General features: G+C 38.5%; 1 protein-coding gene across 2 annotated transcripts; it reads right to left on the bottom strand.

Moving 5' to 3' along the window:
* Window positions 1-15,108: 15,108 nt before the first annotated feature.
* C2AH2orf73 (chromosome 2A C2orf73 homolog) lies at window positions 15,109-54,294 on the bottom strand. 2 transcript variants are annotated; one of them, XM_063789116.1, is made up of 7 exons: window positions 54,272-54,294; window positions 54,037-54,180; window positions 45,700-45,850; window positions 40,835-41,042; window positions 31,973-32,126; window positions 16,758-16,873; window positions 15,109-15,638 (listed from the first exon to the last, which is right to left on the bottom strand). In XM_063789116.1, exons 3-7 carry the CDS (start codon window positions 45,741-45,743, stop codon window positions 15,279-15,281), a joined length of 882 nt encoding a protein of 293 aa, XP_063645186.1. In that variant the 5' UTR covers window positions 45,744-45,850; window positions 54,037-54,180; window positions 54,272-54,294; the 3' UTR covers window positions 15,109-15,278. The 2 variants fall into 2 exon arrangements, with proteins under 2 accessions (XP_063645186.1, XP_001153066.2); XM_001153066.5 differs by lacking the exons at window positions 45,700-45,850; window positions 54,037-54,180; window positions 54,272-54,294 and adding an exon at window positions 44,861-44,978.
* Window positions 54,295-62,793: the final 8,499 nt, after the last annotated feature.

The following is a 62,793-nucleotide window of genomic DNA, read 5'->3' on the forward strand; positions in this document are numbered from 1 at the left end:
TATATCAATAGCTTTGTGACTTGCTGTTAGTTCACATGTATCTTGGAGAAGATCTAGCCCATGCTCAAATGCACAGTAGAGAATTCCATTGTGCAGATGTATCATAATGTATCTTAAAAGTTCCCTTGTGGACACTGAAGTTTTCTTCAATTGTTTACACTTAATATAGCAAATAAATGTCCTTGTAAATATGCTGTTGTTTTCTTGTATAGTTATTTCTGTAGCATAGACACCAAGGAGTAAAATTGTAAAGTAAAAACGTATACACGTGTACAGTTTTGATAACTTTTGTCAAATTGCCCTTCTAAAAGGTTGTACCTATTCTCTCACATTAAAGTACCTACTTTCCCCCTTACCCTTACCAACATTGTATATAAACAATCTTTTCAGTTTTTACCCAACTATAGGGGAAAATTTGTATTTTGTTCATCCTTTGCAATTACTTGACAGTATTTACTCTGTATTTCTTCTGTGAATTGCCTGTTTAGCCCCTTTGCTATTTTCCTTATTAACTTGATAACTTTGTTGCTGATTTGTATGAGCTCTTTATATAAAACTTTTAATATCTTTATATATTAGGAATATTAATACTTTATCTTACAAATATTTTCTCCATTCTTCCCTTTATCTTTTAACTTTATTAAAGTTACATTTTTTGCTATGTCAACACTTTACATTCTTTTGTAGATAAACCTGCTGTTCTGTTCCTTCACAGCTTCTGGGTTTGGGGTCTTGTTTGGGATATTTTTAAATGCTGGTAAGGTAGCTGGAAACCCTTGAGAAAAAGAAGCCTTAAAAGTTTGAAGGATTAATGTCATAAAAAGGTACCCAGCATTTATTAATACTGCACTAGATATTCTATTATGTGTGAAGCAAAACAGAAAAATAATTCTCCAGTAAGGTTAATAAATGCTTTTTGCAGATCAGGGAAGAAAATGCAGTGGGGAAGGCTGCACGGAGCCTTCTGTGCACTGCAAACACGCAGGGGAGTGGGGCGAGGGGCCAGCGGAAAACTGAAAGGGGGCCTTGACATGTGTATTTCATCATTTCTCTAGAAGCAAAATTTAGCACTGGCTGATTCTGCCTTTATTTTTCCAAGAAAAAAGACACAAAAGAGAATTAGAAATCTGTTAAGTCCTCTGTGTTACATCCAAGTTCAGGCTTATCCCAGCCTTTTCTTTCCGATACCCATTTTGGATAATGTGCATAAAATTCCTATGAAGGGAACAAAATGTGAAGACCTGGTTGATATTTAAGTTCTTTAAATGGAGTCAAACTATCCTGTTAATTTGGAAAGATTCATTATTGGTTCTGTAAGCATTATTTTACCTTTACTTAAAATTTTAAAATCCTAATTCTCCTTTCCCCTGAGATAGTTTGTTCTTTATACTTTAAAATGCCATCCATGACTAAAGGAAAGTCCAAACAAGTTTTATAATCTCATCTCTCAATCAGATCACTCAAATTTAATTACTCAGAATACCTTGTTTTGAAAAGGACTTCCAGCACTTTACCAGTACTTAAAATATCTCATTAAAGAACAAAAGAAAAGAAAAAAAGACTTCCATTTTCAGCATGTTAGGATTCCATCTGTAAGAATTAAAGAGTAGGGCAAGACGTGCTCAGATAAAATGGGAAAATCAGTTACTATGGAGAGTATGGAGTAGAAGAGAGAAAGGAACATGGCAGGCATGCTGCACAGTACGGTACAGGCTAAGGAGGTAAAAAACAGCACTGCTGACCTCAGGAGTCTGGGTGCCATTGGCTAGGCAGTACATAATAACGAAAGTGAACTTGTCATTTTAATAGCCAGGAATAAATATAAACTCATGGGCATTCATGGGACTTGATGTGGAGACTTAATGGCAGAATAAAGGAAGGGAAGAATAGACTCTGTCTAAGAGAAACAGACTATTAGGAAGATAAATATGTGAGGAGAAATTCATAAACCCAGGATGATGCCCTGCTGGAGAATAACAGGTGCAGAGAAGAGACGGGAGGGCTGGAAGCAGCACAGAAGCAGGCAAAGCCCTAACTCACCTGACTTTTTGGGAGACTTCCACTGTTTGGCCATTACTCAAGCCTCCTTCAGCCCAAGCACATAGGTGGAGGTCACTGATGCCATGCCAAGGAGTTGTGTCTTTATTGAATAGGCAGCCACCTACAGTTTTTGAGGAGGAGGCAAAGTGTTGGGGCTGTAATTTAAGAAGACTAATTATACTAGGGTGAAGATTACTCTCTGAGGGCAGCAGCAGAGGAGCTCCTAGAAGCATTTGTAGGGCACGTATTATATCCCAAGAAGTCTACCTGGCAAGCCCTGGAACAAGTATAGAGACAGGAAGTGTTGCAAAAGCGACACACAAACTAGGGAAGGATAGGATGGCCATGAAGGAGCATTTATTTGTGCTGCGGGGTTGGAGGGGGAGCTTCTGAGAGGGTGATATCTGCACTAGGCCTTGGAGAAAGAGTAAGAAGTTACAGCCATGGGAGGTGTGAAGGCCTGGGCAGCCCAGGCGGCAGCATGAGGAAGGAAAGAAACACAAGCATGCGCGGCAGGTTCCGGAAAGACTGAGCAGCCAGCGCTGGGCTTGGAGCGTGGCTGGTTGGAGAGGGGCCGCCCGACTGTGAAGGTTGTGTCACTCCTTCAAGCAGCCATGGGGAGCCCTTACAAAATTTTAAGCAAGGCTGAGATGGATACTACTCAGGTGCATCTGGAAAGACCAGTTCCAGTTGCAGTACGGAGAAGGGACAGGGTGTGAGAAGGTGAATTCAGGTCAGTAGGAGACCACTGCCTGTGGATGAGGGGAGTGGTAAGGTCCTGAACTATGGAAGGCGGGGCAGTGGGAATGGAAAAGAGGACTCAGAGGGACCCCTTGGTGACCTAAGACACCATTAACTGGAAAGCAGAACTATACGAGTGGAAACGTAGGAGGTAGAGATGACCCTGGTTTGAAACATACCAAGAGTGCCAGTTAGCTATTGCAGTACAATAAAGGACCCCAAACAGAGCAGCAAACACCACCACTTTGTTATGCAGTAGGTATGACTTGTCCCTCCTCCTTAATCTGGGGCCTTAGCTAAAAAGACTGTGCTCAAGTGGCTGGGGCTGAAGAAGAGCTGGAGCTGCAAGAGCCACTTCCAAGATGACTTTTCCACTCATGTGCCTGGCACCCTGGGGAAGAGTGCAGGCTGGACTCTGCCAGGACTGCTGGTTGGCATGACCACACAGCACAGCAGCCCCAGAGTATTCAACCTTCTTACATGGTGGACTTTTATGACCTCTCCTTAGAAGTCTCCTGTCATCACTCCTGCCTTGCTCTGTTGGTCTAAGCAGTCACAAGCTTGCCCAGATTCGCAGAGGGGACACAGACTCCACCTCTCAATAGGAGGAGCCTCAAAAAGCCTGAGGCCATGTTTTACAACCACCACGATGAGTGACATAATAAAAACAAGTGGACAAATACGGCTACAGGTACACTCTGCAGATGCCAGCAACCGACTGAAGATGAGGCTAAGGAGGAAGGAAGCCTTACGATAACTATGAACACTGACATTTCCTGCGTCATAATATCATTGCTGGTGATGAAGAGGGTGGGCATGGAATCTGACGACCTGGCTTGAAGATCGGCTCCACTGCATACTTACAGTTTGACCACAGGCAAGTTTCTTAATCTCTCTGCTCCACCCCACGTTCTTTATCTGCTGTCCCATTTTAATGGTTATAATAATAGTGACCTACTTTAAAAGGCTGCTGAGAATGCTAGCTAAAACATACACAGTTCATAGAATAGTTCCATGAACGTTAGCAGCTATTGTTGTCAGAGCACCACCACATGTACTATCTCATTTATTCCTTCCTAGGACATCTGATGTAGCTGTTCACATTATCATTTAACAGATAAAGGACCCAGACCCGGAGGGGTTAGGTAGCATTCTCAAGGTCACACAGCCGGCAAGTGACAGAGCCGTGACTTCGGAAACCTGCTTTCCTGCTTCCATAGACTCAGTTCTTCCCACAGCTGCGCAGCTGCTCCCCAAACAGGAGCATGCCTGGAACCACTCCTATGCCCACCCACATTGTGGGATTAGCTTCCTGGCCAACCCACTGTGTTTCTGGCACTGAAGCTGTCCTCCCAGGAGATGCCGCCTGGGCTGCCCTTGCCTTCGCCCACCACTGGCATGTCTGAAATTTACTAGAAGCAAGATGTGGACAACTGCAACAGCAGGTGTGATGCCTGCAGGCACCCAGCCTCCCTGCTGGAAAACTCCAGACAGCTGCCTTTGGTGTGGAGTGGGGGTGGGGTATAGCCCTTTCCCCAGGGCCACTCAGAACTGAGGACCAAACTCATCAGTGCATGGCCATTCCCTTGGGACCGCACCAGAACAGAAGCCAGGCCTAGATGTGCCTGCCCAAGATGACTGTGGGTGAATGTGGAATAAGGATGGGCCTGCCTTCCCCCTAAAGACCCAATAGGAGCCAGCACCCTGGTGAAGGGTGTCAGCCCCAGTGGTGGCACCTGCAGGGTACACCCTCTTGCTTCCTGGGGTCTCCTCTATGACTGAGCTCTGCACTTCACCTCCCTCTCTCAACCCTCCCCATCTTCCCATGTGGGGGGTTCAAAAATCAAGCAAGGAAATAGAGCAGTGACATGTTTCCTCTTTCTTCTTAAACAGCCTAAAAACATGGGCACATCTGTGAGAAAATTAATCTATCAACCCATTGGGCCCTGCAACTGCCTGGAAAGGAATAACAGTGTCTGTAGCTTTCTGTTAAAGGTCACCCTCTAGGCCCTGAGGAATTTTTCCTGAATTACAAAGAAGGAACAGATCAAATGCCTGTCATAACACACTTCAGAAAACAAGGAGCAACCAGAAGTTCCCATTCATCTAAGGAATCTTTGAAAATCCTGCCCTGGGTGGAGTGACATTTGCTAACAATAAAAACAGTTCACTTGGCAGGCGACCCAGGGTATGGCCAAAGTTGACGGGGGCAGACTACCCCTCCAGGGACTGTCTCACCTCTCAAGACTTCCAGGAAGTTCAGGAGAACGTCAGGAACTCTGCTATCCTGGCCTTGGTGGGTCACAGCCCACCCCTCCATTCAGGCTTCCTCTCCATGCATGTCACAAGGGAAGCAGGCCCCTGCAACAGAACTCTCTCCTAAAGATCAACAGGCTGCTTCAACTTTTCCCACAGTTCAAACTAACCAGTGTCAGCTTAGGAGTCACTAGGCAGAACTACTCAGATTTGTGTGTTTGAAGTTATTTCGGTTCTTGCCCAATTCAGACTCTTGAGAGAACTCTGGATGGCAAAACCAAAAAACATGTCAACTGTATGGCAAGTTCTGTATTTCCAAGTTTACTAGTCGTCTTTACATGTTTTTTTTTTTTTTAGTACTAAAAATAATTGTAATACACCTTTGAGTGGATTTGCAAGGTACTTTTTATGAGTAACATTTTATAATTTCCACAACACTCTTGTAAAGGTGGCAGGGAGCTTTAACTTCTTCCCTGCTTCCTTCTCTGAAAATGTAATTTTGACTTTCTTTCTTTCTCTTGTCTTTTTCCTTTCTCTTTTTTTGAGACAGAGTCTTACTCTGCTGCCCAGGCTGGAGTGCAGTGGCATAATCTTGACTCACTGCAACCTCCACCTCCTGAGTTCAAGTGATTCTCCTGCCTCAGCCTCCCGAGAAGCCGAGATTACAAGCACAAGCCACCACAACTGGCTAATTTTTATATTTTTAGTAGAGATGGGGTTTCACCATGTTGGTCAGGCTGGTCTTCAACTGACCTCAGGTGATCCACCTGTCTTGCCCTCCCAAAGTGCTGGAATTACAGGTGTGAGCCACTGCACCTGGCTGACTTCTTTTTCTTAATAGTTGGCAAGACCAAAATATAGGACTAAAGTAGTATGGAATTACTCTATGTTTTTGTACTGTGTGAATTCCCCAGCAATAATGTTAGAAGCAAGGTGAAGGAAGGAACATCTCACTTGGCTGTTCTGCAGTGGGGATGCCCTTCATGCCCCTCACTGAATTTTTTTAATAACTCTAGCAACTTTCGTGTGATTGGTGTGATGAAAAATGTCAGCATGGCATTGGTTTACAAACTACCTTGTGGCCTGGGAAATCATATATTAGAAAACAAAGGCACTCAGTAGTCTTTTTCCTCCTTTCAAAACAGTGCTTTGCTGTAACCAAGGAATTGTCCTGGTTATTTAAACAACCATTTTGATTTGCCAGTGAAAATTTTCATGGGCTCGTGAAGAGATAATGAAACTGTACATCTGTCTGGTTGCTTTACAAATTCTAAAGCACTTTCAAATCAGTTTTCTTTCTTAATATGATCCTTAAGATGACCCCCAACCTAAGTAGAGTTGCTCTAATTGTTCTTGCTTCGTGGACTAGAAAACTGATGTTCATGTAGATGAGATGAACTGCTCCAAGGCCTGCCGTAGGGTTAGAAACCAGATTTTTCAGCGTTTGGTCTAAGCTGTCTCCCCAGTGATGTAAAGGATTTTTTTTTTTAGCCTCCTAAGATTATTGTTAGATGGTATGAGTCAAAATGTCTGTAAGTCCAGGTTCATTTCACATCAGGCAGACACACATACACACCAAATACACACACACCCCCACACACAAATTCCTGACACATTTTGCCTATCGCAGTGTTTTGGTAACTGAGGATTTAAGTGCTTGTCATGAGAGGAAAATTGTCCTGTGACCCAGTGTGATGGCTGCAGGCTCCTGTGGCCTGGTATGCTTTGTGCATACGATGCATGCAGTACCAATTCAAGTGTGAGGTCCCCAAGACCACCCTCATGTTTGATAATTTGCTAGAAGGACCCCAGAACTCACTCCCTCACTCCAGAGCTCTTGTATACATTATTATGGTTTATTACAGTAAAAGAATCAGATTAAAAATCAGCAAATAAAAGAGGCATATAGGGCAGGGTCCGAGAGAATTCCAAGCATGAGCTTCCAGTTGTACTCTCCCAGCAGAATTGTGGACAGTGCTGACTTCTGTCAGCAACAATGTGTGATGATACATGGCATGGAGTAATGCCAATCAGGGAAATTACCTGAGCCTTGGTGTCCAGAGTTTTTATTGGACTTTGTCATATAAGACATGGTTGACAGCTGTGTGGCTGACTTCAGTCTCCAGTCCCTCCGGAGGTCAAGCAGATGCCATGTGGCCCAAGACCCCTCACCATAAATCACACTGACTATCTGGCATGGCTCAATGCCCCCAAGTAAACAAAGACACTCTTCTCACGCAGGACATTCCAAGGTCTTAGAAGTTACCTCACAGGATCCAAGAGCAAAGGCCAGACCTCTCTTTGGGCCAGATTAATCCTTTATTGCATAGGCATGCACTAGGGTTATGGAAATCTCATATTGAAACCCAATGGAGGAGACTGCAAGCAGACATCTGACAGGGCTTTTCCTTTTGTCCTTCTAGCTCAGTGTTATTTTCTAGTGCATATAAGAATTAACCGTACACAAAGCCATGTATACCAGACATCATAGGCTATCTAATGGCTTTCAAAGAAATTTTAACTTTATTGACTGATGTTTAAAAGTACCTTCCCACTATCCCCAACTCCTACCACAACAAAATACATAAGCTGCTGATGAAACTACTGTAAAGAAACAAAAGCAAAAGCAAACAAATGAAATTGTTTTTACAGAAGAACCAAATGTGGAAATTCAATTTCTGTTAGTGCTACAATTAATATTCTAGTCATGAAAATTGTGTTAGGTCATAAGTTTCTTCAACTCTTTTTGCTTATGATTGTGAAACAAACAGCTAGAACTCTGGGGACCATTTTTTGGGGGATGTCTCCTAGTGTAAGGTTGACTAGATAATGAGGAAATTATGTGACCTATAAGGTTACTTAAGATTAAAACTAATGTTTTCTCAATCTACAGACTTTAAAAAGTTTACAGAGTAATTTGAAGAAATTTTTGTAATAAAGAAAATATTGCAAGTAAGTAAAAAGTAACATGTTTTCTCTATCTTTTGAAATCCATCTTTGGCTTTGTGGCCATAGAATAGCACCGGACTCTGCCTTCCTGGCTGAAATATTATAGAGCATCTTGATATATTTTACTGACCAAAAGCATTTTCTCCATAAATCTTAAGTTGGCAATGAAGTTCTGTGGTGGAAAGGGTTTTTCTTCTCCTTTTTTACATTTGATTTATAGCATACCCTTTCCTAAGGCCATGTTCCTTAGAGAACAGCAATTCTGACTAATGGTTTCATGCAGCCTGTCTTCCCTACATCATGAATACAAATACCCAATTACCAATAAATATATATATTTTTGTATGATACAGTAATAAACCTTGCAAATTTGCTTTTTCAAAAAAAATCCTGTTTCACAATAGATCAAACCAATAGTTTCCAGATTTTGGAATTTCACAGACCAGGAAAATTACCAATTTTTTTTGGAGGTTGGGGGAACTGACATAGGGTTGTCAGATATATATATTTTGCCAAATGAAGAAACTATAAGGGAAAAAGTCCCCTAGAATCTATTATCAGAATAATTTCATGAAAGAACATCCTCATAGTTAATATATAGGTTAATCAGTGTGATTTACTGATTTATTTGCCTTGCTTTTCTGCTTACATCCTAACTTTTTCTGTCTAGATTTAATATAAATGTTTTAAATGACATCTTTTATTATTTCAGTGAAGATCTGTGAGTAGCTAACTCGATTAGTCATGGAAATGATGAAGCACAGTGATTAATCAAACCATGGAGTCTAGTTTAGAATGCCTGGGCTTAAATCCCAATTTGGCTATTTACTAGCTGTGTGACCTTGGGTAAGTTACCTTAACCTCCCTGTATCTTAGTTTCATCATCTCTAAGATGGTTATATTAACACTATCTACCTCAGAGGTTGTGGAGATTACTGAGTTAAAATATTTATATAGCACTGAGAATAGTACCTTGTACAGTTATATAAGTATTATCTAAGTGCTTGCAATTACTATTAATCTGTGTATGTCAGACGATGTCCATATTTTACCCTCATTCTTATAGTTTATTTTAGCATGGAGTTCTGTGTTGACCATTATTACTTTCAGTATTTTTGAGATATTACTCCATTGCTGCCTTGCATCCATTGTTGTGGATGAGAAGTCTGCTGACATTATGGTTGTCTTTCCTTTATAGGTAAGAGCTCTTTTATCTCTGATTTGTTTTTAAGGTTTTTCTCTTTAGATGTGATATTCTGTGGTTTCACTATTATGCGTCTATGTCTGGATTTCATTTTTCTAGTTCAAAATTGATTTTTCCCCTTCAGATTGAAAACTCACATCTTTCTTTAATCCTAGAAAATGCTCAATCATTGTATAAGTTAGGAGTAGAATTTGCTACAAGTGATTAAAGAAAACAACAATCCTAAATCAGAGTAGTTTATACAAGATAGAAGTTTATTTCTTTCTCATACAGATTAGGCCATCCAGGTGTGTTTGATGATGTCAGGGGCTCAAGGATCCTTGCATTTTATTGCTTCTCCATTTTAAGCAAGATGGCTAAAACCTTAAACTATCACAGCTGAATTCCAGCTACTAGAAAGAAAATAGTGCCTACATCCTCCCTTCAAGGACATTTTTAGAAGTTGCACATGCTGCTCTGGTTATATCCCAGAACATAGTAATATAGTCAACCCAGCTACAAGGGAAGCTGGGAAATACTGTCTTTATTCTGGTCAGCCAAATTTCCAGCTAAAAATGGGTGATTTTATTAGTAAGACAGAGGTAATGACTGGCTATTGGGAAACAAGTAGTAGTCTCTATCATAGCCATTTTCGTTTCAAATTTTTTCTCATGTTCCTTGTATAATATCCTTCTGGAACTCTTAATAACATTCTATTCTCTGTCTTCCTATTGATATTTTAAAAATCTTTTTGTGTTGCATTTTGTGAGATTTCTTCAGTCCTATCTTCCAATTTACTGATTTTCTCTTAAGCTATGTTTAATCTACTGAATTAAGTTTTTTAAAAATTAGACATTTTAAACTGTAGGATCTCTATAGCTTCACTCCCAAATGTGCCTATTTTTATGGTGTTCTGGTCTTTCTGTGTACTTTTTGTTTAATTTATAAAGAAATGAGGTTTAATTGGCTCATGGTTCTGCAGGCTGTTCAGGAAGCACAGCACTGGCATCTGCTTGGCTTTAGTGAGGCCTCAGGAAGTTTACAATTATGGCAGAAGGCAAAGGCAAAGGCAGAGCCAGCATATCACATGGTGAGAGGAGAAGCAAGAGGTTTCTGTATACTTTGTATTCTCTTATGTCTTGAGTCATTTTAAGTATACTTACTTTATATAGTCTATCTGTTCTATTGTCTGTAATTCTTGGCATATGAGTTCTGCTAACTCCTTTCCTGGGAAGTTTTTGTTCTTTCCTCTTGTGTTTTTGTTTTTAACCATCTCATCTTGGGATTTTTTCCCACATTGTCTCATGTGTGCAGGCTTATTAATTGTCACTATGGGGCAATTTCTTGTTTGTTTTTAACAGGGTTCTTCAAATTTCCTGGTTCAAACCAGTATTTCTGTTGCTTTCTTGGTTTGCATTTCCTTCTCATGAATACACACTGGACCCCACTCCTGTGCATAGCTCAGTTTGGTAGGTGTGTCATCTAGGTGGTAATGAATCTACTGCCTCCCCTAATTCCCAGGCTAATGGGAGGAGATAACCCAGAATTATTTTCACAGCAGCAAAGCTCTTCTAGGATCCTGGCTTTTTGCACAGCTCCAACTCCACTGCACCTGGGGCTTCCATTCCTATTCCAGCTCAGGCATTAAAATCTCAGCCCACAAGTTCATCCTCTGATTCCAACTCTGCAATTGCTTATTTAGTCTCACCTCTTGCTCATTGCTTGTTTGTGTTCTCTCCATTTCTGGCACCTGAAGATTTTAATTTCTTGTTTTAGTGCTTAGTTGTATATTTCAAATGTTCCTGTTATATTTTATCCTACATTTATCTGTGTTCGGGATGATGGGTGCTTCCAACATCAACGTAGTCCATTAAGGCGGTAAGGAGTCTAACAAAGAGTATTTTAAATCCCAAAATGCAGTAAAGTTGCAGTCTCTTCAATAAAAGAATTGAAGTTATTTGTCTTGATACTTCTTTATTCTATCCTTGTTTTTTCATTTGTTATGGGCCAGCATTGCCCTGTTGGTTAACATCTGGGAATTAATGGACCGGTTATTGAGAAACTCTGGATCTGGTCCTAGTTGCTTGCTAACTGCAGACTTGGGGAAATCATTTATGTTCTCTGTAAATAGCTGTGAAATGCAATTATTATTTGCCCTGCTTCATAGGATTACTATAAGAGTCACATAAGATAATAGATTTTAAAATGCTTCAGTACTTAACATATACAAATTTATACTATTAATAGCAATGTTAGAAACCATTAGCACCTTCATTAAAGTATTTTTGACTTTAATAATAAATGATGGTTTTTGTTTTTGTTTGGTTTTCTTTTTTATTTTTTGTAATTTGAAAAATGATCTTGTATCCTGGTAAAGGCTATCATTCTTTGGAAATAATAAGGGAACTAGTTGGAAACATTCAAATATTCTTGTGAAATTTAAGAGCACTATTTGTACTGACAGGCAGTTATGACTTTAATAGACTATGGAATTCATTTTGGAGAGACACACCCTTTGCATTTAAAAAAATAGAGACTTAAACCTGGAAATCATCATTGCATTTTATTATACATTTCCCACACAATGGATACTGAAAGTTCAATGACTTTCAGTCATTGTGAGGAACCATAAACTTTTTATCTTAATGCAGAAAAGATGCCCTCATGTTTGAAAAGATTGAGAACCAACCTAGCCTGTGGTAGCAACCACTCACTGGGCTTATGACCCCAGACCATTCTCCTCTAAATTATGTGGGACACAAGGACTGTGTCAATCCTCAGTGACATTTGTCAGTCAACCATGAGGTCTGTTGCAGAGAATGTGTTATTTCCTAATGGTTAAAGTACTAAGTTTGCAAATGATTTAGAAAATTAGAGATTGACTCAAGATGGTGGACTGATCACACACAGCCACTCCCTGTTGCCCTCTAAAGTCCATAAAATGTAGATAAATATAGATAATGAAATCCATTTTAATAGAGTTAGAAAACAGGGAAACTTATGATCAGAAAAAAAATATTTTTAAATAAATTTTGAAAGATATTACTAAAGAACTCATATTTAGAAGAACACAACTAAAGGAAACAAAAGCCTAACCTGTGTAGAGATGACCTGATAGTAGGTCTGATAGGACTACAAGCCTAGAGTCAATGAATATGAAGAGGTAGAAGAAGCCTTGGGCCATTTATCAACTTGAAAAATTAGGGAACTGCATGTGGAGCAGCAAACCAGTCATTCCCTTTCTGTTTCCCTGCTATGTTAAGCCAGGGTAACTGTGGCATGAATCAAATCATACACTGGGGCTGGAGAAGCAGGGTAATGCCCAAGTAGCTACCGACCCCCAGGAAGACCAAAGAGCTCATCAGACAAATCATGTTCAGCTCCTGTCTACATCCCAAACTTGTCCAAAAGTCAGGCTATAGTCAACAGAAACTGATAATAACCTGGAAACCATATAATCCAAGAAGAGTAGACAACTAAGAGACATGAAGCATTTGGGAAAAAGTACAATACCCAGAGTGCGAGGTTCACACTCAACAAACAAAAGTTAATAGAATTGAGAGAGCAAACAAAACATTTTAAGCATAACTACAATATCCTAGGAGAGATGATCATATCCATAATAGAGCAAGAGTCTTATGTACTGAGGAAACATGTATAGATTGGATATTAAATATATACTAAGTTTAATAGATGGTCAAATATTAAGTTTCAATGAATGGACTGGCATACCAATGGACAAGGCTGAAAAGCAAATTAGTAGAAAGTGTCACGGAATTCTTGCATTACTTAGTGGCGAAGTACCATGAGAAAGATAATGAGAGCCATGCACAGTGGCTCACGCCTGTAATCCCAGCACTGTGGGAGGCTGAGGTAGGCAGATCAATTGAGCTCAGGAGTTTGAGAACAGCCTGGCCAACATGGCAAAACCCTGCCTATACTAAAAATACAAAAATTAGCCAGGTGTGTTGGTGCACACCTGTAATCCCAGCACTCAGGAGGCTGAGGTTGGAGGATTGCTTGAACCTGGGAGGTGGAGATTGCAGTGAGCCGAGATCAAGCCACTGTACTCCAGCCTGGCTCTGGAGAGACTGCCTCAAAACAAAAAACCACACATACACACACAGACAGATAATGAGAGACATAGACGATAGATCCAAGTGTTCAAACATTTAGCTAACAGCTGTTCCAGAAAGAGGGAAGAGAAAGAATGGAAGGGATGGAAATAACAGAAAAGGCAACATAATAAAATTTTCTAAGGTGGAAAAAAACCAAGGATCTTCAAATTGAAAGTGTTTTAATTCTTTTATCTCCAGTTTTGAAATTATATGTTTTAATTCTTTTATCTCCAGTTCTGAAATTATAGTCATTCTTTTGTACTGCAGACTCTTGCTCAGTTTGGTTTTCTTCTTGGTGTGATTTGTAATTTTTGTTTGTGACTATCTTTAGCAGGGATTCCTTTTTTGTGTTGATCATGAAACTCTCTCCAGGGAGGGTTTGCATTTGCTTTTGTCAGGGACTTCAGTGGTATCACTAGAGGATTTTTTTGGTTTTGTGTCCTAAGAGAAGTCTTACATGTAAATTCATATTCCTAACTGGAGCATGGTACAAGCTTGGGGTTTTACTTTTTCACAAGGAGTTTATTCACTATCCATAGCTCCAGGCAGAGGCAAATTTTCTTGCTATCTTCCTGGTTATATGAGTGGAGTGGAGTCTGCCTTGTACTGACAGGCCAGCCATTTGAGAGTTCTAGCTTTATGCAGATTTCAGTTCTATCTTTCTACTTTGGAGGACATAAGTTTCCATCCCTGTTCCAATGAGGATAAAAATTCAAGTCCCTAGGCTTTAAGACCTTTTTCCAAACATGCTAACAACCTCTCCCTTCCCTGTCCTCATACCAAAACTTGCATTCTTATTTTTCCAATTTTATAGTAGTATACCTATGCTGTTGAAGACTATGGAGCTATTAAAATAACAAGGTTGCCTACATCTGTTGACAAGGAAAGATCTCCAAGACATATATTGGAGATATATATGTGGCAAGAACTAGAAGTCCCCAACACAAAAAAATATAATGACATTCATTATTTTGCAGTTTATCACAATTTCTTTAATGGAGAATAAAGGGATAAAGATATAGCTGTAGTCTTATCAATACTGCAGATAATAGTGAGCAGCTGATATTTCCCAATGGAAATTTGTAAATACTCTTTATAACAGAGGAATGCTCCACCTACTTCCACTTGTATGCAATATAACATATCTTATAATAGATATATTTTGGCACACCAAACACACCAAATTGGAAGTAGAATTAATCCTTACCAAACTCATCCAAAAAGCAAAGGTTGAGTTGGTGCTAGAAATGATCTGAGTAAAATAGAAAACAATTTAGAAAATACTTCAATATTCTAAGTACCCATATGTCTTTGAATTAAGTGTGTATGTGTCTGTGCATCTTGTACTGGCAGAAGTATTTTTAGATTTTCACACTTTTAATTATATATGGAGGAGTTCTAAGTTTTAGAATAATGAGGAAAAATTAAATATATAAGAGAACATTATCCTTAAATTGAAAATTGAATTATAGTAGCAGTGATGATATGATTACATTGACCACTTACTGATCAATGTGCATAATCACATCCCCAATAATCTTACGAAGTTGCTATTTTCCTAATTTTACAGTTGAGAAAACTGAAGTCTAGAGAGGTTAAGTTACTTACCCAAGGTCACACAGCTCAAGGAATGAAGTGAAGCCAACATTCCAACTCTAGTTTGTTTGATTCCAAAGCTGTCCACTCATGTCTAACAGGGCCTCTCCTCTAAAAGTCTTATTATATTTGTTAATTACGATCACTTGTTGTGCAAAACAAAGTTGTGTTCATAAAGAATGTGTCATAGAAATAATGTCTCACTCCACTTATTGGAGACCACTCTTATTAATAACATTTGGTTGTATTTTAATTGTCTTTTTTCTCTTTTTCCATTTACATAAATTGTATGTTCTGAAGTTACTGATAACAGAAAAGTAAATGTGAGGGCCAAGATGATGATTGTGAAATTTCCCTATATTCCAGGGATTAGATTTTTATCTGAAGAAGGTAATTTATTCTGATTTTTTAATTGGTGGATTTAAAGGCTTGTGCCTAGTGAAAAGAGCATCTCCTACAGTTGTTTGAGTGGCGCCTGAGGTCTTTTCTCTGCTCTCAGGAGTGCTGGGGCATGCCTTGGCTGCCTGTCTGACGTCTGTTTCTGATAAGTGAGTTTTAGGCTCTAACAGCTCCTGAGAATTTTGTTGGCAGAGACCTGGTGAGATCATTCTGCTTTCCGCTGAGTTTCCTTTCTCTGTTTTTTTGGACTGTTCTGATGAACGTGACCCTCGAGTGTTCAGTAATACCTCTGCTCCTTTAGGAACTGTTGGCCTACTCCCTGGTTTTATCTCTCTCTGTACAAAAGCTCCGTGTCTCTGGAAAAGAAAACAAAGTCGACATTAACCAGGAGAACGCAGATTGCTGGAAGATGCAGCTGTGAACTGAATTTGTGCGTTAGCTCAAGTCCTAGTCAGTGATGCAGGCACTTCTCTGCCTCTTCATTGGTGTCACCTCAGTCCCAAACTAGACACCACCATATATGGGTGAACCTTTTAAATTATAAAATAGGGTGCATCAGAAAATGAACAGGAAGGAAAAAGGCAGAATGTCAAAGAAGTAGCAGCTCATCTCCCATTCTCAACTTTTTTATCATTTGGACTGTTTAAGACTATTCACATCAAATTTCATTTCTTGCTCTAAAGATTGCTATGGATACAACAAAAACTACAGTTCACAGACCTAAGAATTTATGATTGCATCCCAAATGCCTATTAACGCTGATGAAAAGCTAAGTAATAATAAAATATGAAAGCAAACATCTATAGTTGGAAAAAAATCCAATAATTGACAATTACATTTCTATTTGGCTTTATAAACCTTATATGCATCTCCCTGCCACACACATGTATTAAGCATATCAAAACATTTGTCAAACTGCTTTGATATTATTACTATTATTATTATTATTATTATTATTAGAAATGAGATTTGCTATGTTGCCCAGGCTGGCCTCAAACTCAAGTGATCCTCCTACCTCAGCTTCCAGAGTAGCTGGGACTACAGGCGTCAAGTCACTGTGCCCAGCATGCTTTGATATTATTTTACACAAATTATTTCAATAATTTAAGTAGACCAAATTCCAAAGACTGATTCAAATTATTATGTTTGGATTGATTGATTGAGATGAGGTTTCATTGTGTCACCCAGGCTGGAATGCAGTGGTGCAATTACGGCTCACTGCAGCCTCGAACTCCTGGGCTCAAGCAACTCTCCCACCTCACCCACCTGAGTAGCTGGGACTACAGGTGGCACCACCATACCAGGATAGTATTATTCCTTACATTTTACTATGGTATGTGGCTAACATTCTATCCTATTAATAACTGAAGTAGTTTGTTTAAATAGACAGAAAGATAATTATGACTTGAAAAGGCTTAAAGTTCTACAAATCTACTCTGTCTTAAAGTATTAAATAATTCTAAATACTGCCTCACCTTTCCCTGGAGAGGCTCATTCGGAGTTTTTCTGGCATCATATTGATGTATAAAAGAGATGTATTCTATAAAATTGTTTTGAAGTTCTGCTGATGTACCAGGAGAGGCAAGTGGTACTAAAAAAAAGATTTTGTGAAGTCAAGACAAAAAATTAGATTTGTTTATGGACATATAATCAGTATTAATAATATAAAATATGGTAACTAAATTCTTGAAGTATGCAAGATTATTTACACACATCTAAATAATAAATAGAATGGATTCACCATTTTTTCTTCATGAAAAGAGCCAAATCAAAACAACCAAATTAGCCCCACGTGTGGAATTATTAGTAATTTTTAAAACTAAAATTAATATTAATACAACAATATGGTCAGGCCTGGTGGCTCATTCCTGTAATCCCAGCATGCCCTGGGAGGAGGCCAAGACAGGAGGATTGCTTGAGCCCAGGAGTTTGAGGACTAGCCTGGGGAACATGGTGAAACCCCATCTCTACAAAAAATAAGCCAGGCGTGGTGGCATGTGCCTATAATCCCAGCTATTTGGAAGGCTGAGGTGGGAGGATCACTTGAGCCCAAAAGTTCAAGGCTGCAGTGAGCCATGACTGCACCACTGTGCTTCAGCCTGGGCGAAAGAGAGATCTTGTCTCATTAAGGGAAAAAAAAAAAAAAAAAATTGTTAGATATGCTTTTTACACAGATACCAATACATTTTATGGAAAACATAACTATAATTTGTTAACTTTTCACGACTAGAAAGAGTATGAGAAATTCTATGTTGAATCTATAGTTTGGCCAGTGGCTGTGGCCACAGGGTAGAAATTGTATGCCGAAGCTAGCACTAATGGAATTGGAAGACTCTAGGGCTGCTGCAGTTGTAGTTGAACACATAATTCTTTTCATTTCGCCCAATAACAGGGGTTCTGAAAAATTTGCAAGAGTATGAAATCCTTTAAAAATCACTTTTAAATAATCTTTCAATCTGGGTGATGAGTATATGAGTTCATTATATTGGTCTGTGCTCCATGTATGTTTAACATCTTAAATAATCTTTAAAACTCAGTTTTACTTTCAGCAGAGAAGGTTATTTAAAGATCAGAGCAACTTTCAGTACTGTTGCTGGCAATAAAAAAAGTTGAGTGAAGTAAAATTCTATCAAGGACAAAAATTTCTCCCTTAAAAAATATGTATGTGGCTGGGCGCAGTAGCCCACGCCTGTAATCCCAGCACTTTGGGAGGCAGAGGCAGGCAGATCACAAGGTCGAGAGATCGAGACCATCCTGGCCAACATGGTGAAAACCCCGTCTCTACTAAAAATACAAAAAAAAAAAAAAATTAGCTGGGCGTGGTGGTGAACGCCTATAGTCCCAGCTACTCAGGAGGGTGAGGCTGGAGAATCACTTGAACCTGGGAGGCGGAGGTTCCAGTGAGCCAAAATCGCGCCACTGCACTCCAGCCGGGGTGACAGAGCAAGACTCTGTCTCAAAAAAAAAAAAAAAGTACGTAAGAGTTTATGTACAACGAACATATCTGTGAAATGCTATGTAACAAACTGGTAACAGTGGTGACTCTAGGGAAAGAGAACTGGGTGACTGGAGGACAGAGGTGGGGAGAAGTAGATTCAGTTTTCACTGTATATCTTTTTGTACCATTTGAATTTTGTGCCATATGCTTATATCAACTGTTAAAAAATAAAATTTAACTTTTAAAAATCACACCTTTAAAATTAGAGGAATACATAAGAAAAAATGTTAGTAAATTTACATGTATTAAGCATTCATGAATTCACTTTGATATTCAGACATTGTTATAAACTAATTTTATTAGCAAGAATGACTAATATTCAAATACTTATACATTACATGATACAAAATGGCAATCTTTTCCCAGTTAGCAGTATAAAAAAAGTTAACTGTTAACATTTTCTTGATTTCTAATTGCAATCAACTGCTCAAAACTCATTTTCTACTTAATCATTACCTTTCTTTTAGAACTTGCTAGAAAACAGAAAACAGTAGTGCAAAGATTTAATAAGCATGACACTGAGAAAATTCTATCTATAATTTATATTTTTTTCCACCAAGTGGGAAAAAATGACCATTTTTTTTTATGAATATCATGGTCCAACTCACAGAACATTAGTATGTTCGGACACAGTTTCATAACTTCGTGGATAGACAGAATGAAGCGGCTCTAAATTTAGGCATTAATTAGGTGGTGGTAATGAAGTATCCAAAGCATGCATTTGGGAATAAAATAGACATGTTTTCAAATTCTGGCTTTACCACATTTCCTAGTTGTGTGACTTTGAAATAAATCACTGAACTTCATTGAAATTCTATTTCCTCCTCTCTAAAATGAAGAAAACAATAATTTGCTTTTTGAATTGTGAAAATTAAGGGCAGTGTTTGTGAAGTCTCTAAGATGCTAGGGTCAAATTATGGAGTCTTCAAAGTTAGCAAAGGGCCAGCTCTTTTGTATCTTGACAAAAGGGGAAACCATGGAAGGGAAAAGGAAGCAGGAACCGGAGCTATCAAAAAAAAACTGTGAGAAACCCAAAGGCTTTAGTGAACTGGTACGAAGGGTTGGTGGCAATTTGGACTGGAGGGTAGGAAGGTCAGATGTAGCCAAGAGAGAATAAGTTGGGGGAGTGCTTTTAAAATCTGCTCTTGACTTTCCCTCACATTGCCTTGGGAAGATCATGCTTGCCCAGGGCCACAGAAACTGGCAGCAACTGCCTAGCCAGTTGTTGTCAATACAGTAATAGCAGAAGCGCGCAGAAGTCCCTCCAGGATAACGAGCTGATGAAAATGGGTACATGTTGCCCCCTTGGGCATTTCTTCCTTCAACATTCCCCCAGCAACCGTCAATGCTGGTGAATTAAAAACATCAAGATACTGACTTATCTCAGTGATGCCTTTTTTTTTTTTTTTTTTTTTTTAACAGTTTAAGGGTGGTAGGGTGGATTCCTGACTGCATGACCAGCCTAGTGGAGTGACGGTAATTAACAATGGTCTAAATAGGTTTTGTGGTACCAGAAGCTCTCTGGCCTGAGCCTCATTTTCTTTCCTCAAATTTAGTGGGAGACATACAAACCAGACCCTGGTCTTCAGCCTTTGTCTGCACAGGCCTACCGATTCACCTAGGGGAATATGATCTACCATAAATTTGACCATAAAAGAAAATTTTAAAACATATACTGTGTGAAGCAGAATTATCAGAACCAATATACCAAGAATTTAAAATAAGCATAACAAATATCCTCAAAGATACAGAACAAAGTATTGTTAATATGAACAAGAACAGGTCATAAAAAGGAATAACAAAAAATGTTAGAAATAAAAAATATAACAGTTGAAACAAAAAAATACATGGTCTAGACAACAAGAATCATGAACTAGAAAATCAGACTGAGAAGCTGTCCCAGAAGGCAGCAGGAAAGGATAAAGAAATAAAGAAAAGCTCAGAGACATGGAAGGTGGAAGTATCAACACCAGAACTAAGAAGAAATAGAGGGAAGGGAAGGAAATATTTGAGAAAATGATGATGATATATATCCAAGAATTAAAGAAAGCTCAAACACCTCAGATTGAAAGAGCTCACAGAATACCAAACAGGTAGCAGGGGCAGGAGAAAAATGAGGCAATGAGACACAAAGGATGCAAAACTTTAAGGAGGCACTTGCATGACCCTGGGAGTGAGTGCCTCCTTAAATTTTACACCCTAGTTGGGTTTCTCGCTCTCCTCTCGATCTTGCAGTACAGATAAAGGAAAAACTCGCATCTAAGACATTTAATAGAGAAATTTAACATCATCTGGGACAAAGAAAAATTACAAATGCTTTCAAAGAGGTAAATTATGGAGGAGTAACAACAGGTTAATATCAAATTTCTCAATAGCAACATTGGACACAAGATAATTAATTTTTTTAATATTAAAAGGAAAAGCACTTTAAGCCTAGAGTTTTTATATCCAACCAAATTTTCATTTAACTGTGAAGCCAAAATTTCAAAAACACGGGAAGGAAAGGAAGGCCTCAGATGATTTCCCCCCAAAACAGACCTACTTTGAAAAACTAGAGGAAGAATTCAAGACTAGAAATAAATCAAAGAGGATGTCTGATATATAAGGAAGAAAATAACAAAAATTTTTGTTTCCTGAAAAAGATAAGGATTAAAGAACAGAAAATTCTAAGTATTATACCTATAAAAACTCAGAACTAAAATTCTATTGTTTAACATTAATGGAGCCCCTGGTGAATACTATAAAAAAGAAAAAAGTAGTACAATGATTACAAAGGAGGGAAAAAAAAGTAATTGTAGGTAATATAATTACCTGAATAGAAAAACCACAAGTGTCCATCAATTATGAGAATAAGAGTATGGCAAAGTAAACAGACATTGGATAAATGTATAAAAATCAAAAATCAAGAGCATTTCTCTACAATAGTGATAACCTACTAGAAGATATAATGAAAAATAACATATATTCTTAGTAGAAACAGAAACTATATAGTATGAAGTTTCTAGAAATTAAAAAAGCATTCACAAGATCTCTATAGAGAAAAAATTTAAATTCTGTTAAAGACCTAAAAGTAGAACTGAATAGACATTCTATGCTCTTGAATAGGATGATAGCATTTTATTATAATGGTGACTTTTTCCTAAATTAATATATAATGTCACCACAACCTAATCAAAATTCTAGCTGGATATTTTGAGCAATGTCATGCATTTCAATGTTTAAATAGAAAAATAAATCCCATAAATCAGCTCTGAAAGAAGGGTGAATAATTGAGACTTTCCATATCAGATATTAAGACCAGCTAAAAATCCATATAATTAAAATATTTTGGTACTGATCCAAGAACTGAAAATTAACCTAAGTAACGTAACAGAGAGCTTGCAGACAAAGTCATTTGTATATGGAATCTTAACAAAATTAAGGAGGTCCTATAAGTAAATGGGAAAAGTGCAGATTATTTTATAAATGGTTTTCAGAAAAGTGGTTCACTCTATGCTGGAAAGTGGAATTGATTCCCTACTTAATAGTGCGCGCATGGTGGACTCTAAGATTAAAGACCTAATTATGGAAGGTAAAAGTATAAAATCAAGATAAGAAAATGTAGGAGAAAACTTTCTTTACCTAAGGGTAGGAAAAACCCTTCTTAAAACAGCCAGTACACAACCCATAAGGTAAAAACTTGATTATATTAAAAAACATAGGAGAACTGCTCGATGAAAGACACCATGGGCAAAGCTAATAGAGATGGCAGATTGGAAGGAGATATTTGTAACATGGGAACTAATGGGACAGAACATCAGTGGTAATTTCAGAGTTAAGGACCTTTGAAAAAGCTGCTCCTCCACAAAAGCAACGAATACACTGGCAAAAGTCATCAAAATCAACTTTTTTAGAACTCTGGAAATTAACCAAAGGCATGCAATAATCTAAGGAACATTTATTCAAGAAAAATGGCTTAATCTTCATAATAAAAGCAAGTTTGATGACATTTTAACTCATGCAGTCTCCCCCTCCCCCCACTCGCAATCTCCCCTCTGCAGAAGCCTTGAAAACCAAGAGCCCTGCAATTATGATGAAAACCAGAAGCCTATCAACTACTGGAAGAAGTGGAAGGGGTTTGGAGTGTCTCACAAATACCAACTCAAGAGAACTGTCATTATTTAACCTGGCCTGCAGGGTTCGTCTTTATAGACATGACTCAAAGCCCTAAAAGTGAATTATGCACCCCTGCCACCCTGCCCTTGCCTCACCCCACGACCAAGTATTCATCCAAAACAATCAGGGACAGTTGTTTAACATTACAGCTGCCTAAGGTGACAGTAACAGTTGGGGCAAATAAGCTGCCCCAAACTGGAAATGTATATGCTACGCTTTCTATTGGGTTAAAATCAGATGACAGCAATTTCCACACCTGAAAAATCCTCAGACAACAGAGTTTACATCTACCTACTGCAAGGAGATCTACATAAGATGAATTTAAGTTATATTGATGTTTTAGTAAGTGAACTGCATAAAGCAAAATCTGTCATCATTAGAAGCCCTCTGGAGGGAGCAGGACAGTGGAGATTTTGTTGGTCAAAGGAGTCGAAATTTCAGTTAGAAAGGAACAGTAAGTTTAAAAGATCTAATGTACAGTTGGTGCTCTCTATCCATAGGTTCTGTATCCACATATTCAACCAACTATGGATTAAAACTTTTCAGGAAAAATAAACAACAAAAATAATACAAATAAAAAACACAATAACAACTATTTGCATGGCATTTACATTGTATTACGTATTCTAAGTAATCTAGAGATTAAAGTATATGGGAAGATGTGCATAGGTTATATGCAAATACTACACTACTTTATATAAGGAACTTGAACATCTGTGGATTTTGGTATCCACAGGGGTCCTGAAACCAATCCCCTGGATACTGAGGGATGACTGTGCAACAAGGTAACCATAGTTAATGTATTGTACTCTTGAAAATTGCTAAAATAATAGATTTTAAGCGTTCTCATCACAAAAATAATGTATGTGAGGTAATAAACATCTTAATTAGCCACTTCACAATGTATATTTCAAAACATCATGTTGTAATGATGTTTTGTATAGATACAAACAATTTTTGTTTGTCAGTTAACACTGTCTGTAATAATCACAATAATACCTAGCCATGGATCAGATTAAATACAAATAGCATATCAGACAATTTTTCTTATAGTGTAACAAGTAAAGACTGGTTATAGAGTAGCTTCTTTTCAAAACCAATATAAAACAAATTTAATGCTTTACTAATACTCAAAACCAATTTTCTGGGATTTACACACTACTAAAGTAAATGGTTGGTAAACCTTTTTAATTCTGGGAAACTTTGGGATTAAATATAGAGATGAGAAAGCAAAGAAAATTAAACCTGTAATTTGTTATTTAGTACATTATGTCAAAAAAATTTTGATCAAATACTAGTGTTGTGCTGACAATTTTAGGGAAATCTGATTAAGTTTATAAACAGTATTAAAATATTTAAGATATCTGAGTTTATTAGATTTACAAGGTTTTGCAAGATTTATTAGGTTTTTTTTTTCTTCTGCTTGTGGAACAGGGCTGCTCCATAGGTAGTAAGCCCACAGTAGCCACAAGGTTTATTAGGTTTTATAAGATTTATTAGGTTTAATTTATTGAATTTATAGAAATTATTTAAGGATTTGGAAATGTTTGATTGTCAAAGCTTTAAGTTTTTCTTGTAAAGATGTTTAAAGTATTTGAGAAGAAAACAGAATATAGTAACTATTATTTTTTAAAGTTTTAAGTTCAGGGGTACATGTGCAAGTTTGTTATATATAGGTAAGCTTGTCTCATAGGGGTTTGTTGTACAGATTATTCTATCACCCAGGTGTTAAGCCTAGTACCCATTAGTTATTTTTCCTGATTATCTCCCTCCTCTCACCCTCCACCATCCAACAGGCCCTAGTGTCTGTTGTTCCCTTGTGTCCATGTGTTTTCATCATTTAGCTTCCACTTATAAGAACAAGTGGTATTTGGTTTTTTTGTTCCTGCATTACTTTGCTAAGGATAATGGCCTCCAGTTCCATCCATGTTCCTGCAAAGGGCCAGATCTCATTCCTTTTTATGGCTGCATAGTGTTCCATGGTGTATATGTGCCACATTTTCTTTAAGCAGTCTACAGTTGATGGGCATTTAGGTTGATTCCATGTCTTTGCTATTGTGAATAGTGCTGCAATGAACATATGCATGCCTGTGTCTTTATTTATATTCCTTTGGGTATATACCCGGTAATGGGATTGCTGGTTGAATGGTAGTTCTGGAAAACAGAACATAATTAAATCAACAAACTTGCAATTTAAAATGCTAACAGAAGTTAATTGACTTTGTTTCGTAAATGAGTCATTGTTAAGGTATATTTCATTTGTTCAACTTGAGTTAAATGTCAAACAGTGAAAGATGCTATTCTTATTTTATACAATATTTAAAAATTAAAGACTTAAGGAAACATATTTTTCAAATTTATAATGTTCAAACTGGAATATTTAAATCATAAGTAACTATGAATACCTTTTTATATAGAAAGGCTCTCTTTGAAATTAAAAATCTTATACTGAAACAGATTACCCTCAAAGAATTTGAACTGCCTGCAGACTTGACATAACAATAAAATCCAGGAGACAGTGGAGTAATATCTTCAAAGTGTAAAGGGTAATTAATTGTGAACCCAGAATTCTGCATTTAGCTATGCTTTCATTCATTAAAGAGTGTGGGCAACTTAAAGACATTTTCAGACAATGAAAGATGAAGAGTTGGCTACTCCTAAACTCTCATTTAAATGACTGTTGAAGGGTATTGTGGTAGTCTGTTAAATTGGTGGCCCCAATAAATCAGGCCTCCCAGTATTCAAATCCTTGTATAGTCCCCTCCCCGTAAATGTGGGCTGGTCTTACGATTAGCTTTAACCAACAGGATATGACAGAGGTAACACTATGCCAGTACTAGCCATAAACTTTAAGAAAGCCTTATAGCTTCTGCTTTTGCATTCTTGGGAGTAAGAAGTCCAGCTACCCTGCTGGAGAAACCACGTGGAGTGACCACCTGGAGAAGGAGAGGCCCAGTCATTCCTGCATCCCAGCTGAGTCCAGTCCTCAGTCCATCTGCCAAGTGAATGTGGCCACACAAGTGACCATCACCGACCAGACCAAGAACTACCCAGCTGAACTCAGCCAAGATTGCAGAACACTGAGCTAATAAGATGATTGTTGTTTTAAGCAATTAAATTTGAGGTAGCTTGTTATGCAAATAACTAAAACAAATATTTCAGAAGGAAGTCAATTAAATCAATTAAAATGAATCTTGTAAATAGTAATCTAAAACCTCCCACAATCTCACAAATAATTACTTTAAAAATAATTCTCTGGCTGGGTATGGTGGCTCACGCCTGTAATCCCAGCACTTTGGGAGGCCGAGGCAGGTGGATCACCTGAGGTCAGGAGTTCAAGAGTAGCCTGGCCAACTTGGTGAAACCCTGTCTCTACTAAAAAATATTTTTAAAAAATTAGCCGGGCATGATGGTGGGTGCCTGTAATCCCAGCTACTCAGGAGGCTGAGGCAGGAGAATCTCTTGAGCCCGGGAGACAGAGGTTGCAGTGAGCCGAGATCACGCCACTTGCCCTCCAGCCTGGGCGACAGAGCGAGACTCCGTCTCAAAAAAAAAAAAAAAAAAAAAAGATTTCTTTTTCATCACGGAAATAAAGGGGGGGAGAAAGGAATCTGAGTTATTATAAAGGGAAATTCCTTATTCAGACATTACACCTATTAAAATTAAACATAATGACTATGTTCATTTATACAGGCATATGAGACATTTACAGAAGCCCACAATAGTGAGGAATATCTAAACATGAAAACATCAAAGAAGATATTCAGATTGTTAGTGGTTACTCTACTTAAGAATTCAAATTGTACCCAAAGTAATTACTTGAAAGAAGCCTCATTAGATGAGAACTGCAAAAAATAAGGCAAAGTCCATGAAGAATGTTTGAAATCCACTCTCTGTTTCTTGGAAACTTGATCTAATTAAAATTAGAATTTTCTAAACAAGTTGCTATCTAACCATTTATATTTTATCATCAGAGCCAGGATTTATTCAAACATGCAATTTGCTTCTTATATTGGTGAGAACTTAGGAGTTTTACTTTGAGAAATGTTCTTTTCTTAATTCTTTGTGTCTGCTTAAAGATCATTCATCAGTAATATTTTTCTCTTAAATCCCACTCTTCTCAGTATTCTGATCTTATATATAAAGACTATTAATATAAAAATAATAGTATAGATTTTCAAAATACAGTAAAAAGAAAAAAGCATAACTGTAGCAAAAAATTGTTGTTACATTTTGGTGCAAAAGAAGCAACACAAACTAAAACCTATTTTAGAAAATTAATTTTACCACTATATCTGAATTCGCAATTCAAAAGAACATTGAAATATCAAGTTGTTGATAATCAGCAAGGTTTTATTTAAGTACGAAATACCCCCTTCACATATTAGATTAGGCTTTCCAATTTATAAAGTTTTATTATATAAAACCAAATGTGAACACTTATTCTTACAGGGACTCAAATATGATGGAGCATAGCTGTTTGTTAACTGACTGTGGATGGCAGCCAGGAAATTGTGTGTGGTAGAAGACATAAAGGGCACTTTGAATTGTCGGCACAAGATAACATTGCTGAAATGCCAAAGTCCAGGCGTAATTAAGTGGGCTGATGGAACAGAATGACTATGGGATGGCTTTTAATTGGTATTAGTGCATATTTATATGCACATATTAGTGCATGTTTATGTGCATGTTCATATGCTTATAGTAAAAAATCTGGCACATATAGACTAGTTTATATACATATTTTTAAATGTTACATTAAAATATTTTGTTTTTTAAAAATCACTTTCATCTAATATCCAAATACCTGAAATATGAATAAATTGTAGGCCTATATTGTGCAGTATATGTTACTTTAAATTACATTATGACTTTATTGAAGAATGTATAATTATCATTTAACTAATAAATATTTATTGAATCTGGGCATTGTACTAGACCCTAGGATACAGTAATGAACTTGGCCATGAGAAATACCCACAAAAGAACAGAGAAAGAAAAAGAAATACCAGTAAAAGAACAGAGAGAGAATCATGCCAGGTTCTCCAGCTAAATTTCAACGCAACACATAACCTAGTACAATGCAATAACTGATAATAGAAACAGTTACCATTTATTGTCTACTATGTAGCAAACACTGTGTTAGGCACTTTACGTGTTGTTTCTCACAACAATCCTGCAAAGTAGGAATTATTCTCACTTCATAAATTGAGCAAAACAGGATGATTAAATTTAATGGGTTCAGGTTCACATAATACTAAGTTTAATACTGAACCAATATTATAAAAGAAGTGTTGATGGTGACAAAATTGCTGTGATTTCCAGTTAAACATGGCAAATTCAATGTGCATTTCCCCCATTCCTTCCCCAAGCCCCAGTACAATCACACTACAGAAATTTAAGAGGGCTTATGTCCTTAAGGAAGAAAAGAACTAAATGAGAGTGAAGATTTTAACAAATTTGGAAGCTGGAAAACAGATGGATAAGTAGCAATAGACTCAAGTAAACTGCAGAAAACTGGAAGTTAAGTGCTATGGGGGAAGGGAATGGGGTAAAAATTAAGCCGATTAATGCCACAGCATTCCAGGAATGCCTCCGAATCGGGAGGCATCAGATACCTCTGAGGCAGGGAGCGTGGGGCAGCGGGAAAAGGTGATGTTGCAGAGGACTGCTTATGGGACTCCTGGATTTTCTGTCCTCCATCCTAGGCAGAGGTTTGGAGGATTTCTCTCTGGGCAAATTAAGTAGATCTACAGACCCTGATTTTGGGGGATCCCTTATGAAATGACTGAGCCCTGCCTTATGAACCCAGAACAAAGCCCATCGCTCCAGTGTCATCTTTCACCACTCTTCTACATCCCTTCAACTTGACTAGCTGAAGTACCATAACTGCTTGTTATGTGGAAGGGACTGGTTGGCTACCAAAGAAAGTTAAAGCAAAAAATCATATGCCATATGTAGATACATATTTTAACCAGTTCATCAAATTTTTATTGGCATGCCAAGCCATTTTCTTTGAGGAGGTGTCCACTGACTGGAATTCCACTTTGTGTTTCTTGTACAAACCACACTTCTAATGCATCATTTCCAGTTTCTATTTCTTTCACACAGAATGAAAACGTAAAGACAAATTTCAAGCAAAATGAATGCAGAGTCCTTCAAGATTTTAAAAATTCAGTCCAACTCCTCTTAGTTATTTTGCCTATACCTAATTAGCATTTTTTAAAGTTAGCAATTGACCTTTTATCAAGTCTGTACATTCAATTTTGAATGTTTTATAGAAACAACTGTTTTCTTATTCAGATTTTAATTTACAAGAATATATAATTAAAATATGGAAATACAGTAACAAGTACATAGACATAAATCTGGTTTGGAAACAAGGTTAACTTTCAGAGAGTGTCTCTACCTCCTTGGTCTGAGTTATATTCTCTGTCTCTAAATCCTCACATTATGAGCAATAGAAGATAATGTAGGTAAATTTGACAGATCAAAAAGGGCCGTGTAGGCCATAGTGAGGAATTTGAAATTTATTCTATGAACGTTGAGAAGTAACTGGAGAATCTAAAGGAGGAGAATATCATATGTGTTTTTAAAAAGATCCTTTGACAATGATGCAGAAAACACATACGGAGAAAGAAGAAAGGAAGCAGGGTAATAGCAGCTGTACTGCATTGGTTACAGTGAAGATGGAAAGGAATAGATTTGGGGTCTATTTTGGAGATAGAGGTGTCACGATTTGCTGATGGATTGAATGTGGGGGCAGGGAGTGAAAGGAGAGAGTTTTATAATGCCTTCTAGCTTATCAAAACTTGAACACCTGGTGGGAGAGTGGAGGTGGCATTCACTGAGATGGAGAAGACTAGTGGAGGATAAGTTTGGATGGAGGAAATGAAACATTCTATTCCAGCCATATCAGGTTTGAAAAGGTGACTAGCTATCCAAGAGGAGATGTTAAGTAGGAGTTTGGATATGTGAACTTGAAGCTCAGTAAATAAGCCAGGGTTAGAGAAATTTGGTTTTTAGACTGGTTCCTTTGACCTTTCACCTTAAACATCTATTCCTTGTTTCACCCCCACTGGATAGTATCAACTGATTACCTATATTGCAAATAATGATGTTAGCACCCTTCTTCTCTTCTACTTCTCATCTTCTATCAGTTGTGCACTTACTTTTCTTATTAAAGCTGCTAAGATACATTCTGTTCTGTAGCCATATCTAAACTTGTGTCTATAGATTGAGCCTAAAAGTTGAAAACTACTAAACAGCATGCATAGTATTACATAATTACATACATTTTGTTCATTTAAGGGTCAAATGCCAGGACTTCATTTCCTTCTCAGTGGGTGTAATGCCCAGTGCCACTTGAAAAAAATGGTTTAGTATCCGTGCCAAATAAATTCCCTCTTCTAGGTCAAAAAGTATTTCCCCTGAGAACTTTGAAGATATTAACTCCGTTGTACTCTTGCATCAGTGCTGCCTGATTCCATGTTGATACTTATTTCTTAGATGGTGACTTATTTTTCTATCCCTTTATGGAAACTTTTAGAATCTTCTGTTGATGACGATTGTTTTGCAATTTTGTAATGATATGTAGGGTGTGCATATTTTTCCCCTTCACACTTAGAAGCACTCAGTAGACCCTTTTAATGCATTTTATGTAGGGAAACTTTGTTGTTATTTTAGAGGTTGTGTAGAGTACTATACAGTACTGGTTATGAGTATATGCACTGGAGTCAGGCTAGCTGGGTGCAAATGCCAATTATTCACTCTAGCCTTGGGCATGTTATTTCAACTCCATGCTTGCTTTCAAAGGAGTTCAGAACATGCTACTCTAAAATGCCACTCTGGCATATTGACTATATTGAGTTAAAGGCACTTGAAAAACAGCAGATGAAAGAAAAACAGTTTGACCTTCCTTCTCTTTCTCAAAAGCAGGAGATGAAATTCCTACGTAAAAGATATCCTCCCTATACCAGAAGGAAAGCATCATTCTTACCAAGCACAGGAATTTGAGGTGAGGGGAAATCTAGACAAGTAAGCCTTGTTAAACTCACCCTTATCTTCCTAGTCATTTCTCTACCCAATTACCCTAGCCCAAACTCCTTTGCCTTGTCCCATTTTTACAATGTACTACTCTTTGTCCAATTTAGTATATGTGTTCTTTCTGTGTCTTAGGGTCTTCATTTCCTTATGAAGGCTCCCCTGCTATGTAAAACTTGTATTAAATAAATTTGTATGCCTTTCTCCTGTTGATCTTTGTGTCAATTTAATTCTCAAGCCCAGCCAAAAACACTAAATGGGTAGAGGTAAAATTTTGCCTCCCTATATTTTCTTATCTGAAAAATAAGAATATTAATAGTATTACTACACTATTATGTTGCATAGAGTTCATGTGGGAATTAAATGAGTTAATATTTAGAAAGTTCCATAAAGTGCCTGGCAAATAGTATGTGCTCAATAAATGTTATGTTTTTCTAATTATCTACCTTCATTTTTACTCTTCTCTTTTCTGGAGCTCCAGAAAAGTTGGATTTCCCAAACAGATCTTCTGTTTTGCTTTCCTTCTCATTTTCCAAGCTTTTGTTTTGTTGTTTTATGCTGTGTGATACTTCCGTGACTTTATTCTCCAAATCTCTTTTTTAACTGGCATAATTCTAATCTTTGGTTGTCCATTCTTAAGAAGGGGACGGGGGATCAGCTTGATTTACCGAAATAACTCGTGTGGTAGTTGACATCTGGCTAAGACACTGGGCTCTAGTAGTCTTAATGTTGGGATAGGGTGGAGTGCTCATGACTGGAGCCTTTATTTAAGGGACAGGCTTTGAAGTAACTCTCTGACTCTCTCCTACCCGCTTTTCATTTTTGCCTTCCACTATGCCTGCTGGCTCGGAGTGTAGCTCAGTCAGGGCTTTGGCCAGGCAGATTGTCTCTTCTTTGCTGCATCTCCTTCTAGATATTGCTTCTTTATTCTCTTTTATCTATCAATAGGCTTCTAGTCTTTGCTACATTCCAGAAAGTTCTTCCTTCTATTCTCTTCACTCTTAAGAGTTTATTGCTTTGTTACTATTTATAGTAATAGGGTCTTGGAAGGCAGGGAATTTAGATATGTGTGCTCAGTCTGCTATCCTGAACCAGAAGTGGAAACTTTATTATCTTTCTAAAGGACAGGTCATTGTTACAGATTATCTAATAGCCCTCTTCATCAGCTACCTTCCTTGAAGTGACAATAGTTAACAACTCTTAAAATGTGGTGGCAACAACAATGAGCAGGATGCTACTAAGTTTCTGACTTTGAGGCTGGTGTTATTAATGATCAGTACAATTTTCATTATGTCATATTAACTGTGTTTGGAGACAAACTATCCACTAGGAAGAAATAACAAACTTCCCAAGGGCTGTATTTGCTGTGTGTGTATTTTCAACTTCATAGAGAAGTAATTATTTTCAGGAGCTGTCCAGACATCTAATACATCTTAGTTTTGGTAGCAATAATTTGAGATAACAAAAAAGGTTTTTACCACTGCAAAACCTTACCTATTCCACAAGAAGGCTTTTGCGTCTTGCTGTGTTTGACTGGCAAAACCAGTGGACACGATGGTTTTTGGAAGTCACTCCTCTGGGTGCTCTTAGAGTCATAAGGTGGTAGGAAGACAGGTTCCAGTGCTTTACCATGTGACCACCAGTCACCCTTTATAGAAAATAATTGGAAACACAATATTGGATACTGTAGGGCATTTTCATGTATTGCTTGATGTCTATGGATATTCAGTAATTCAATTTAACAAGTTAGTGGATATCCCAGTACTAATGTGGAGTTCTGAAATCTAGAAATATCTTTTCACAAAAAATGTATTTCTTTGAAGGCACTGAAAAATGAGTTGTCAAATTTTTAGCTAAAATACAGCTGCTGAATTCTTAAGCTACCTTCCTTCTATCAACAAATGAAGTGGTAAAAATCAGCAAAATAGCTGTATTTGTTTTATACTATGATTTTATTATATATGTACACGTGTATGTATAAAATATTTAATTTAAAAAATTATGTTCTAATCTTTTCCTTATGACAATACAAATAATGTATTATCATCTAAAAATGGTGGTTTTCAGAGGTTTTAGTCCCTAGCCTGCACCATGAAATACATTTTATGTCATACAAGAGCACACAATGCTATACATACATAAAACTGAAACAAAAGTTTCACAAAATACTTACTATATGCAGTGTGCTTAGCTATTTTTCTATTCTATTTTATTGCTTTCCTATTTCATTTCACGTTGCTGACTGCAACTCATTGATTTGTCATTCACTAATGACTCAGTTTGATAAACTTTGTTCTAAGGGGAAATCTCTCTAATGTTACTGAATTTTGGTATTAAAACCTAAGTACACAAGAAAGGGAAAACTGAGATTCTTCATTAGCATGTATGACAATTTGATTTCTTGGAAGTTGAGAGAGTAGAGAGGGGAACTGTTACTCAACTTAATTCTGACCAAATATTTTAAAACTGGTTGATTAGGTGGTAGTAAGAAAATGCTTGAGAAACCCTATGACACCTAGGAGTTCCTGGAATACAGTTAGGATATGAAAGTAACTTTCGGTATAATCAAACACCTACCGTGGGCTATAAGGAAGCAAGTCTGCCTTTTGAAAATCAACTATGGTTCCATAGCCAAAGACTTCTAAACTATGATTCAAGGGGGATAAATATGCAATTCTAATAGGTAAAATACTGACAATACAATTGAGGCTACATTGATGCAAAAAGGGAGATGTTTCTTTAAAAAAAAAAACCTATGTGGCTGCATAGGGAGTCAGCTCTCACATGAGCTTAGTTTCTAAAAAGACAGGCATGTATAAAAGACATATACAACATTAGATTTAAAAAATAATTAATGGAGTCAGCTTGTCAGAAGATTGTCAAGAAACTTAGAAGAAATTTATAAATTTATAAAATTTTACAAATTGATAATTTATACAATTGTCAAAGGCAGCAAAAATAATGTTTTCTAGAAAAAATTGTTCATAGCTGAGTGAAATCCTACAGCCCCAAAAAAGGTTATCTTTTGTGTTCCGGCTAACAGTTTGGAGAGAAGAATCTCGTTCAGGAAAGTCAGAACTATTCAACTTGAGGTTGTTAAGGAAAATTACAGTTAACTTGAAAAAGATGGGATGAACACATACCAAAGAACTAAGCCCTGAAGAGCTGATGAGAGAGTTGGACTTCACTTTGTCACTTTATAAGAGTGCCAGTTTTTAGGTCAATGACAATTTGTAAGCAGGAGTAATGGAATAATTGGTAATTGTAACTGGGGTAATTTCTGCAGAGATTACAGAAATTTAGGAACTAGGGGATTTTGGAGAATAGATTGGCTAATGCTTCACTTTTCAGAATGGGCTAAAAGGTGAATTTAAAAAATTAAGACTACTTGATGTAGATCCTAGGAAAATTCTAGAACAGATTACTAAACAGATGGTGTCTTCTCACTATCTGGCTGAAAATAGTCACATCTTACTGTTGTCAGAGCGCCTGCTTCTGGCAGCTCTTCTCCACTCCGCTTCACAATTATAATAGTGCTTATTACACCCCAAGGTCTAGGATTTATAGGTCTTGTCTTACTTATATAAGCTCATCACAATTCTATGAGGCAGGCACACCCACTTTACAGATGAGAAAACTGCCAGGAGATGAGGTAACTTCCCCAAGATATATCACCAGCAGACTGCTGCACTGCCACAATTCAAACCCCAACTTCTTTGTGCACACCTCTAATTTCTGTGCTGCACTGCTGTAACAAACCTGCTGTGGAATGCAAAACCAGCTAAGTACAAACCAAATGAAATTATTTAAGGAGTGAAAATAGAGGCTGTAAGTGCACGTCTTAGTCTGTTTCGTGCTGCTACAACAGAATACCTTAGACTGGGTAATTTATAAGGATCAGAAATTTACTGGCTCACAATTCTGTAGGCTGGGAAGTCCAAGATCAAGGCACTGGCAGGTTGGGTAATTATGATTCTAATGGCACCTTGAACACTGCATCCTCACATGGTGGAAGGCAGAAAAGCAAAAAGTGGGCAACAGGGGACAAAACTTGCCCTTTTATAATGGCATTCATTTCATTCATGAGGGTGGAGCTTTCATGACCTAATCACCCCTTAAGGGTCCCACCTTTTAATACAGTTACAATGGAAATTACATTTCAACGTGAGTTTGGAGGGGACATTCAAACCATAGCAGTAAATATCCTGAGAAAGTTCTTCTGTGATAAGATTGTAAAGCATACACAAACACTTCATATCATCTACTTTTGTTGATCAAAAACTTATTTTGCTAATATTCAAGTTACTGGAAAAATGGCTCTGGGATAAGCGAACCACTAGGAAATGGCTGATGGACTTTAATTATTATTATTTGTTGTTATTATTTTTTTGAGCCAGGGTCTCACTCCATCACCCAAGCTGGAGCATAGTGGTGCGATTACAACTCACTGCAGCCTCAAACTCCCGGAATCAGGTGATCCTCCCACCTTAGCCTCCTGAGTAGCAGGGACTATAGGCATGAGCCACCACGCCTGGCTATATTTTTTTCTTAAAAGCATAATGCAAAGCTAGCCTTAGAGCAGAGAGACAATTTCATCTTTTGAGCAAATTTCTTTTAAGCTGAGAATTTTGCCAAAATAGTCTTTGTTTCACAAACATAAAGGAAATAGAGAACAGTTTTTCCTAAAATGTGACTGGTGACTTTAAGGCTCTGCAGTTTGTGAAAGTGTTCTGATGAGTGTTATAAATTGGATGCATCTTCACTTTAGCTGAGTGAAATCTTACAGTCAAAAAAAAAAGGTTGTCTTTCATGTTTCTGAATAGTCTTCCTTATGCCTAAAAAGTTTGGTTTGTTCCTGGAAGAGTGAAAGTGCTTATGTGCCCATGCAACATGTGCGTGCCTTTTTGGTCCAAGCATTTACTCACAAAAGATTATGAGATTAAGGAAAGACATAGATGGAGGCTCGTCTTTATCTTTGTATCATACTGAAGGGAAAGACTAACAAAAAATTTACTGTTCTGTGTACCATCACTTACATTGGATTGTGGGGGATTAACACAGTTATTTATGACAAAATAAGCTGGGAAGTTACCTAGCGTGATGGCTTTGTCTAGGCTCTGGGGAACAGACCATATCTTGCAGATTGTAGAGGGGGTTTTGCCTAACTCAAACTTTGGACCCAGAGAGGAGTTATCCCTACCAGTCTAAGGACTGTCTTCTTTCCTGCCCCAGGATGATAGTCACTGGGTTCCATGGTCAGGAGTTGCCTGGAGATTCCAGATGACGGGGCTCCTTCTAACCTGCGGCTCTGGGAAGGCCAAGGGCTGTTGCACTGTGGGTCCCTTAGTCACATTTGGAAGCCAGTGTAAGGCAGTCTCTATGTTATACTCCTAGTATCCCTAAGCTCTCAGAGATGTTTTAGTAAAGATTACCTATTTTCCATTCTTTGAGAAATTAAGGGAGAATCCTCAGAGGAGAAGTAGTAAAAAGCAAGTGAAGTATCCTAGGGAAACTAGTTAAGTGAATGCAAGAGGTCGTAAGCCAAGCTCCACAGCCACAATGGCGTAGCCAAAATGGCTGGTGGTGGTCATCTGTGGAACATAAAATCATACTTTGTGGATTCCCAAGGAAATGTGGGCTTTTGACAAAACCTACACATAAACAATCGCATTTTGTTGGTAGAGCTCAGTGGCTTTAAAAAATTGAAGTACTATCACAAACACTAGGGCAGCTAAGGTCACATTGGTTACACTGTACCTAAATTCATCTCTATTTTGCTATAGATGCTATGAATGCTTTAAAAAAATGTTTTTAAGCAGCTCATAATGCACCCCCCATAAAAAATTCCAAAATTGTGTTCTGTGGAACACTAGTTCTCCAGCATATTAATAGGTGTTATACAAAGGAGTCCACAGTTAAATAACTTTGGGAAATAGTGAGAAAAGCAAAGTTAAATAAGTTTATCACAAGATTTCTCAGAACCTTTATATACCAATGTGAATTGTGAAGCTCTGAGAAAGGTTTATAAAAATACAGCTTTTCCAAAACATATTTGACTTTGCAAATTTATTTTGTTAAGCATGTAGGCAAGGGTCAGTGCTCTGAAAATTAAACTTTTGAAAATACCAACCTAGTATAATCTCCTTTAAAGTACCAATATTTAAAAATATTTTTATTTCATTTTATTTTATTTTTTCTTGAGACGGAGTCTCGTTCTGTTGCCAGGCTGGAGTCCAGCGGCACGATCTTGGCTCACTGCAACCTCTGCCTGCCAGGTTCAAGCAATTCTTCTGCCTCAGCCTCCCAAATAGCTAGGACTACAGGCACGCACCGCCATGGCCATCTAATTTTTTGTATTTTTAGTAGAGATACGGTCTCACCATGCTGGCCAGGCTGGTCTCGAACTCCTGACCTCATGATCCGCCCACCTCAGCCTCCCAAAGTGCTGGGATAGCAGGCACGAGCCACCGCACCCAGCCAAAAATATAAGACAATCAAACCAGTTTTCTTTGGAAGTGACTGAGCTAAAACAACTTACTTTTTTTAGCATCCCCAATTTTATGTTCCTAGGTAGAAATATACGAAATCTTAAAAATCTTCTAAACAAATAAAACCAACCAATCTCGTCTTGCATCCTAAAGATATTATCTTAGCAAAACACATAAAACAGGTGTCATTTAAAATATTTAGGCAAGTTTATTTTCTTTACTCTTATTATAAAGACAGCATTACCATCAACCAGTTTTTTTCTTAACCAAGCTAACCTTTAAAAAGAAACCTGTCATCTTAAAGGAACAGTTTACAAATATGTGAAATATACATTCTTTATTATTTCTTGGATAGTTAGAAATGAGTACATTTAAGTTCATTGTTTTTAGTTTTTATTTTATTATTTTAAAATTTGTTTGTAGAGATGGGGTCTTGCTCTGTTGCTCAGGCTGGAGCGCAGTGGCACAATCATTGCTCACTGCAGACTTGAACTCCTGAGCTCAAGCCATCCTCCTGCCTCAGCCTCCTAAGTAGCTGGGACTACGGAGGCTTGCCACCACACCTGGCTATTTATTTATTTATTTTTGTAGAGCTCAGTCTCACTATGTTGCCCAGGAAGGTTTCAAACTCCTGGGCTCAAGTTACCCTCCTGCCTTGGCCTTCCAAAGTGTTGGGATTACAGGTGTAAGCCACTGTGCCCAGCCAATTTTATTTCTTTTTGAGCAGGGTCTCACTCTGTCACTCAGGCTGGAGTGCAATGGCATGAACATAGCTCACTGCAGCCTTGACCTCCCAGGTGCAAGCAATCTTCCTTCCTCAGCCTCTCAAGTAGCTGGGACCACAGGTGTACACCATTATACCCAGCTATTTTTTATTTTATTTTTTTCTATAAATGGCGTCTCACCATGTTGCCCAGGCTATGTTTTTAAAATATACACATTCCCTTCCTGCCACACCCAAATCAGACATGCTTGTAACTCAGTGATGTATCTTCAGTCTTTCTCTGTAACTCTCCTCATTCATATTCACTGACAGATTCCCTTATCTGAGCTCTTATTTCATCTCAAACTCACTTTTACCATCTCTTAAAGGTCCATTGCTAATAATGATTCTACTACTATTCTGTCACCTAGTCTTGATGATAGCAGCTCTTAACACCTTTGTTCATTTTTTTTCCAACATACCTATAGAGTAGGAGTAAGAGAAAATTAGTTGGGATTAAGTTTTTAAACTTTTATGTTTCATATTTCTATTCTCAAACCAGCTTCTTTTTCTTAGTATTGCCAATGTAATGATGAGTTCAGTGAACAGTTTTAAATTCAACCCTGAACTAGAGCTCAGAGTCATTCATGAGCCTCTGTAAGAAATGTAAGAACTTCACTAATCTGGATTTTGGTACCAAATTAATTTCCCCAGTGTAGGTCTGGTCTAACAATAACAATTGATTTCTTTCTGAAATAATTGGTACGAGAGCATAAGCAAGTGTACAAAATGAAGTACCCTCAATATGGCCCTTAAAGGGGTTTAGCTCATGAAATTAAAGAACATTTAACCACAGGAATTCCTGCCCCAAGAAGATCTCACATTCACAGCTGTGTGATCTCACTTCACAGCTGTGAAGATCTCACATTCACATGGTGTGCTGTCCATGACAAGAACAGATGTCATCAGTACGAAGAGAGCTCACAAAAAGCAATCTCCATCTAAATGTTAAATCACTATACCTAACACACAGAGAGATGAGGAAAGAAGTAGAGTAGGAGGAGGCTGACACTGGCACAGTGGTCTGAGACCATTTAGATGGTACACATTTCCTTTTCCAAATATGCTGGAAAAAACCTACATGAAAAATTATTACCTTTGCTGTGACATATTTTGAATCCCATCTGTTGAACACTTGCCTGGCTCAGCACTGCACTAGGTTTTCTCTCATAGAATCCTGCTCTCAGCTGCAAATGAGTCCCCATCACTGTGCAGAGAGCAGTAGACTAGGATTCTGCTGCTACTAAGACCTAATGTTTAGTGAGTGCTTCCTTTGTGCATTATGAATGCTCTTCTGCCAGGTTCCTACATGCTCACTCCCTCACTCTCCCTCAGGTCTTCACTCAAATGTCACTCAGTGAAGCCTTCTCTGACCATCAATTTAAAATTGCAGCTCTGCCTGCAGCATTCCTTACCCTGCCTTGCATGCTGCCCTTACTACCACGTAACATTCCAATACAGCTTACTTGTTTGATCTATTCCCTCACTAAAATGTAAGCTATGTAAGGACAGGATTTTTTCCCACCATTTACTTTATTCACTGCTGTATCTCTGGTGTCTAGAACAGTAACTGACAAAAATATTTTAATTCTCATAAAAACCCTATGAGAGGGACAATTACTATCCTTACATAAATAAGGAAATTGAAGCTTAGCGTGACTTGCCCAAAGTCACATGGCAAGTGTGTAGCAGCAACAAAGTGGAATGAACTAGTGACATGCTGCAGCAACATGGACAAATCCCAGATGCTTTATTCTGAAAGACTGGTTCAATAAGCTACATACTGGGTAATTCCATTAACATGACTTTCTGGAAAGGGCAAAATTATGGAAAACAGATCAGTAGCTGTTGGAGTAGAGGAAGGGAATGACCACAAAAGGGCATAGGGGAACTTTTGAGGGTGATAGAAATGATTCATAGCTTGATTGTGATGGAGTAACATGACTACACCTTTGCCAAAATTCAGAGAATTATACACTACAAGGGTAACTAATTTACTGTGTAAGGGTAGGTAGAATAATGCTCCCTCTCTCTGTCCCTAAAGATGTTCATGATTTAAGCCCCAAATCTGTGAATGTTACCTTGCATAGCAAAGGGACTTTGCAGATGTGATTAAGGACCGTGAGATGGGGAGATTATCCTGAATTATCTGGGTGGGTGCAATCTAATCCCAAGGGTCCTTATAAGAGAGAGTCAGGAGAGTGGGTCAGAGAAAGATTTGAAGATGCTGTGTTGCTGGCTTCAAAGAAAAAGGCGCCATAAACCGAGGAACATGGGCAGTCTCTAGAAGCTGGGAAAGGCAAGGAAACCCATCCACCCTTAGAGCCTACAGAAAGAACTAGGCCTGGCAACAGCCAGTGAGACGGATTTTGGACTTCTAAGCTAGATAATAAATATGTGCTGCTTTAAACCAGCTTTCAAGTTTGTGAAAATTTGTAACATCAGCAATAGGAAACTAATACAATAAATTGTACCGCAACAAACCTGATTTTATAAAAAAGATAATGGAATATTTTTAGCATGGGATAGTCAATGAAGTGTGGTTTGGCTAAACCAACAGCCCTGGGACAGAAATATGACTGTGACATTTGCTTATTACTTAATCTCAGATATGTTAATTAACCTCAAAGGAATATGTGTTATTTGTAAACTATTTCCAATAAGACTTCATAGAAATTGTTGTAGAGATTAAAGAATATAATTTATATAAAACACTTAGCTCATTCCTAGAACTTCATATGCTTTCAATAAATGATTATTATTTTACAGGAGGTATGTGAATTACTGAGTATCATGGGACATTTTTATATTAGAATATATATCGTAAATACATGAAATTTCTTTAGTAACCCCAAAGCACTACTTTGTGGCAATAATCTGACCCAATCTAGGGAAACAATTACTTAGATTCCCTCCCTGTATCTGTATTGTTTATATGTAAAAGTCAGCTGCCAAAATAGTTTCAGGTTACTGCTTTTAACTATTGGATTATGATAAGTACTACTCTGAGATGTGTCTCATCCTTTATAGTCTGTGACCAAATTATTCTGCAAAACAGTGTCTGAATCTAAATCTCTATTTGTATACAATGAACATCTGTCCAACCTGTATTTCTGGCCCTTTTTTGGGATCTATGTAGGGAACTGGTTCATTGTATGTTCTTGCATTTGTGTTAATGAATTTAGCATAATATATACGTCCTCTTCCAACATGTGGTTTTGAATGATGTATGCTTTTTCCAGGTTTTTCTTCGTGTTTAATTTCTTCATTTTCAGTTACATATGTTATAGCAGCATCCTCTATTTTATGCTGTCTGAAAAACATAAATAGTAAACCATTTACCCCAGTAACCATTAAAATATTGAGTCAAAATTACGTAAAATAAGATTTAAATATATTACAAACATCAGTCAAGACAATTTAGGCTGTATTAATAGTTATAAGGGTTTGTGCTATTAAAATTTAGGAGGCCATTTTCTAATTCTAGATCATATAAGCGATAAAGGGCTTTGTGTTAATAATGATTACTCATCATAATATACCAGTGCAGAGCACCAACTCTTATTTGCTTGGAGTAAAGAAAGAGTAGTGATTGGATTATGCTTCCATATCATGTTTGCAGTACTCACGTGTGTGGATAAGTTACACGCTATAGTTAACTCATCTTCTTTAAAAGTTTTATTACCAAGAGAATGGCTTTATTCTCCCATTTACCTAGTAAACAGCTATCTGGATAAGGATAAACCAATTAATTTTAAAAGTTTGTCTGGCAAACTTAAAGCTACCAAAGGAGCACCATTATTTATCTTTTCAAGAAAAGAACACTATGTGGCAGTCAAAATAAATCTCTTCATTTTTTACCTCTAGTAAGTACTCTGTTACAAATATGAAAATTACTAAAATAAAATATTTTAAAAATGTATAGGAAGAAACGGCTTATCAGATTTTTCTCCTTTCCAATAAGGAGAAATTGAAATTATAAAAGGCAGTATTTTTAAAATTCACATACTTGAAAAATAAAGAATGAAATATATGAATTTGAATACTTTTTACATAGAAGCTTTTAAAATCAAAGCCATGATCCCACAGCAGGTGAGTGAATGAAACTCCAAATTCACAGAGAAAGCAAGTAGCACCATTTAATCTTATACACAGCCCTTAAAGTATAACACCTGCCTTCCTTCAAACGAATGCCAGGTCCAGCTCTTCTACCACATCATTTTTCTTTTTTTCCTTTTTGAGACGGAGTCGTACTCTGTCCCAGGCAGGAGTGCAGTGGTGCTATCTCCGCTCACTGCAACCTCTGCCTCCCAGGTTCAAGTGATTCTCCTGCCTCAGCCTCCTGAGTAGCTGGGGTTACAGGCACGCACCACCACGCCCGGCTAATTTTTGTATTTTTTTTAGTAGAGACAGGGTTTTGTCATGTTGGCCAGGGTGGTCTTTAACTCCTGACCTCAGGTGATCTGCCAGCCTCGGCCTCCCAAAGTAGTGGGATTACAGGCGTGAACCACTGTGCCTCGCCCACATCATTTTTCAATTAAAACCCTCAAGTAGTTTTCCATTCATTTACAATAAAATACTGCCTCCTAATTGTAGCTCTGAGGTCCTGTGTGACTTGCCCCAGTGAATCTCTTCGACTTCACTCAAGACCCTCCAACCAGACTGCCTTCTGTCAGTTCCAGGGACACATCAATCTCTTTTCCCTCACGGCACCTGCACATGCTGTTCCCTCTGCCTGGACAGCTCTTCCCCAGCTCCCAGCACAGCTGGCTCAGGATATTTAGGTCTCAGCTTAAAACCATCTCCTCAGCAGCTTTTCCTAGATTTCTTTCCTCTACCACATGTATTCTCTATTTTAGTACTTTGTCCATTTCTTTTATTAACACCACAATTTTTTATGTACCTAGTTTTTTGTTTACTTGTTTTTAGTAAGCACTACAAATATCCTTTACTAGTCAATGAGTTCCATGAAGGTGTACATTGTTGAATTCACCATGTGCCCAACATCAGGAAAAGTGTCCTGTTCATCCAAGGTAAATGGACTGCCATTATAACATTTACATATTTCTGGTGAATCTGCTGGAGTTGTTTACTCCGGCTTTGTTTGAATACCCTCAACCACCCCTTCAGTACACATAAAAACAACATTCAGAATCCTTGGATTCTAGTTCCCTGCTTCCCAAAAATTACTTTCTGCAAAGGATTTGGAAAAACTGATTACTGGTAAAGTGTAAAAAACTTCTAAACCTTTTTCTATTACCTTTCCAGAGATACAATTATTTATTTAAAGGTAGAGTCTTTGGGGTCAATTAATTTATTATTGTAGGCGTCTGGCATCAGTTTTTTCCACCTGTTTCTCATAGTTATCACCCAACAATATACACTTGTAGTGATCAAGTCCTTGAAGAAAAGGACTGGGGCTATTTGCTTATATAGTTAAATTCATTTGATTAAGCACTTGTGGTATGAATGCCTATGGGTTGATAAATAAGTGTGAAATATATGACTCCAGCAATCTCTTGCCAGAAGAAAAGCACAGATAAAAACACTGATGGGCTCTGAAGTGAGTCAGACAGGGACTGGAATCCCAGTTCTGCCATATCTGAGCCTTTGTCTCATTTGCATGATAGGAACAATACCTATTGTAAGAGAGATGAGAATAACATTGAATAATTCATTGTTTCAACAGATATTTATTGAGTTGCGTGCCAGGTGCTGTTGGAGGCACTGATGATAAAGCAGTGACAAAACGAAAATTCCTGCCCTCATAGAGCTTACAATCTAATGGGGAAAGGCGGATGAAAAAGTAAATTATATAGTCTGTTAAGTGCTAAGGACAATAATAAAATAGAGAATGGGAAAAGGGAGTATATGTATGTAGGAGGTAGGTTTGCATTTTCAGGTAGGGTGGAGGCTGCATTGTGAAGGTGGCAATTGAAAAAAGAGGGGAGGAGAGAGCTAAGTGCATATTTGTGGGAAAAGCATTCTAGCAGAGTGAACTGTAACTGCCAAAGCTTCCCAGCAGAAGTGTAACCATCCTTAGCGCACTGCTTCTAAAAGTATGGGCACTGGAGTAGCAGCACTGGCATCAATTGCGACCTTGTTAGAAATACAAATGTATGGGGCCCATTTCCTTTATGTACCTAGTTTTTTGTTTACTTGTTTTTAGAAAGCACTGCAAACTCAGAATCTCTGGGGCTGGTTCCCAGGAACGTGTTTTAACCAGCTGTTTCGCTGATTCTTATGCACGTTCAAGTGTGAGAACCATTGTTCCAGGGACAAAAATACAGGTTTTGGAAGAGGGTATCCCTGGCTCCACATCATTCCTAACTAGCTGTATGTACTACCTTGATTAATAGTCTCAATTTAAGGTACATCAGAATCACCTGGATGCCTTGGTTGAAGCCAGATTATTGAGCCCCAGCCATAGAGTTTCTGATTCTGTGTGTCTCGGGGGTGGGAAGTCCCCAAAATTTGCATTCCTAACAACCAGGTGCTGCTGAAGCTGGTCTTTATCACTGCAGATGATAGTAGAAAGGCCTGTTTGCTGTGGCAGAGTCCTGTCAGAGGGAGGCAAGAAACGGGAAGGGGCGTGTTGTGTAGACTCCATAGGCCATTGGAGGTGCCTTGGCTTTTACTCTACGATGTCGGATGGAGAACGGCGATCTAACCTGGGCTGTAAACGGATAGCTCTGACTGCTGTGTCGAGGAGGCTGCAGAGGGGTAAGGGAAAAGCAAAGCCACCAACTGGAGGGCTGTTGCAGCATCCCGGCAAGAGAAGCTGGTACTTGGGACTGGGTGTGCACAGTACTGAAAGTGATGAGCAGTGGTAGATTCTGGATAATTTTAAAGGTAAAGACTACAGAATCTGCTAATAATTGTGAGAAGGAGTGGATGACTTCAAGAATTTTAGATCCGGTAATGCAAGTCAAGTCCCTGACACACAGTATGTGCTCAGTAAACGGTGCGTTTTAAAAATTATTGTTGTAAGCGCTCAGCCAACTGGAAATTAGACAAGCAGTGGGGCTGTCTGAGTTTGGCCTGGACTGTCCATGCTGGACCTCGGCCTCCCCCTGAAGGAGGAAAATAGTTTTTGGAAAGGGAAATAAGACACCAAACCCCAGCACTTACTGACGCTTATCTTCCTTTTCCTCCATGGGCCTCTACGGCACCAGGCAGCGAGGAGCCTCCTGGGAAGAACAGGGATGCAGCCCTGCCAGGAAAAGGGTGCGCAAAGCGCGGCGACTGTGACTCGCGCGTTGCTAAGCGACGGGCGCTCGGCCTCGGAAAGGGGCGTGGGGGGGGGGGGCGTGGGGTGGAAAAAAAACAAAAAACAAAACAAAACAAAAAAAAAAAACCTCCTGGAGTGCGCAGGCGCGGTAAGCCGGGTTGGTGCTGGACTGTGGCTCACCGTGCGCGACTGCGCGCGAGGAGGGCGGGGGTGCCTGGCCGGGTCTCTAGGCGTGTGGGATCGACGCCCTGCGTTTGAACTTGCCCTTCCCACTGTAGGGCCAGGAGGGGTGTTTATCAGGACTGATTTGGTCCTTGAGGATAGGGGAAGGGCTGTTTCCGGAGCTGCGGGGCAGCGCTGCTCCCGTCTCCGCCGCGCCCGCCCTCCGGAGCCCGGCAGCTCGTCGCCAAGGCCCTGCCACGGTCGCCCAAGCTGGCTGCAAAAGTGCGGGCCGGCGGGAAGGATACTTGTTTTCCCTTGTATTGTTAAATACTGTGTGAGTCGTGGTTCGTTGCTCCTGAGCTGCCTAGCCTTTACTCCAGAAAGCTTGGTTGTCAATGTTTTCCACCATTTCTGACAAAACCTTCCCCGGCTGGGCTGCCAGGATTAAAATAGAGCAAGGGAACACTCGTCTCCTGCAAATGAGGCTCCCTGCCGTGTGTCATCTGTTGCAGCCTGAGCGGGGTTCAGAATAGGGTAGCTTAGGCAGCGGGTTGGGGCTTGTATGTGTAGCACTTACCCAAAAAGAGCAAGCTCCTGGGAAAAGCCGTTGCTGACTTGCATCCACCTTCTGGCCCTGGAATTTCTTACTTCATTTCACCATTGCCTCCCAATTTCCACTACCAGAGCCAAAAGTCTTTGGCATCTGTCATAGTAACTCATGCATTTCCCTGGATAACGGAAAAAGAAAAGTCCAGAGTTGAATTCTGCCTTATATCAGGCTATGCATACGTATATGTTTGGAATCCAGAGTCAGTGTTCGTGTGTGTGTTTACATTCACCTTGGAGAGTGATGGGAGAGCAGAGGCTGGTCCTAGGACTCATTTTATGTATGTGACCTGAAATCCTATCAGGAAGAAGAATATATGTGTAGATTTGACACCTAGTGAGCTAAATACCTGAGTGTGGACTTTGTTGTTAAAGACTGGAGTGTGTGTGAATGTGTCATTGTGTGTGTGTGTGTTTGGTGAGCAAGGAGTGGATGAGTAAATAAATATGGGGCAAGTGGGTTGAAAACCAGAAAGCAGGGGGAACTAATAGCAATTGAGCTTCCACTGGGGGACCAGGCATTTGTTAGGCATTGTATTAAACACCACCTGCTTATCTGGTCTTATCCTAACCATCACACTGTGATTAGGAGCTTAGGGTCTGGGAGCAGTCAGTGTTTGAAACCTGGCTTTACCACTTAACTAGCTAGTTCCCTTGGGCAAATGACCTAACCTCTCTGAGCCTCAATTTTTTTCATCCACAAAATGGGGAAAATACCTAGGGTTGTTGTGAGGTGTAGATGATTTAATACAGGCAGAGTACTGAGAGCAGAGCCCGATGCTTAGTAAGTGCTTTGCCATTATTTTTATTGATCAACTTGATCTGCTTATGCTGCCACATGTCCTTGAGGGTTAGTCAACTCCCTTATCATTCCCCTTAATTTCTGCTTCAACCTTCACCAATCTCTTCAAGTCCTAAAACCACTTACCCTCAGGAACAATCTCAGGGCTTAAAGAAATGAGGGCATTTTCTCAACTTGATCCTTTCAGACTGACAAGTTGACCTGCATCCATACAGGATTAGAGTCATTTGCCTCTCTTTTGAGCAGTATGGTATTAGTTTTAAATATATTTATGTCAATCTCTGTTAAGTAGCTTGCATATGTCTAGGACTTATTAAAAGCTATGAGAAACATTTAAAAAAGAAATTGTGGGCCAGGTGCGGTGGCTCACTCCTGTAATCCCAGCACTTTGGGAGGCCAAGGTGGGCAGATCGCGAGGTCAGGAGATCGAGACCATCCTGGCTAACACAGTGAAACCCCGTCTCTACTAAAAATACAAAAATTAGCCGGGCATGGTGGCACGCGCCTGTAGTCCTAGCTACTGGGGAGGCTGAGGCAGGAGAATCACTTGAACCCAGGAGGCAGAGGTTGCAGCGAGCCAAGATTGCACCATTGCACTCCAGCCTGGGCGACAGAGCAAGACTCAGTCTCAAAAAAAAAAAAAGAAAAGAATTTGTGCCAACCACAGGGAAGTCACAATCTAGTTAGAGACATAAGACATACAGTAAAAAAAAAAAAAAAACTGTGACCAAAACATCAATGATACATGAACGCATTATATAACTGATAGACAAAGTATTACATTGCAGTACTGATAGTATAATAATGTGCTAATTATTTATTCCTGGTGCATTCTCTGCAGGGTGCCGCATAAAAGTATGAATTTTATAATAACTTTTGATGTTTTTTATACAGAAAAAACACTGGGCTGCCATTAGTGGTTTTTACTACTAACTAAGCATTGACCTAGGAGAGACACTTAAACCTCTCTGCGCTATAGATTTTCACTTGTAAAAAGATAACTTCATATTGTCTTCATGATCTCTTCCAAATGTAAAATACAGTGATTCTACTGGAAAATTTGTCTGAAAAATCAATGAACACACTAGCTTAAATAATACATGTAATTTTCTAATTTGTGATAGATATTTGGATTCTTGTCAATGAAGAATAATTCAAAGTAGGTACTAATATTATGCAAGTTAAAAATACCGATGCTCTTTGAGCAAGAACACCATATGTGAGGGAACACAATAAGATGGAAATTGCACATCCAAAATGTTATAGATGTAGAAAATTTTCAACATTTTTTTGGAACCATAGGAAAATTCCAGAAGTAAAGAATGGCACAGTTGTATAACCTGATAGGAAAGCTGAGGCTCAGGGAGATCCAGCTTCCTCTCAGTTCTTTTTTCAATGTTGTGCGTGTGATACAGGTGAGGATCTCAAAAATATGGCATAAACAAAAGCTAGTCCTAGTTCTATTTTTAAAAGATAATTTATTTGCCTCATATACATGTGTTGTGAGGATTAAATGAGAAAATACGTTCAGAGAGCTTATCCTGGCACATAGCACTCACTAAGAGTTAGCTGTTAGTCTTCCTATTTTTATAACTAGTAGGGTAGAAGATTCATTAAGTGCATGCATTATGTTGTCTTTGTTTCATTATCTTATACTATAAAAATTTTATCAAACCAGAATAGACATGAATTTGAGGATAATGGAAATGAAAAATGGTAGTGTTAGGTCTGCCCATCTTTGAAGATGGATAGGTTCAAATAAATCACAGAAATGCAAGGGACCCTGTGTTTTCCTCTGGTCGAGGTTCAAAGCTAATTGATTTGTAGCATGCTTTTAAGAGAGACATATTACTAAACAAATAAGTATAAATTGTTACATTTCCTAAAGGGTAAAAATCTCTAGTAGAAATCATATAGATCACTTCTGATATAAATAATCCTGGGTATGCCGGGCACGGTGGTCCACACTGTAATCCCAGCACTTTTGGAGGCCGAGGCAGGCAGATCACCTGAGGTTGGGAGTTCAATACCAGCCTGACCAACATGGTGAAACCCCGTCGGTACTAAAAATACAAAAAATTAGCTGGGCATGGTGGTGGGTCTCTGTAATCCCAGCTACTCTGGAGGCTGAGACAGGAGAATTGTTTGAACCCGGGAGGCAGAGGTTGTGGTGAGCTGAGATTGTGCCACTGCACTCCAGCCTGGGGAACAAGAGTGAAACTCCATCTCAAAAACAAACAAACAAACAAAAAATACAAAACAAATTCTGGATATATGCATGGGTATGTTTATATTCATATAGATGTATAAATTAAAATCTTAATTACATGAGATCTCCTGAAAGAATTAAAACAGCCTGAGTTACTACAAAATGATCAGAAATCACTAGTTTGCAAGTTTACCTGATTGAATGAAGAAATTTGTATTTTATGAATTTGGAGGACTTATATTTTATTAATTTGCCCACCTCTATGATTTCATGACATAAGGTTTATTTTTAAATAATCCCAAATATGGTTGCCTATATAAATGTTGCATGACCAAACAAAGGATGAATGAAAAAGCCTGTCTTAGGTGGAGAAAATAGTGAAGGGGCATTTCCATAATGTAGTGGTATTTTAAATAGAGTGGTCATGGGGTGAAGATGGGTTGAATGAATGGCTATGGATATTTAGCTTCTTGAAGAAGGAACATTGCAAAATGAAACATGGTTGGGGTGATATCATTCTCAAAAGGTTAGGAATCACTAGTAGTGTTAGTGTATTTTCATACTGCTATAAAGAACTACTTGAGACTGGATAATTTATAAAGAAGAGATTTAATTGACTCACAGTTCCACATGGCTGAGGAGGCCTCAAAAAAGTTACAATCATGGTAGAAGGTGGAGGGGAAGCAAGGCATGTCTTACATGGTGGTGAGAGTGAGAGCAAGGGGGGATGTGCCACACTTTTAAACCATAAGATCTCATGAGAACTCACTATCATGAGAACATCATGAAGGAAACTGCCCCCATGATCCAGTCACCTCCCACCAGGTCCCTTCTCTGACAACATGGAGGTTACAATTCCAGATGATATTTGGGTGGGGACACAGAGCCAAATCATATCATTCCACCCCTGGCCCCTCCCAAATCTCATGTGCTTCTCACATTTCAAAACCAATCATGCCTTCTCAACAGTTTCTCAAAGTCTTAACTTATTCCAGCATTAACTCAAAGTCCAAGTCCAAAGTCTCATCTGAGACAAGGCCCTTCTGCCTATGAGCCTGTAAAATCAAAAGCAAATTAAGTACTTCCGAAATACATTGGGGGTACGGGTATTGCATAAATGCTCCCGTTGCAAAAGGGAGAAATTGACCAGAACAAAGGGGCTGCAGGTCCCATGCACATCCAAAACCCAACAGGGCACTCATTAAATCTTAATGGTCCAAAATAATCTCCTTTGACACCCTGTCTCACATCCAGGACAAGCTGATGTAAGAGCTGGGCTCCCAAGGCCTTGGGCAGCTCTGTCTCTGTGGCTCTGCAGGGTCCAACCCCTGCGGCTGCTTTTTTGGGCTGGCGTTGAGTGCCTGTGGCTTTTGCACGTGCACAGTACAGACCTTCAGTGGATCTACCATTCTGGGTCTGGAGGATGGTGGCCCACTTCTCACAGCTCCACTAGGCAGTGCTCCAGTGGGGGACTTTTTATGGGGGCTCCAACCGCACATTTCTACTCTGCATTGCCGTAGGAGAGGTTCTCCATGAGTTCTCCACCCCTGCAGCAGGCTTTTGCCTGGACATTCAGGCATTTCCAAATATACTCTGAAATCTAGGCAGAGGCTCTCAAAGCTCAACTCTTGTCTTCTGTGCACCTACAGGCCCAACACCACATAGAAGGTGCCAAGGCTTGGGGCTTGTGCCCTCCAAAGCAATGACCTGAGCTGTACATTGGCCCCTTTTAGCCACGGCTGTAGCTGGAGCAGCTGGGTTGCAGGGTGCTCTGTTCCAAGGCTGCACAGAGCTGGGCTCTGGGCCTGGCCCATAAAACCATTTTTCCCTCTTAAGCCTCTGGACCTGTAATGGGAGGAGCTGCCATGAAGATCTCTGAAATGCTCTGGAGACATTTTCCCCATTGTCTTAACATATGGCTCTTCATTACTTATGCAAATTTCTGCAGCTGGCTTGGACTTGAATTTCTCCCCCAGAAAATGGGTTTTTGTTTTCTACCACATGGTCAGGCTACAAATTTTCCAAACTTTTATGCCCTGCTTCCTTTTTAAACATTAAGTTCCAATTTCAGACCATGTCCTTGTGAACTCATATGACTATACACTTCAGAAAAAGCCAGGTCACATCTTGAATGCTTTACTACTTAGAAATCTCTTTCCAGATACCATAAATAATCTCAAGTTCAAAGTTCCACAGATCTCTAGGGCACGGGCAAAATGCAGCCAGTCTCTTTGCTAAAGCACAGCAAGAGTGACCTTTGCTCCAGTTCCCAGTAAGTTTTTCCCTCATCTCCCTCCGAGACCACCTCAGCCTGAACATTGTTGTACATTTTACTCTCAGCATTTTGATGAAAACCATTCAACAAGTCTCTAGGAAGTTGCAAACTTTCCCACATTTTTCTGTGTTGTTCTGAGCCCTCCAAAATGTTACAACCTGTGACCTTTACCCAGTTCCAAAGTTGCTTCCACGTTTTCAGGTATCCTTACAACAGTGCCCCACTTCTCTTGGTACCAATTTTCTGTATTAGTTTGTTTTCACACTGCTATAAAGAACTGCCTGAGACTGGGTAATTTATAAAGAAAAGGGATTTAATTTGACTCACAGTTCAGCATGGCTGGGGAGGCCTCAGGAAACTTACAATCATGGTGGAAAGCAAAGGGGAAGCAAGGCATGTCTTACATGGCATCAGGAGAAGGCAGAGGGGAAGTGCCACACTTTAAAACCATCGGATCTCATGAGAACTCACTCAATACCATGAGAACATCATTTGGGAAACCACCCCCATGATCCAGTCACCTCCCACCAGGACCCTCCCCCGACACATAGGGATTTCAATTCAAGATGTGATTTTGGTGAGGACACAGAGCCAAACCATATCATTAGCCTAAGCTCTTTAGTTTTGAAGGTTTTCTATGTCTTCTAGCTTCTCTTAAAAGCGACTTTCCTCATTCTATTTGAAGAAGTCCAGAGATGTGATCATCTTCCTTGTAGGTCATCGCTATATCTTATTAGCTAACATATAGCCAAGCCAGTATTTATCTTCTGTTTTTGAGTACCTTCTGTATTGTGGCATATTCTCATTGGAACATGAAATTTTAGTTTATTCTTTGAAATTCCTGGCACCTAGAAAATTATCTTACAAATGGGTCAGGCATGGTGGCTCACACCTGTAATCCCAGCACTTTGGGAGGCTGAGGTGGGTGAATCATGAGGTCAGGTGTTCAAGACCAGCCTGGCCAACATGGTGAAACCCCATCTCTACTAAAAATGCAAAAAATTAGCTGGGCATAGTGCCGGGTGCCTGTAATCCTAGCTACTTGCAAGGCTGGGGCAGGAGAAACGCTTGAACCTGGGAGGTGGAGGTTGCAGTGAGCTGACATTACACCGCTGCACTCCAGCCAGGGTCACATAGTGAGACTCCGTCTCAAAAAAAATTATCTTCCAAATAATAGGTCCTGTGAATAAGACAGACACAGAAAATCCTTTATATCCCACAAAATATATACTACTTTTAATTTCTAAGTGCTTTTTTGTGGAAATAGATAATATCTGTTCAATATACTTAGAGAATCTCATTTTTTAAATGGCAATTAGAACTTCCTTTTAAGCTAAAAGAAAACTTAAGTTCTTAAACTTTGCCCAAAAAATCTATTTTTGATCCCTTTGATTAACACAAATTGCCATTCTCTGTACTTTTCTGGGGAGGATAGCTAATATTTATTGAACTTTGGGGTTAAACCTGAGTTTAAATCCTAGCTCTGTAACTTTAGGCAAGTTACTTAAATTATTTGAGCTTTAGATATTCAATATTTCTCTTGTTAATCTTTAAAATATAGAAAAGAAGACCCTAACAGAGTAAGGATAAAAGAAGTTATCTTGTAGGGTTATTATATTAAATAAGATAATATACTTAAGGCCCATTGTACAAAATAGGTACCCAATAATTATTATTTCTCCCCACCCTTGCCCCTTGTCTAAGGGCAGCTAGAAAGCAATACAGCCAGATTTGTTTTTAGACAAGTGTCTCTCTATATTTATACCTCATTACCTCTATATCTAGTTTTTCTACCTCTTGCTGTAAATGATAACAATAAAAATTTGCTGGGCGCAGTGGCTCACACCTGTAATCCCAGCACTTTGGGAGGCTGAGGCAGGTGGATCACAAGGTCAGGAGTTTGAGACCAGCCTGGCCAATATGGTGAAACCCCGCCTCTACTAAAAATACAAAAATTAGCCGGGCGTGGTGGCAGGTGCCTGTAGTCCTAGCCACTCGGGAGGCTGAGGCAGGAGAATTGCTTGAACCCGGGAGACAGAGGTTGCAGTTGGCTGAGATCGCGCCACTGCACTCCAGCCTGGGCGACACAGTGAGACTCCGTCTCAAAAAAAAAAAAAAAAAAAAAACCCATAAAATCCTAAATAGAGTCTTTCTACAGTAGACTAGAAAAGGTTAGGAACACTATGGTATGAAATTGGGAAAAATAAGTAGAAAAAGTGAAGTCAGCCATGTTATAGGAGTCCATGGATGGTAGGTGGAAGGCTTTGAGATAGGAAGGCTGTAATAGGGGAGGAGAATATGATATATGCATTCAGTGATGGGGTTGTTGGGAAGAGTGAGTGTGCTCCATCTGCTTGTAAAATGTCATACACAATGCATTCTGACACACATGCAGCAGCTTAGGTTGCATGGTTTGTAAAACAGAAACAATAACAAGCCAAGAATAAGTGCATAATCACAAATCACCATGAATCTGACTTATGACTTTATATGGTGCCACAATTTTGAGACTATGCCACCGAACCGGTAAACAATGGTAGTGATGTTGATGTGGATGGGTGGACCTTATGATAAATTTAAAAATTCTTTCCTTCTGTAGAAAAAGTGAAGTTAGGAGGTAAGATGCCATTTAAAGGACAATGAGGGTTTTGACCTAAAAGAATATGCCTAAAAAGAAATCACAGTTGAGGTTTTAAGTAGAAAAGTGCATACTATATATTACATGTATTGAGACATCACTTTGTACCCCATGAATATGGACAATTATTATTTGTCAATTATAACTTTTAAAAAGAAAAGTACAACGCTAATAAGTGTTAGTTTAGTTTACCTCAAGTATCTCCTAGACCTATGTCTTTCTTTTCAAAATGGTGTGGCAAATAAAGATTTTGCAAGTCATTTCTTTTAAACTATTATTCTAACCTACACTTTTCCCCTCATTTAATTATAATGGCATTATGTGCTTTAAGTTGTAGTTAATTACTGCAGCATTTATAAGCTTTTCAAGAGTTTGGAAACTTACCCATATTTTTTATCCTCTTATAGTAAGTCTGGGAGCAAACTATTTAGCTGATTTGAGCTTCTCTTTTTCTTGCTTTCTCTGCCAACCTCTACACTTTAATAATGAGTTGTAAGATTCAGGAAAAGAAATCTTAGAAACCCTTTTCTGTTTATAAAAGAAATAACCATTAGAAAGAAATGCAGCATTTCCACAATTTTTTGCCATGTAGAGAATAGATATGGAAAGCATCACAGACCTTGTTTCACCTACGTCATGGCTAGTCAACCTTATGGGGACTACAGGGAAGCCTGGGGGGCTATTGTTGCCTCAGGTGTAAGCCTTGCAAGCCATTGTTGTCTAAGCCACCACAGTGAACAAGGGCAAGAGATTCTCCTGTTGGAAATCCAGATTTGGGGCTGGCTTTTTTGTTTATCATCCCTGGGACAGTCAGCAAATCTGACCTCTCTGAGCCTCTGTCTTTATCTGTAGACTGGGATGCTACCATTTACCCTACCTACCTAGCAAGCTTGAAGGAGCAGTTACGTACGAAAGAACTTGCTTAACAAGTGGGAGACATCATCATTATGAAATCCAATAGCTGGCTACGCTAATGTCTTAACCCCACCCTCTTGGGATTAGTTTCACAGAAGGAGACAACTTCTGGTGTGTAAACTGTGGTTTCCATCAGCATGCACTGTGGTAACAGCCTCCCTGCAAAACTGTTGCTTGCCCTTGCTTTTTTGTTTATATTTTAGATTCTGTTTGTTTGCTGAGCCTGCTATTAATCCTTATTTTAAACCAGATTTCATTTCTGTAAGAATATTAGGCTGAGAAGCCCACTCATGAGATCAGCTATTCCAAACTCATATCTGTCTCTGTAGACATGAGCCCAAATAATGTAGAAGATAGGACCAAATAACTAATTTGAGACTTGTGCTTCAACTTGATTGTGGTTTGATTAATTTGGATGAGAGCAGAAAAACTCTCTAGTGTAAAATATAGTGATTCTAAGTATGTTATTTTCCTAATGAATGCTTGAAGTTACTTAAGTAGTAGAAACTTAATTTATTTAAATTTATCTTAGGCGTATTTCATGGGGTTATATTCCAAGCTTATTATCTTCTATCACTTTATATTCTTATATAGTAACGTGAGGCTTATGTTACTTCTTCTGGCTACTACTCTTTAAACTTTTTATTTTTACCTTCTCTATGAACATTTTTAAACTTAGATTCTGAGTCTTTTTTTCTGAACTGAATATAGATAGACCTGAATTTTACTTCCTATTCTGAATATTCTCTTTGCTTCTCATTCAGTATTTGAAGGACTATATAGCATAATAGTTACAAGCTGGGCTCTGGAGTTGGAGCCGCTTCTTCGCTGCATGACCTTGAGCAAGTTGTATCTTTCTGATATTTCCTTATCTATAAAATAATAATTATAGCACCTGCCTTCCTCACAGAGTTTTCGTGAGGGTAAAAATAAGGTGGTCCATAGTATACTGCCTGGCACATAGCAAGTGCTCATTGACTTCTTATCCATCAGTATTTTCATCAGAATATAAGTGTTTTAAAAGTTGAGATTGTCTTTACTCCTCTCTCTTGTGCCTAGCCCCACGCATAGTACCTGGTACCTGGCAGATTCTCAGTAGATATTTCCTGAATGAATGGCAAAAGCATCTCGTTAAGTTTTATACAGAACCCTCTCTTCCTCTCCAGCCCACTGGTATCCCCCTGCTTCTGGAATTGTTCACTGGAAGTTATGAGTGTCAGAGACTGGACTTACCTAGGGTATCCTGAGACTTTGGTGATAGGCAAAAAAGATTTCATCTTTTTGATGAGACTTCATGTTCTTTTCTTGGGTGGTTGTTTAGCTCTTTTCTGGCTTTGGATTTCACACACTCAAAAAAATATGAATATCTTAACACTGGTTCCATTGGTTTCACACCTCCACAATTTGGATTCCTTGTTCCAAACTGTACTTTGGTTTTCTACAAACAATCCTCATTTCTGCTTTACTCTGTTTGTTGATCTAATTAACTTTGCTGGAATATATTCTGTCCTATTTGTGGGGAATGGAGTTATTTTTGCCTTAGTTCATGGATTAGAAGGAAACTGTCACTTCATTTCTGGCATCCTTCTCTTTACCCACTTTCATTCCGCTGGAGAACAAACTTACTAATCAGATAGTTAGAAGAAGATTTTGATTGGGACCACGTTCGTTGTATTAAAGGCTGTGCTCAGGGATGGTATACAACCTTGCCCTTTCTCACTTCCTGTGTCCAGGGTTTGGATGAAGCAGGCAGGGCCTGCCTTAGCTGGCCTCCTCATCTCAACTCTCTCTGTCCTGCCTGCACCTTGGAGCTGATGGACCAGTCATCCATAATCACGCAACTGTTTGGAGAGAGGGTATAGACTTCAGGGCAGAGAGTATGAGAAATAAGAGAGTTCACTTTGGCCTCCTATCCTAAATCAATTTCTGTAATCTAGTTTTTACTCAAGTTTTTATTATTGCAATGGGTCTTTGTCTAGCTAATGAAATCAGTGTTTTGTTGACTATTTTGTCATCATTTCTTGTCTATATGCTCCTTCAGCAGAGAATCCCAGAAGTAAGATCCTAATACTAATCTCCATCCAGACCAACGTCTTTCACAAAACCTTTTCAGACAGCCATCATAAGGGTCTTTTTCTAAAACAACACCTCTTACAGTATTATGAGGTACATCCTGTTTTAATCACCCCCTATTCACCCTACTGATGATGGAGAGATTCCTGCCCTAGCATTAGGGGAATGGTTAAACTCATGACATCTGACACTGAACAGATGTGATTGGCAGCAGTTTATTAGTCACGCATACTAACAGCCAAGGGGAAGAGGACGCCATGCCATGCAGGGCCACGTGGGGATTGCACTAGAAAAGAGAATGAGGAACCAGAGGCTGTGGGAAGCAGGCTGTGTGGTATCAAGGAAATGGGATGACCCGCACTTTCCGCCCAAGGATGTGATTGGCTTCTTTAAATAATTCTGCAGGCTGGTAAGAACTAAATTTAGTGATAAGCAGGGAGGGTTGTTTGGGTAGGGAACCTTTTTCATGGGAACAGAGTTGGGGGCAAGGGAACTTCAGGAAAACCATTTGAGGCCCTCCCAATCACGCCAGATGTCAAGGCAACACACAATATTGACCCTTAATTTTAGGGTTAACACCACGCAGATTATAGTACCATGGCCTCATTTGTTTATTACCTTAGAATTTTACTCTAGATGTGTGTTTGTGACTATCTTGTGTCTCAGTCAAATTGTGGTCTACTTAAGGACAGCTAGCATTTAAGTCTTCCGCTTAAAAAACAATGCACGTTATGGTTTGGAAAAACATGATTATCATGAAAATGATCTATTTTGTAATATCTCAGAGTGATACTTTGAAATGTAACCGAATGAAGAGAGCTTTAACATACCCAAGTTTTGTCCTTGCATATGGTTAATTTTTTTAATGTAGTGATACTTTTAGTACTAAAGGATGTGCAGAGTAGAAATTAAACTTGTATTAGTAGTCTGAACTCATGGCTGGCAGTGATACTTGCTTATACACGTACTGCTGAATTAAACCTCTGTGATGTGCCATGGATTGACAGCTCTGAACATTTACAGTTACCAGGGTTTGCTGACATTTGAAAATAGCTCATTTTTTCCCCCACTCTGTTTTCAAACAATGGGTGAAACAATGAATGGAACATTGGCATTCTTTTTAAAATCAGAGTTAAGCTACAGCCTAAATACCAGAATGCTGATGTCTCAAATGTATTATGCAGACTGCATATTGTAGGCACTAATGGGACCCATTAAGATAATTCTTACTCTTGCTAAATTCAAGCAAATTGGTATGGGAGAGGGATGGTAAGGAGGTCAGAGGCAAATTGGAAGAATTTATAGTGTGTCCTCCCAATTTCTTAATAATCTAATATTAAATCCTTTCTTCATCTCAACCATTAATTTTATTTTCTACTTTATTAAAATATTTGTTAAATTATATGCAACCACAAACCCAAAGATCTTTCTTTTTTAAAATTATGATATACAATTAGATGAATGAGTGAAAGTTTCAACATTTTAACTTATTTTTATATTTTCAGAGTATAAATCCATGATGTCTCTGAGATAGAATATCTTTTCTTGCATTTTTTACAAATAATCCTAACTAGATCCATCACAGTGCAAAAGAAATATTGTTGTAAAGAAACTACTGATTTTATTCTAATGTGAAAACTCAAAGCTGATTTACTTAAATGAAAATGAGGTTTCTGGCTGGGTGTGGTGGCTCATGCCTTGGTAGGCTGAGGCAGGAGGATGGCTTGAAGCCAGGAGTTTGAGATTAGCCTGGACAACATGCCTCTTCTCTACCAAAAAAAGAAAAAAGAACTTAAAAAAAATGAAGTTTCCATTGCAAGACTCTTGGTTGGCATAAAAATATCCAGAGATAAACACTATAAGGATTAAGTGCTAATTCAGTTTCTACACTATTAAAGTTTAATTCTAAAATTTTCTGGTAAAATCACGACTTATTTCAAATTAGAAATTAGAAATATAATGCATAATTTTAAATAAGCTTTTTCATATTATAAAAGGAATGCATAAATACAGATAGATTTAAAGCAAAATTCTACCAGTTGGAGACAATCACCATCCAATTTCAATGGATTTGCTTCCATTTCCCACCATCAGTCTATAGCTGTGCTTTCTTATATTGTAGTCACTAGCCACATGCAACTATTTATGTTTAAATTAATTAAAATTAAATACAACGAAAAATTTCGGTCACATTTCAAGGGCTTAATAGCCACCTGTGGCTAGTGGCAATGGTATTAGCCCAAATATAAAACATTTTTTATTATTACAGAAAGCTCTATTGGTAGAGCTATTTAGAGGTATACTTATACCTAGACTATATCCATATGAAACATAATTCTCTGTACATATATGGAATTCTTTCTATATATTCTATATCCTATGTAAAATACATTTTTATGCGTATATGTAACACTACATGTACACACAAAACTATATGCAAAAAGCTGCAGAGAGTAAAACTATATACAGTTTCCATGAAGACTCACATATACACACTTTTGTTTTCTGCTTTTTCTCAAAATACTCAGGCTTTATAATACCAGATTTTGGTTTGCCAAAAATGTCTTCATTCTTTTTTTCTCTCTCATTTTAAAAAGACAGTTCTGGTTGATAGTTACTCTATATTAAGACCTTGAAGATATTATTCCACTTTTTTCTGGCTTCCATTGTTGCTGTTGAACAGTCAGCTATAAAACCAATTGCTGTTTGGTGATCTATCTTTTCTCTCTGGCTGCTTTTAAATATTTCATCTTTGTTATTTAAACTCTACAATTTTATTATAACATGTTCATGAATTTTAAAAGTGTTGTCTTGGAATATGTTGTGCTCTCTGTGTAGACTCTAGTTTTTTGGGTCAGTTTTGCAGAATTTTCTGTCATCACCATGATTACTTATCCTCTTTCTTCCCTTTAATTCTTAGAATTTGATAAGACATTTTAAAGACTTTTCCTTCTATCTTCTGTGTCTCTACTTTCTTTCAATGTTTCAGTGTTTATATAGTATTTTGGCAATTTTCATAAATTTGTTTTCAGCTCACTAATATTCTCTTTGGCTGTATCTAATCTACTGTTTAACATGATGTCTAAGTTTATAACTTTAGCATTTATGTTTTTTGAAACATTTAAAATTTTTTATTTGGTTCTTTTTCAAATCTGCCTGACCACTTCAAAAAAAAATCAAACATTATCGAGGTAGAATTCACATACAATAAAATGTACCTATTTTAAGATTATAAGTTAATGAATTTTGACAAATATATATGTGTATCCACACAAACTCACACACCTACCTGTGTAAACTTCACCTAAATCCAGATATAGAACATAGCTTTTTTAAAAGTCATTGCTCTAAGGCTTACAATGTGGAAATTTAACTTATAGTCTACCTTCAAATTATACTACTTTATGTATAGTGCAAGACCCTTACCACAGAATACTTACATTTCTCCCTCGTATCATTTGCAGTATTATTGTCATACATACTGCTTTTGTATGTATTGTAAGCCCATCAATAAATGGCTGTTATTTTTGTTGTGAGTAGTCTACTGTCTTAAATTTTCTTTAATGAGAAGAAAATGCCTTCTTAATTTATTCCCATATGTACCCTTTCTAGTACTCTTTATTTCTTTATGTAAATCTGAGTTTCCATCTGGTGTCATTTCCCCTCAATTGAAAGAACTTCATATAACATTTCTTGTGCAGCTCTGCTGACAATTTTTTCCAAATTTGGTTTATCTGATAAAGTTTAAATTTTGTCTTCATTTTCATGTCTCAATGGATATAGAATTCTACATTGCCAGTTTTCAGTTTTTTCATTCAGAAATTTAATGCTAGATACTTTTAATATTCTTTAGAATCCAGATTTTTAAAAAATCTTTCTGTAAAGAATGTTGTGCTTTGTTTTGGCCAGCAGTTACCGATTAATCAGTTTGATACCTTAAAGTGCTATTTTTCATCTTTCCTAGGGTGGATCTAGAATGGTCACTGAGCACTATCTACTTCTGGCTTGAACTTCTCTTAGCTCCATGTTAGCTGTGAGATTTTCTTCTTTTTACAGTTCTCCAGGCATTCTTTGCACAACTTTGTGGAATTTCAGTCTACATACGCATGGCTAATACGCAGGAAAGACTCAAGAGAACCCCTGTGCATATTTCTGAAGCTTTTTTTTTTCTGTGTAGCTTCTTTCCTTCCGGCATTCTAACCGGCAATTTTCAGCTGCCATTGTCTCTTTAAACACCATTTTCTGTCTCTTCAGCAACATCTCCAGGCACTGTTTGGATTCTCCTTTCTTGCTCCTGCAGTTTGGAGGCACTGTTTTAATTCTCCTTTCCTGCTCCTGCCATTTGGAAATTGCCTGTATCCAGAAAACTAGGGCAATTGTAGGGCTCTTTATTTTGTTTCCCTTTTCTCAAGGACCACAGTCTTGCGCTAGCTGTTGTCCTGTGTCCAAAAACAATTGTTCCATGTATTTTGTTCAACATTCTAGTTATTTACCATAGAAGATTAAGTCCAGGGTTTGTCGCTATATTATGGATGATAGTCATTTTTGTCACTTTCAAATCTGTTTATTGTAATCAGCATATGCTTGGATTATGTGAGGAATTATTATAGGATAACTTTAACCATTGCTAATTTATCATGAATATGGGGTCTGACTTCTGTCATCTTAGCTTAAGCTCTTGGAGGAATATTTCTTTTATCTAATTCAACAAATACTAATGATCATTCCCTATGCTCATGCACTGTTACCAGTGTTACAGATGTTGCAAGGTGCACTCTTATAAAAATTTCTGCCGCAGTGTAGCTTACGTTGGAATGAAAGACAAAGAAGTAAAACATATTCATCAGATGGTGATATGTACCATGGAGAAACTAAAGGAGAAAAGTAGATAGGGAGTTGGGGGAGTATATGTTTGACAATTTAAATAGGGTGACCAGGGCAGGACTTGCTGATAAAGTGACATTCACCCAAAGACCAGAAGGAAGTGGAGGAGTGATATCTGTGGATATCTGGGAGAAGAGCATGTAAGTGAGAGAAAAAAATAAGTGGAAAGGCCTAAGAGCAGAGCTTGCTTGAGATGGTCAAGGAAGGACAAGGAGTTCCATGTGGCTGGAGCAGAGTCAGCAAGAGAGAGAGTAGAAGGAGATGGGGCCATAGACATAAGGGGAGGCCAGATTGTGCATGGCCTGGTAGGCCATTGTAATGATTTTGGCTTTTACTGAGAGTAAAATAGATGGCGTTGAGAAGGTTTTGAGCTGGGGTGTGGCATGATCTGGTTTCTGTTTTAACAGCATCACATGTGTGCTGTGTTGAATAGACGGAAGAAGGGCAGAGGCAGAGGCAAGGGGTTTAGTTAGAAGGCTGTGACAGTAATGATGGTGATGGGGTCAGTGCTGCCACCTTAGAGGTAATCAGAAATGGTTAGAGTCAGCATAACTTTGTATTATAAAAATATTAACATAAAAGAATAGGGAATAGTCTAATGAATCCCCATGTACCCACTTTAGAACATGAGTTGTCAACTCATGTTCAATCTTGTTTCATCTATACCTCCATCTATCTTTCCTCCCGTTCACCTCCCAACTCTTCCCCCCTACCCCACTGGATTACTTTTAAGCAAATCCTGGACGTTTGAAGATAGAGACAACAGGGGCATGAATGCAAGAGAAAGGTAAAGATACCTTCAAAATTTTTGCCTTGAACATCTCAAAAGTTGGGGTGTTTACAATAAACTGAAGTGGAGAAGTCTGTGGGAGGGGCCATCAGCTGAGGGTGGAAGATTGTGGGAGGGTCCGTCAGCTGAGGTGGGAAGATTGTGGGAGGGGCCGTCAGCTGAGGTGGGGGGTAGCAGGAGGGACCATTAGCTGAGGTGGGAAGATTGTAGGAGGGGCCATCAGCTGAGGTGGGGTGTCTGCAGGACGGGCCGTGACTCAGCGAGGTCTGTGGGAGGGGCCATTAGCTCAGGAGGGAAGTGCGGCACAGTTTAGAACATTGAAATTTGAGGTGCCTATTAGATGTTCAATTGGAAATGTTGAGTACGGTGTTGGTTAAATGAATCTGGAGTCGAGAGAATAAGCTTAAGTGGTAGAAGTAAAGTTTAGGGTTGTCAACATGCACGTGGTATTTAAAGTTACGAGGTGGATAATATTGCCA

This window comes from Pan troglodytes, chromosome 12 (assembly GCF_028858775.2).
Source record: "Pan troglodytes isolate AG18354 chromosome 12, NHGRI_mPanTro3-v2.0_pri, whole genome shotgun sequence".
Taxonomy (NCBI): domain Eukaryota; kingdom Metazoa; phylum Chordata; class Mammalia; order Primates; family Hominidae; genus Pan; species Pan troglodytes.

Excerpts from the sequence above, each read along its gene's own strand:
- C2AH2orf73 (XM_063789116.1), bottom strand. The coding sequence starts at position 45,743 with ATGCAAGTCAGCAACGGCTTTTCCCAGGAGCTTGCTCTTTTTGG. Across the intron at positions 32,127-40,834 it reads AAAAAGGGCCAGAAATACAG|GGTGACTGGTGGTCACATGG; the intron begins GTTGGACAGATG and ends TTTTCTATAAAG. Across the intron at positions 15,639-16,757 it reads ATGAGCCTCTCCAGGGAAAG|AGACACGGAGCTTTTGTACA; the intron begins GTGAGGCAGTAT and ends TTTCTTTTCCAG.